General features: G+C 44.2%; 3 protein-coding genes and 1 long non-coding RNA gene across 5 annotated transcripts in view; 3 read left to right on the top strand and 1 right to left on the bottom strand.

The window, feature by feature from the left end:
- Nucleotides 1-33,313: 33,313 nt before the first annotated feature.
- On the top strand, nt 33,314-44,081 carry LOC541614 (squalene synthase 1). The gene is made up of 14 exons (NM_001111369.2): nt 33,314-33,622; nt 33,775-33,817; nt 35,222-35,311; nt 35,417-35,492; nt 36,050-36,119; nt 37,218-37,361; nt 37,475-37,579; nt 37,855-38,001; nt 40,615-40,690; nt 42,265-42,353; nt 43,114-43,205; nt 43,288-43,327; nt 43,409-43,510; nt 43,597-44,081. The coding sequence occupies exons 1-13, from the start codon at nt 33,440-33,442 to the stop codon at nt 43,457-43,459; spliced, it is 1,206 nt and encodes a 401-aa protein (NP_001104839.1). The 5' UTR covers nt 33,314-33,439; the 3' UTR covers nt 43,460-43,510; nt 43,597-44,081.
- Nucleotides 44,082-45,299: 1,218 nt separating this feature from the next.
- LOC100282302 (uncharacterized) lies at nt 45,300-50,794 on the top strand. 2 transcript variants are annotated; one of them, XM_035968017.1, is made up of 12 exons: nt 45,300-46,496; nt 47,019-47,075; nt 47,575-47,658; nt 47,756-47,827; nt 48,030-48,101; nt 48,207-48,247; nt 48,504-48,570; nt 48,651-48,842; nt 48,932-49,021; nt 49,102-49,209; nt 49,524-49,621; nt 50,351-50,794. In XM_035968017.1, exons 1-11 carry the CDS (start codon nt 46,422-46,424, stop codon nt 49,587-49,589), a joined length of 924 nt encoding a protein of 307 aa, XP_035823910.1. In that variant the 5' UTR covers nt 45,300-46,421; the 3' UTR covers nt 49,590-49,621; nt 50,351-50,794. The 2 variants fall into 2 exon arrangements, with proteins under 2 accessions (XP_035823910.1, NP_001148686.1); NM_001155214.1 differs by lacking the exon at nt 50,351-50,794 and having other exon boundaries at nt 46,312-46,496; nt 49,524-50,242.
- Nucleotides 50,795-53,137: 2,343 nt separating this feature from the next.
- Nucleotides 53,138-54,636, top strand: LOC109939416 (uncharacterized). Its single transcript, XR_002261866.1, has 3 exons — nt 53,138-53,742; nt 53,841-53,969; nt 54,492-54,636. It is a non-coding gene; the product is annotated as an uncharacterized lncRNA (long non-coding RNA).
- Nucleotides 54,637-68,180: 13,544 nt separating this feature from the next.
- The window catches only part of LOC100279711 (Lipid phosphate phosphatase delta), a 3,183-nt gene continuing 139 nt past the window's right edge, over nt 68,181-71,224 (bottom strand). The window contains exons 1-8 of the mRNA NM_001152670.1: nt 70,803-71,224; nt 70,367-70,462; nt 70,169-70,243; nt 69,959-70,089; nt 69,778-69,878; nt 69,561-69,689; nt 69,343-69,458; nt 68,181-68,832 (exon numbers count right to left, since the gene is read on the bottom strand). The exon at nt 70,803-71,224 is cut by the window's right edge and continues 139 nt beyond it. Of these exons, the coding sequence (NP_001146142.1) occupies nt 68,425-68,832; nt 69,343-69,458; nt 69,561-69,689; nt 69,778-69,878; nt 69,959-70,089; nt 70,169-70,243; nt 70,367-70,462; nt 70,803-71,006 (1,260 nt within the window). The 5' untranslated portion in view covers nt 71,007-71,224 and the 3' untranslated portion in view covers nt 68,181-68,424. The remainder of the gene's footprint in view (nt 68,833-69,342; nt 69,459-69,560; nt 69,690-69,777; nt 69,879-69,958; nt 70,090-70,168; nt 70,244-70,366; nt 70,463-70,802) is intronic.

The raw sequence follows: 71,224 nt of genomic DNA, 5'->3' as shown, positions 1-71,224 counted from the left end.
TGAAGTGCTTCCTCTACCTTGTGTGGCTCAATAGAGGAAACAAAAGAGTAATGTTCACAAAAATGAGCAACACGAGATCTAGTGGTTACCCCCTTTTGAATGTCGCCGAGGATGGTGTCGACGGGGTGATCTCGTTGTATTGCTTGGTGGACTCTTGGGTGTGGCGGCCTTGGTTCTTCCTCATCCTCCTTTTCTTGATTATTTTCATCTCCCTCTTGATCATTGCCATTATCTTGAGGTGGCTCATCTTCTTGATTTTGCCCTTCATCAACTTGAGCCTCATCCTCATTTTGAGTTGGTGGAGATGCTTGTATGAAGGAGGATGGTTGATCTTGTGCATTTGGAGGCTCTTCGGATTCCTTAGGACACACATCCCCGATGGACATGTTCCTTAGCGCGATGCATGGAGCCTGTTCTTCACCTATCTCATCAAGATCAACTTGCTCTACTTGAGAGCCGTTAGTTTCATCAAACACAACGTCACATGAGACTTCAACTAGTCCAGTGGACTGGTTAAAGACCCTATATGCCCTTGTGTTTGAGTCATAACCAAGTAAAAAGCCTTCTACAGTTTTAGGAGCAAATTTAGATTTTCTACCTCTTTTAACAAGAATAAAGCATTTGCTACCAAAAACTCTAAAATATGAAATGTTGGGCTTTTTACCGGTTAGGAGTTCATATGATGTCTTCTTGAGGATTCGGTGAAGATATAACCGGTTGATGGCGTAGCAGGCGGTGTTGACCGCTTCGGCCCAAAACCGGTCCGGTGTCTTGTACTCATCAAGCATGGTTCTTGCCATGTCCAATAGAGTTCGATTCTTCCTCTCCACTACACCATTTTGTTGAGGTGTGTAGGGAGAAGAGAACTCATGCTTGATGCCCTCTTCCTCAAGGAAGCCTTCAATTTGAGAGTTCTTGAACTTCGTTCCATTGTCGCTTCTTATTTTCTTGATCCTTAAGCCGAACTCATTTTGAGCCCGTCTCAAGAATCCCTTTAAAGTCTCTTGGGTTTGAGATTTTTCCTGTAAAAAGAATACCCAAGTGAAGCGAGAATAATCATCCACTATTACAAGACAATACTTACTCCCGCCGATGCTTATGTAGGCAATCGGGCCGAATAGATCCATGTGGAGTAGCTCAAGCGGCCTGTCGGTCGTCATGATGTTCTTGTGTGGATGATGGACTCCAACTTGCTTCCCCGCCTGGCATGCGCTACAAATCCTGTCTTTCTCAAAATGAACATTTGTTAATCCTAAAATGTGCTCTCCCTTTAGAAGCTTATGAAGATTTTTCATCCCAACATGGGCTAGTCGGCGGTGCCAGAGCCAACCCATGTTAGTCTTAGCAATTAAGCATGTGTCGAGCTCAGCTCTATCAAAATCTACTAAGTATAGCTGACCCTCTAACACACCCTTAAATGCTATTGAATCATCACTTCTTCTAAAGACAGTGACACCTACATCAGTAAAAAGACAGTTGTAGCCCATTTGACATAATTGGGAAACAGAAAGCAAGTTGTAATCTAAAGAATCAACAAGAAAAACATTGGAAATAGAATGGTCAGGAGATATAGCAATTTTACCAAGTCCTTTGACCAAACCTTGATTTCCATCCCCGAATGTGATAGCTCGTTGGGGATCTTTGTTTTTCTCATATGAGGAGAACATCCTTTTCTCCCCGGTCATGTGGTTTGTGCACCCGCTGTCGAGTATCCAACTTGAGCCCCCGGATGCATAAACCTACAAAACAATTTTAGTTCTTGACTTTAGGTACCCAAATGGTTTTGGGTCCTTTGGCATTAGACACAAGAACTTTGGGTACCCAAACACAAGTCCTTGATCCCTTGTGCTTGCCCCCAACATATTTGGCAACTACTTTGCCGGATTTGCTAGTAAGCACATAAGATGCATCAAAAGTTTTAAATGAAATGGCATGATCATTTGATGCATTAGGAGTTTTCTTTCTAGGCAACTTGGCACGGGTTGGTTGCCTAGAGCTAGATGTCTCACCCTTATACATAAAAGCATGGTTAGGGCCAGAGTGAGACTTCCTAGAGTGAATTCTCCTAATTTTACTCTCAGGATAACCGGCAGGGTACAAAATGTAACCTTCGTTATCCTGAGGCATGGGAGCCTTGCCCTTAACAAAGTTAGACAAATTTTTAGGAGGGGCATTAAGTTTGACATTGTCTCCCCTTTGGAAGCCAATGCCATCCTTAATGCCAGGGCGTCTCCCATTATAAAGCATGCTACGAGCAAATTTAAATTTCTCATTCTCTAGGTTGTGCTCGGCAATTTTAGCATCTAATTTTTCTATATGATCATTTTGTTGTTTAATTAAAGCCATATGATCAAGAATAGCATTAACATCAACATCTCTACATCTAGTGCAAATAGAAACATGCTCAACATTAGATGTAGAGGGTTTGCAAGATTTAAGTTCTACAACCTTAGCATGCAACATTTCATTCTTAGTTCTAAGGTCGGAAATGGTAGTATTGCAAACATCAAAATCTCTAGCCTTAGCAATCAAATTTTCATTCTCTAATCTAAGACTAGTAAGAGAAATGTTTAATTCTTCAATCCTAGCAAGCAAATCATCATTATTATTTCTAGGATTGGGAATTGAAACATTACAAACATGAGTATCAACCTTAGCACTTAAAATAGCATTTTCATTTCTAAGGTTGTCAATCATCTCACGACAAGTGCTTAGCTCACTAGATAATTTTTCACATTTCTCAATTTCAAGAGCATAAGCCTTTTTAACCTTAACATGTTTTTTGTTTTCTTTAATTAGACAATCCTCTTGGGAATCCAAAAGGTCATCCTTTTCATGAATAGCACTAACCAATTCATTCAATTTTTCCTTTTGAGCTATGTTAAGGTTGGCAAAAAGGGAACGCAAATTATCCTCCTCATCACTAGCATTATCATCACTAGAAGATTCATATTTAGTGGAGGAGTTAGATTTAACCTTTTTCCGTTTGCCGTCCTTTGCCATGAGGCACTTGTGGCCGACGTTGGGGAAGAGGAGTCCCTTGGTGACGGCGATGTTGGCGGCGTCCTCGTCGTCGGAGGAGTCGCTTGAGCTTTCGTCGGAGTCCCATTCCCGACAAACATGGGCATCGCCGCCCTTCTTCTTGTAGTACCTTTTCTTCTCCTTTCTTCTCCCCTTCTTGTCGTCGCCTCGGTCACTGTCACTAGATATAGGACATTTAGCAATAAAATGACCGAGCTTACCACACTTGTAGCAAACCTTCTTGGAGCGGGACTTGTAATCCTTCCCCCTCCTTTGCTTGAGGATTTGGCGGAAGCTCTTGATGACGAGCGCCATTTCCTCATTGTCGAGTTTGGAGGCGTCTATTGGTTGTCGACTTGGTGTAGACTCCTCCTTCTTCTCTTCCGTTGCCTTGAATGCAACGGGTTGAGCTTCGGATGGGTCGCCAAGCTCGTTGATTTTCCTCGAGCCTTCTATCATGCACTCAAAACTTACAAAATGCCCGATAACTTCCTCGGGGGTCATTTTAGTATATCTAGGATTGCCACGAATCAATTGAACTTGAGTGGGATTAAGAAAAATGAGAGATCTTAAAATAACATTTACCACTTCGTGGTCGTCCCACTTCTTGCTTCCGAGGTTGCGCACTTGGTTCACCAAAGTCTTGAGCCGGTTGTACATGTGTTGTGGCTCCTCCCCTTTGTGAAGCCGGAACCGACCGAGCTCCCCCTCGATCGTTTCCCGCTTGGTGATCTTGGTGAGCTCATCTCCCTCGTGCGCAGTTTTGAGCACATCCCAAATCTCCTTGGCGCTCTTCAACCCTTGCACTTTGTTATACTCTTCTCTACTTAAAGAGGCGAGGAGTATCGTTGTCGCTTGAGAGTTGAAGTGCTCGATTTGGGCCACCTCATCCTCATCATAGTTCTCATCCCCTATAGATGGTACCTGCGCACCAAACTCAACAACATCCCATATGCTTTTGTGGAGCGAGGTTAGATGAAATCGCATTAAATCGCTCCACCTAGCGTAATCTTCACCATCAAAAGTTGGTGGTTTGCCTAATGGGACGGAAAGTAAAGGTGTATGTTTGGAAATGCGAGGGTAGCGTAGGGGGATCTTACTATACTTCTTGCGCTCTTGGCGCTTAGAAGTGACGGAGGGCGCATCGGAGTCAGAGGTCGATGTTGATGAAGTGTCGGTCTCGTAGTAGACCACCTTCCTCATCCTCTTGTGCTTGTCGCCTTTCCGATGCGGCTTGTGGGAAGAAGATTTTTCCTTCTTCTCTTTGTGGTGAGAAGAAGATTTCTTCTCCTTCCCTTTGTTGGAGGAGCTCTTCTTCTTCTCCCTCCTTTTGGTGCGGGACTCTTCCGATGAAGTGCTCCCGTGGCTTGTAGTGGGCTTTTCGCCGGTCTCCATCTCCTTCTTGGCGTGATCTCCCGACATCACTTCGAGCGGTTAGGCTCTAATGAAGCACCGGGCTCTGATACCAATTGATAGTCGCCTAGAGGGGGGGTGAATAGGGCGAAACTGAAATTTACAAATATAAACACAACTACAAGCCGGGTTAGCGTTAGAAATATAAACGAGTCCGCGAGAGAGGGCGTAAAACAAATCCCAAGCGAATAAGCAAGTGAGACACGGAGATTTGTTTTACCGAGGTTCGGTTCTTGCAAACCTACTCCCCGTTGAGGAGGCCACAAAGGTCGGGTCTCTTTCAACCCTTCCCTCTCTCAAACGGTCCCTCGGACCGAGTGAGCTTCTCTTCTCAAATCAAAGCCGGGAACAAAACTTCCCCGCAAGGGCCACCACACAATTGGTGCCTCTTGCCTTGATTACAATGGAGTTGTGATCTCAAGAACAAGTGAGAAAGAAAAGAAGCAATCCAAGCGCAAGAGCTCAAATGAACACGGCAAATCACTCTCACTAGTCACTAGGGCTTTGTGTGGAATTGGAGAGGATTTGATCTCTTTAGTGTGTCTAGAATTGAATGCTAGAGCTCTTGTAGTAGTTGAGAAGTGGAAAACTTGGATACTATGAATGGTGGGGTGGTTGGGGTATTTATAGCCCCAACCACCAAACTTGACCGTTGGCTGGAGGCGTCTGCTCGATGGCGCACCGGACAGTCCGGTGCACACCGGACAGTCCGGTGCCCCTGCCACGTCATCACTGCCGTTGGATTCTGACCGTTGGAGCTTCTGACTTGTGGGCCCGTCTGGGTGTCCGGTGCACACCGGACAGGTACTGTTTGATGTCCGGTGCACCGGTATGGGCATGTCTGACGTCTGCGCGCGCTGCGCGCGCATTAAATGCACCGCAGGGAGCCGTTGGCGCCGAAGGGAGCCGTTGCTCCGCTGGTACACCGGACAGTCCGGTGCACACCGGACAGTCCCGTGAATTTTAGCGGAGCGGCTGCCACGCGAACCCGAGGCTGGCGAGTTCCGGAGACCGTGCTTCCTTGGAGCACCGGACATGTCCGGTGCACACCGGACAGTCCGGTGAATTATAGCGCGCCGGCTTCCGAGAAATCCCGAGGGTGAAGAGTTTGAGTCTGAGTCCCCTGGTGCACCGGACAGGTACTGTTCACTGTCCGGTGGCACACCGGACAGTCCGGTGCGCCAGACCAGGGGTGCCTTCGGTTGCCCCTTTGCTCCTTTATTGAATCCAAAACTTGGTCTTTTTATTGGCTGAGTGTGAACCTTTTACACCTGTATAATCTATACACTTGGGCAAACTAGTTAGTCCAATTATTTGTGTTGGGCAATTCAACCACCAAAATTATTTAGGAACTAGGTGTAAGCCTAATTCCCTTTCAAAGGTGACTACGCATTTTGTGGCTCCAAAATCCGTAGTCCTCCCCATCAAAGTGTGGAGGCTTGCCGAGAGGAATGGATAATAAATGAGCATTTGTACTTTGAGGAATACGAGAGTAATCAAAAGAAAAGTTCGAGTTGACTGGTTTCCTTCTCTCGTAGTCGTTGTGGTCGTCGTCCTTTTGGGAAGAAGTAGACTCATCGTTGTCGTCGTAGTAGACAATTTCCTTGATGCGCCTTGTCTTCTTCTTCTTCCCATCTTTCCGTCTATGGCCCGAGCCGGAGTCTGTGGTCTTGTCATCCTTCGGCTCGTTGACGAAGGATTCCTTCTCTTTGTCGTTAATCACGATTCCCTTCCCCTTAGGATCCATCTCTTCGGGCGATTAGTCCCTTTGTGAAGAGAACGGCTCCGATACCAATTGAGAGCACCTAGAGGGGGGTGAATAGGTGATCCTATGAAACTTGAAAACTTAAGCCACAAAACTTGGTTAATTTTTAGCACAATAATTGCCAAGTGGCTAAAGAGGAATCCTCAACAAAACACAATAACCAACAAGGATCAATCACAGAGATGGCACGGTGGTTATCCCGTGGTTCGGCCAAGACCAACGCTTGCCTACTCCACGTTGTGGCGTCCCAACGGATGAGGGTTGCAATCAACCCCTCTCAAGCGGTCCAAAGACCCACTTGAATACCACGGTGTTTTGCTTGCTTTTTCTCAATCGCGTTTGCGAGGAATCTCCACAACTTGGAGCCTCTCGCCCTTACACTTGAAATTCACAAAGAAGCACAGAGCAAGGGAGGGATTAGCAACGCACTCAAGACAAGAAATCATAGCAACACCACGCACACAAGTCGCAACGAGAGCTCACAACACAACTCAATGAGTTCACCACTCAATTAGAGCTCTAATTGCTATCGCAAAGAATCAAAGGCGCGGAATCGATGTCTTGGTGCTTAGGAATGTTGTAGGAATGCTTGGTGTGCTCCTCCATGCGCCTAGGGGTCCCTTTTATAGCCCCAAGGCAGCTAGGAGCCGTTGAGAGCAATCTAGGAAGGCTGATCTTGCCTTCTGTCGACTGGCGCACCGGACAGTCCGGTGCACACCGGACGCTGTCCGGTGCCCGATTTCCTTCCATAAATGGCGCAGTCGACCGTTGGCAGCCTGAGAGCCGTTGGCGCACCGGACAGACCGGTGCCCCCTTCTAGTCGTTGGCTCGGCCACGTGTCCCGCGCAGATCGCGCGGCCGACCGTTGGCCCTACCGACCGTTGGCTCACCGGACAGTCCGGTGCACACCGGACAGTCCGGTGAATTATAGCCGTTCGTCGCCTGTGAATTCCTGAGAGCGGCCACTTCGCTCGAGCCAGCCTGGCGCACCGGACACTGTCCGGTGCACCACCGGACAGTCCGTTGCCCCCAGACTCAGCAGATTCTTGGCTGCTCGAGCCAAGACATTTCCAATTGGATTTTTCCTGTTTCCAGCACTTAGACACAACACATTAGTCCATAAAACAATTTACTAAGTCTGAGAAACATACCTTTATCATTGATTTGTACTTTGTCCACCTTTTTACACTAGGGCACTTGTGTTGGACACTAAATCACCAAAATACTTAGAAATGGCCCAAGGGCACATTTCCCTTTCAGTGCACTCCGCCACCCGGCCGGAGATTTGCTCTCCGACAGTCACCCTCCACCTCCGGCTCGGAATCGGCATTCGTCACTTCTAAGCGCCATGAGCGCAAGAAGTATAGCAAGATGCCCCTTCGCTATCCTCGTATTTCAAAACACACTCCATTTCTTTCCATCCCATTAGGCAAACCACTGATGTTTGAAGGAGAAGATTATTTTATGTGGAGTGATAAAATGAGGTATCACCTAACCTCACTCCACAAAAGCATATGGGATATTGTTGAGTATGAAGCGCAGGTACCAAAGAAAGGGGACAAGGATTATGATTCGGAGGAGGTCGAACAAATCCAACACTTCAACTCTCAAGCCACTACTCCTCGCCTCTCTAATTCGAGAGGAGTATAACAAGGTGCAAGGGTTGAAGAGTGCCAAAGAGATTTGGGACGTGCTCAAGACCGCGCACGAGGGAGATGAGGTGACCAAGATCACCAAGCGGGAAACGATCGAGGGGAGCTCGGTCGCTTCATGCTTCACCAAGGGGAGAAGCCACAAGCCATGTACAACCGGCTCAAAACCTTGGTGAACCAAGTTCGCAACCTCGGGAGCACCAAATGGGATGACCATGAAATGGTCAAGGTTATTCTTAGATCACTCGTTTTTCTTAATCCTACTCAAGTACAATTAATTCGTGGTGATCCTAGATATACACTAATGTCTCTCGAGGAAGTGATAGGAAAGTTTGTGAGCTTTGAGTTGATGATCAAAGGCTCCAAACAAATCATCGAGCGAGGCGCCACCTCCACACCTGAGGTGCAACCCGTCACCTTCAAAGCGATGGAGGAGAAGAAGGAAGAATCTACATCAAGTAGGCTTCCCGTCGACGCCTCCAAGCTCGACAATGAGGAGATGGCTTTAATCATTAAAAGCTTTCGCCAAATCCTCAAGCAAAGGAGGGGGAAGGACTACAAGCCCCGCGCCAAGAAAGTTTGCTACAAATGTGGTAAGCCCGGTCATTTTATCGCTAAATGTCCTATGTCTAGTGATAGTGACAGGGATAACGACAAGAGGGGAAAGAAGAAGGAAAAGAAGAAGTACTACAAGAAGAAGGGCGGCGATGCCCATGTTTACTGGGAGTGGGACTCCGACGAGAGCTCCACTGACTCCTCCTCCGACGAGGACGCCACAAACATCGCCGTCAACGAGGGTCTTCTCTTCCCCAATGTCGACCACAAGTGCCTCATGGCAAAGGACGGGAAAAAGAAGGTAAGATCTAGAGCCTCCACTAAATATGCAACATCTAGCAATGAGGAGAACTCTAGTGATGACGAAGATAACTTGCTTGCCCTTTTTGCCAACCTCAACATGCAACAAAAGGAAAAACTTAATGAATCGATAGAAGCTATTCATGAGAAGGATGAACTCTTGAATAGCCAAGAGGACTTCCTTATTAAGGAAAACAAGAAGCATGTTAAGGTTAAAAATGCTTATGCTCAGGAAGTAGAAAAATGTGAAAAATTAACTAGTGAGCTAAGCAGTTGTCATGATTCTATTTCCAACCTTAGAAATGAGAATGCTAAATTAATTGCTAAGGTTGAGAAATTAAATGTTTGTGATAATTCTCTTGTCAAACTTAAAAATGATAATGCTAATTTGATTGCTAAGATTGACAAGTTGAATGAATCAATTGCTAGCCTTAAGATAGAAAATGATAAATTGATTGCTAAGACTAAAAACTTAAATGTTTGCAATGATATTGTTTCCAATCTTAGAAATAAAAATGTCATGTTACATGCTAAGATTAATGAATTAAATGTTTGCGAATCCTCTACATCTACCATTGAGCATGTTACTATTTGTACTAGATGTAGATACATTAATGTTGATGCTATTCATGATCACCTAGCTTTAATTAAACAACAAAATGATCACATAGCTCAACTTAGTGCTAAAATTAATGAGCGTGACTTAGAAAATGAAAAATTTAAATTTGCTAGAAGCATGCTCTATAATGGGAGACGCCCTAGGATTAAGGATGGCATTGGCTTCCAACAGGGAGATAATGTCAAGCTTAGTGCCCCTAAAAGATTGTCTAATTTTGTTAAGGGTAAGTCTCCCATGGCTCAGGATAACGAGGGTTACATTTTATACCCTGCCAGTTATCCCGAGCACAAAATTAGGAGAATTCATTCTAGGAAGTCTCATTCTGGCTCTCATCATGCTTTCATGTATAAGAGTGAGGCATCTAGCTCTAGGCAATCAACCCATGTTAAATTTCCTAAAAAGAAATCTCCTATTGCATCAAATGAGCCTATTGTTTCATTTAAGACTTTTGATGCTTCATATGTTTTAACTAACAAATCAGGCAAAGTAGTTGCTAAATATGTTGGGGTCAAACACAAGAGGTCAAAGACTTGTGTTTGGGTACCCAAGGTGCTTATTTCTAATGTCAAAGGACCCAAGACCATTTGGGTACCTAAGAACAAGGCCTAGACTTGTTTTGTAGGTTTATGCATCCGGGGGCTCAAGTTGGATCATTGATAGCGGGTGCACAAACCACATGACAGGGGAGAAAAGGATGTTCTCCTCCTATGAGAAAAACCATGATCCCCAAAGAGCTATCACATTCGGGGATGGAAATCAAGGTTTGGTCAAAGGACTTGGTAAAATAGCTATATCACCTGACCATTCTATTTCCAATGTTTTTCTTGTAGATTCTTTAGACTACAACTTGCTTTCTGTTTCTCAATTATGCAAAATGGGCTACAATTGTCTTTTTACGGATTTAGGTGTTACTGTCTTTAGAAGAAGTGATAATTCAGTAGCATTTAAGGGAGTGTTAGAGGGTCAGCTATACTTAGTTGATTTTAATAGAGCTGAACTCAACACTTGCTTAATTGCTAAGACTAACATGGGTTGGCTCTGGCATCGCCGACTAGCCCACGTTGGGATGAAGAATCTCCACAAACTTCTAAAAGGAGAACACATTTTGGGACTAACAAATGTTCATTTTGAGAAAGACAGGGTTTGTAGCGCATGTCAAGCAGGAAAGCAAGTTGGTGTTCATCATCCACACAAGAACATCATGACGACCGACATGCCACTTGAGCTACTCCACATGGATCTATTCGGCTCGATTGCTTACATAAGCATCGGCGGGAGTAAGTAATGTCTAGTTATTGTGGATGATTATTCTCGCTTCACTTGGGTATTCTTTTTGTGGGATAAATCTCAAACCCAAGAGACCTTAAAGGGGTTCTTGAGACGGGCTCAAAATGAGTTCAGCTTAAGGATCAAAAAGATTAGAAGCGATAACAGAACGGAGTTCAAGAACTCACAAATAGAAGGCTTCCTTAAGGATGAGGGCATCAAGCATGAGTTCTCTTCTCCCTACACGCCACAACAAAATGGTGTAGTGGAGAGGAAGAATAGAACTCTACTTGATATGGCGAGGACCATGCTTGATGAGTACAAGACTTCAGACCGGTTTTGGGAGGAAGCAATCAACATCGCTTGCTATGCCATCATCCGTCTCTATCTTCACCGAATCCTCAAGAAGACATCATATGAACTCCTCACCGGTAAAAAATCTAATGTTTCGTATTTTAGAGTTTTTGGTAGCAAATGCTTTATTCTTGTTAAAAGAGGTAGAAAATCTAAATTTGCTCCTAAGGCTGTAGAAGGCTTTTTACTTGGTTATGATTCAAACACAAGGGCATATAGTGTCTTTAACAAGTCCACCGGACTAGTTGAAGTTTCTTGTGACATTGTGTTTGATGAGACTAACGACTCTCAAGTAGAGCAAGTTGATCTTGATGAGCTAGATGATGAAGAGGCTTCGTGCGTCGCGCTAAGGAACATGTCCATTGGGGATGTGTGTCCTAAGGAATCCGAAGAGACTCCACATGCACAAGATCAACCATCTTCCTCCATGCAAGCATCTCCACCAACCCAAGATGAGGATCAAGCTCAAGATGATGAAAATGAAGATCAAGAGGAGCCATCTCAAGAGGAGGACAATGATCAAGGGGGAGATGCTAATGATCAAGACAAGGAATATGATGAGGGTCCAAGACCGCGTCACCCAAGAGTCCATCAAGCAATACAACGAGATCACCCCGTGAACACTATCCTCGGCGATATTCAAAAGGGGGTAACCACTCGATCCCGCGTTGCTCATTTTTGTGAACATTATTCCTTTGTGTCTTCTATTGAGCCATACAGGGTGGAAGACGCATTAAGGGATTCAGATTGGGTGTTGGTAATGCAAGAGGAACTCAACAACTTCACGAGAAATGAGGTATGACATCTTGTTCCACGTCCTAACCAAAACGTTGTAGAAACCAAGTGGGTCTTTCGCAACAAACAAGATGAGCATGGTGTGGTGACAAGGAACAAAGCCCGACTTGTGGCCAAGGGATATTCACAAGTCAAAGGTTTGGATTTTGGTGAAACCTATGCACCCGTAGCTAGGATTGAGTCAATTCGCATATTACTTGCCTATGCTACTTACCATGGCTTTAAGCTTTACCAAATGGACGTGAAAAGTGCCTTCCTCAATGGACCAATCAAGGAGGAGGTCTATGTTGAGCAACCTCCCGGCTTTGAAGATAGTGAGTACCCTAACCATGTCTATAAACTCTCTAAGGCGCTTTATGGGCTCAAGCAAGCCCCAAGAGCATGGTATGAATGCCTAAGAGATTTTCTTATAGCTAATGGCTTCAAAGTCAGAAAATCCGATCCCACTCTCTTTACTAAAACTATTGCAAATGAATTGTTTTTATGCCAAATTAATGTTGATGATATCATATTTGGGTCTACTAACAAATCTACTTGTGAAGAGTTTAGTAGGATCATGATTCAAAATTTCGAGATGTCTATGATGGGGGAGTTGAAGTACTTTTTAGGATTTCAAGTCAAGCAACTCCAAGAGGGCATCTTCATCAGCCAAACGAAGTACATTCAAGATATTCTCACCAAGTTTGGGATGAAGAATGCCAAGCCCATCAAGACACCCATGGGAACCAATGGGCATCTCGACCTCGACACGGGAGGTAAATCCGTAGATCAAAAGGTATACCGGTCGATGATAGGATCTCTACTTTATTTATGTGCATCTCGACCAGATATTATGCTTTCTGTATGCATGTGTGCGAGATTCCAAGCCGATCCTAAGGAAGTTCACCTTAGGGCCGTAAAACGAATCTTGAGATATTTAGTTCATACTCCTAAGTTTGGTCTTTGGTACCCCAAGGGATCCACATTTGATTTAATTGGTTATTCAGATGCTGATTGAGCAGGGTGTAAAATTGATAGAAAGAGCACATCAGGGACTTGTCAGTTCTTGGGAAGATTTCTGGTGTCTTGGGCTTCAAAGAAACAAAATTTTGTAGCTCTTTCTACCGTCGAAGCCGAGTATATTGCTGCAGTCCATTGTTGCGCGCAATTGCTTTGGATGAGGCAAACCCTTAGGGACTATGGTTACAAATTAACCAAAGTTTCTCTCCTATGTGATAATGAGAGTGCAATTCGCATGGCGGATAATCCCGTTGAGCACAGCCGCACAAAGCACATAGCCATTCGGTATCACTTTTTGAGAGATCACCAACAAAGGGAGGATATCGAGATTGCATATGTTAGCACCAAAGAATAATTAGCCGATATCATTACCAAGCCATTAGATGATAAAACTTTTACCAAACTTAGGCATGAGCTAAATATTCTTGATTCTCGAAATTTTGATTGATGTTTTGCACACATAGCTCATTTATATACTTTTGGTCATCTCTCTTTCATTTGCTATGACTAATGTGGTTTTCAAGTGTATCTCATGCTAAGTCATAGATTGAAAGGGAAATGGAGTCCTCGGTGAAGACAAGGCTTCCACTCCACTCCATTGCATTATTCATCCTTCGCCGTCACTCCGCACCGCTCTCCAATTTGGTAAAATCTTCACTTCTATATTATTTACCAAAGGGGAAGAAAGTTTGAAGGAGGGCTTATATTTTACTCACAAGTATCTGTTTTTGACGATTCATGCCAAAGGGGGAGAAAGTATTAGCCCAAAGCAAAAGGACCGCACCACCACCAATTTCAAAATGTAGTCTTTCAAATTTGTATTAAAAGAAGGTTTTTCAATTGATATCTTATTTTTGATATAGTTTTCAAATTGGTATAACCCCTTTAAAAATTAATATCTAAAACCCTCTTGAACACTAAGAGAAGAATTTCATTGAGGGGGAGTTTTATTTAGTCAAAGGAAAAGCATTTGAAACGGGGGGGGGGGGGGAGAAAATTTCAAATCTTGAAAATGCTTCTCAAAATCTTATTCATATACCTTTGACTATTTGCAAAAGACTTTGAAAAAGAATTTCCAAAACATTTGCAAAAACAAAACAAGTGGTGCAAGCGTGGTCCAAAATGTTAAATTTTAAGAAAGCATCCATGCATATCATATGAAATAAATATTGGTTTAATCCAAGTAACCTTTGCACTTATATTATGCAAACTAGTTCAATTCTGCACTTATATATTTGCTTTGGTTTGTGTTGGCATTGAAAGGATCACGATGCCCAAGAGGGGGGGTGAATTGGGCTTCTCTAAAAATCAACACTAATTAAAACCTAAGCAAAAGCTAAGCAAGAGCCCAACTTCACCCCAACAACTGGCACTAAGAATATAATACTAGAAATGCAACAAAGATAATACTTCAAATACTTGCTAAACAAATACACAATGTAAAGTGCTTGAATTAAGTGCGGAAAGTAAAGCAAAGTTTAGAAGACTCCTCCAATTTTTCCCGAGGTATCGAAGAGTCGGCACTCTCCACTAGTCCTCGTTGGAGCACCCGCGCAAGGGTATCGCTCCCCCTTGGTCCTCGCAAGAACCAAGTGCTCACTACGAGATGATCCTTTGCCACTCCGGCGCGGTGGATCCCTCGAGACCGCTTACAAACTTGAGTCGGGTCACCAACAAGATCTTCACGGTGATCACCGAGCTCCCAACGCCACCAAGCCGTCTAGGTGATGCCGATCACCAAGAGTAACAAGCCGTAGACTTTCGCTTGACCAAGAGAAGCCTAATGCAAGTGGTGTGTGCTCTAGGTGGCTCTCACTAGCGCTAATGAGGAACAAACGCGGATTATGATTCTCTAATCTCCTCACTAGGCTTTTGGTGCTTGCAATGCTCTTAGCAATGTGCTGGAATAAATGTGGAGTGTAATACATTGAATATGGTGGGTGGAGGGGGTATAAATAGCCCTCACCCACCAACTAGCCGTTACAGGGATTTCACTGCGCAATGGCGCACCGGACAGTCCGGTGCGCCACCGGTGTGCCAACGGTGCGCCACTGGTGCGCCAACGGTCGTTTCCAACGGCTAGTTCCGGCAGCTAGCCGTTGGACTCATGGCGCACCGGACAGTGAACAGTTCACTGTCTGGTGCACACCGGACAGTCCGGTGCGGTGTCCGGTGCGCTACTAAAATTCAACTCTGAAAGCTGCGCTCTCGGGTTTCTGCGGAGGGAAAGCCTCTGCCGCGGACCAGCCTGGCCCCACCCGGCAGAGGGTGCACTGGACAGTCTGGTGCACACCGGACAGTACGGTGCCCCAAGGCCAGAAACACTAACTCTTGTTTTTCAGCTGATTTTCAAATCGGTTTTCGTTCTAACTTGTGTGTGAGTTCTAGAGTGACACCTAGCACTGTATATGAGTGTGATTGTGCACCAACACTACACCATAACTCTCTTGGTCAAACTACTCATCGACAACCCCTCTTTATAGTACGGCTAAAAGAGAATAAAAGACCTAACTAAATCGCGAGTGTCCACATCTCCTTGACACTCGGACTCCGTAGACCTTCACCTTTTGTTTCGTCGTTTTAGCCGTCGCTTTGAGTTCTTATCTCCGGGATTGTTTTCACCATTGTAGTACTTCTACCTGTCATGCGACCTAACTTACCATTTGTCTCTGCAAAACACACGTTAGTCACATATAATATTACGTTGTCATTAATCACTAAAACCAACCAGGGGCCTAGATGCTTTCAATCTCCCCCTTTTTGGTGATTGATGACAACCCTACAAGTTTTGTGAGAGTAGTTTGTTTTGAAGTTTCTGTCAATAGAAAGAATGGTTAGTTATACTCAGTAATCTTTGACAGAAAGAACGTGTACCATAATAATAAGAGTGAGCGCATACACATCATAAGATTCTTGTTCATATAAAAGTGAAGTTAAATCAATGAAACAAGAGCTAGAAGACTGGTGATAAAATATAAGGTGAAAACATAATACACACAGTCAATCATAAGCAACGAGAGTATATGACGAGTTTGTGAGCCAAAAACATCAAGCTAGTACAAAGAGTAGCAAGCACAATATATTACATCAAAATGAGTCTCTACTAACTCTCTAACTCCCCCTAGCTCTCACAACTCATATCTCTCCCCCTTTGGCGTCAAACACCAAAAGGGACCTGAACCTAAACATCTGGAGCAGGAGGAGGCGGCGGGGGCGCATCCGGTCGTGGTCGAGGCAGCAGAGCGAACGCCGGCGGAGGGTCAGAGTCAGTCTCGGATCCAGGATCTGCGGTAGAAGCTGGAGCTGGTACTGACTCGGACTGAGGCCGCGCTGCAGGAGCTACCGGAACAGAAGCGATCACAGAGACTGCCACAGCAGTAGTGGTAACAGCAGATGCTGGTGGCACTGGCGGCTGCGGGCAGACAGAGCTGAGAACCGGAGAGGTGAACGCCAAAGTGACCGGCCGGAGCGGAGAGGTACCAACAGGGGGTCCTGACAAAATCGAAGGCACCACAGGAGCGTGAAGCGGAGGAGGTGGAGCAGACAGAACCGGAGGAACTGAGACACCAGACTGCTGTAGCATGAGAGCCATGAATGCCCTACTCTCAGCCCGATCCTGAAGTAGCTGCTGCTGAAGCGCATCCTGCCTGTCCTGCATGTTCTGAAACATTGAGAGCATCCTCTCGGATAACCGGGCCTGCTCGGCTGCCAGGTGAGCCTGCTGCTGGGTGAGAGTCTGGAGAATCGAAGCAAGAGCAGGGTCCATAGCCTGAGGAGTAGCAGGGGCAGCACGAGAACTCCCAGCCTCATGATCATGTGAGCGTGGAGGCATAGGAGGCGGAGGAGGAACCCCAAAATCATCATCATCAGCTGCTGTACCCTGAGTGTCAAGCTGTCGAAGAGCTGCATCCTCGGCCTGAGAGTCAAACACAGAAGCAGAAGCTGGCACAGGAGTCTTAGGCGCAGGACGGTAGGATCCAAAAACGAGGCGTGAGGCCTCAAGGGTGCTCTGAAATCGAGGGGGCTGAATCAGCTGCGCAAAGATGTGGCACAAGTAGTGAGCATAAGGCAACTGCCGACGAGCACGAATCCCATCCAGAACGGTGTCCTCGATCTCACAAATCAGGAAGTCCACAACGTCAAACTCAGAGTGGGAGACCAGGGCACCAAGGAGCCAAAGCTGAATATGAGTGGTAGCCTCCCTGTATCCCATCCTGGGCAGAAGAGTCCGTCTGATGATCTCATATAAGTATTTTGCTGCTGTAGTAAAATCTGCCGGTGAACGTCGCGACCCATCTGTGAAGGGCGGGCGGAACAGAGCCGCGACGTGAGCTGTACCCGGAGCCACACCGCCGTGAGGTCGACGAGGAGGGTCAGAAGTGCCGTAGCAGAGACTGTGAAGGCGAGTCGTCGACTCGGGGAATCCAAATAGCTGGCGAATCTGACTGGCAGTAATTGTGACATCCTCTCGCTCAAAGCGGAACCTCATCCAGTGATGATCCGGGTCAATCCAAACAGAGGCGTAGAAGACTCGTACCCACTCCTCAACGTATCTGCCGCTGGTAGTCAGAAGGGTCTGAAGGCCAGGCAAATAGGTGAGGTGCGCCTTAGAGTCAGCACCGGCTGCAAGCAGAAAGGCTGGAAGATCCAAAAGCCGGTGCACTCGCAGAGCTATCTGAGCAGACATCTGAGCTCTGAAAAACGACTCCTGAATACGTGTGCTGAAAAGATCACCTGCAGCAGGGTCTCTCTGAGCTGGTAGCCAAGACTCCACGGGTACGTATCTGAACCTACGTACCCGTGCCGCTGTAGCATGCTGAAGGTCAAACAGTCGAGGATCCGAAACCAGAGGACGAACCTCAGTCTCATCGCGCCCCCGGAATCGAGGTGGAGGGACAGGAGGAGCTGAAGCGGGAGCGGGAGGAGGAGGAGCAGTGGAAGCTGGCGAAGTGGAGGTAGCGGGTATGGCTGTGGAGGTGGATGGAGCAATAGGAGTGACGGGAGCAGGCAGAGTGGGTGGCGGAGTGGAAGCGGAGGTGTGAGTGGAGGAGCGAGGCCGGGAGGTGAGACGACGAACACGGTAGGCGATCTGATCGGATGGAGTCTGCGGCTGATCTCCAAGCTCGGCCTGCGTAGCGGCTGCTGCAGCTGCTGCCGCTGCACGGGCAGCTCTGTCCGTACGCCGCTTCTTGCGGCCTTCCTGCTGCTCCAAGTAAACAGTCTTGCCCTTGACCTGCCTGAAGGGGCGACGAGGATCCTCATCATCGCCTCCCCCTGGCGCCGACACATTCTTCGTGCGCGGCATCCTGAACTGATGTCTGCAAATGAGAGAGAGTGACTAAGCACAGAGCAAAAGTGACCGATAGATTAGCAAAAGATGAGATGACTACCTGGAAAGCTCACACGAGAGGTGACGATCCAGGCAGGACGGGAGACGGCACACGAGCAATCAAGGTCACTGAAATGACAGAAGAGGTGAGCACGTATTAGTCACATATTCATAAGCATATGAAAATGTGAATAAATACATACACAGAGAGATATGGCATAGAAAACACGAGACGAGACGATCGAGAAGTCAAACGACGTGAAAACGACGTTTGAAGGATAAATAGTGTCAAAGGAGGTTTGGAATTCGAATTGAGGCACGAAACGATATGGAATTGAGCCGATACTTCACGAATAGGTTTATATAGGTGAATATGAGTGAAGTGTGTGCTTGGTTTGAATTTAGGCGAAGAAAAAGGGATTAGGGCACTCGGCTCGGAAATGATCGCTCGAAACGGGGAATTTAGTGAAATTGAAGCCTGGAATCTCGGATTGGCGTGAAATTTGGCAAGGATGTTGCTGGAAGTGTTGTAAAGGTGCCTGAAAAGTTTGTGTTCAATTTGAGCATTTTTGGCTGGTTTGGGTATTTTACCGAACACGTGGTGGGCGAGATATTAGGGTTTCGGAGAAATGGCCATATGAGGAGTGAAAACCCTCTCGAAGGAGCCAAGAACCTGCAGGGATACATAATGGGGACAATTGAACACATTCCACCAACTGGATTCATTTGATTTGACAAGAATTTGAAGAATTTGGAATTGATGCAAACGGGGAGGATAAGGGAGCCTCTGCTCACAGAACCGAGAGGGAGGAGAACAGGGCAGCTCACCGAGGAGGGAAGGAGAGGGGCCCGAGGTAGCCGGAGCACAGACGGAGATGGTGGCCGCCGGTGGTCGGAGATCGCCGGCGGGGGAGTAGGAATCGCCAGTGGCAGAGAAGGCGCTAGCAGAGAAGGAGAACAGGGAGCCTCTGGCTCGGTCGGGCTGGAGGCCTTTTTTTAAAACGCGATATGGGCGCACCGGACAGTCTACAGTGCCTGTCCGGTGCACACCGGACAGCGTACAGTACTGTCCGGTGAACCATCGGACAGCGCACAGGAAAATGGATTTATAGCGCGCGGCTGCCGGTGCACCGGACATTGCACAGTGCAGTGTCCGGTGCACACCGGACTGTCCGGTGAGCCCAGACAGAGGGGAGATTGGAAAATTTTGAATTTTTCTATCTAACTCCCAACCAAACCAAATCCCAACTTATAATCACACAAAATAACACTTGTTGGGACAGGTATTGGCACCCTCATATACTTTTCAAAATATTTTGCCATAGGCTAGATAATTTTTAGAGAAAATAGGCAAATGGTGAAATTTGCATTTTGGCTTGCAATAGGGGTTTTCATGAGTGATTTGAGTTTTGAATACTCCCCCTAAGTGCAGTACCTCATGCATATTTCAAGAACCAATAATTGCATAAAAAGTAAGAATTTAAGTGCTAAAAGCTTAAAAACTAAGACTTGTCAAGTTTGACCCGAGTTAAGCTTTTTCACTCGCTTTGTTGGCGGTTATCTTAACTAGGTTAGACAAGCCCTAGATGCAATACAGGGAATTTAAACATGCAATGCAGGCTTGACAACTCCATTTGACATTTTACATAAAATTTCTGAGATCAAGAATATTTAGTTCATTTCTCAATATGCAAAAGCGGGTCTTATCAAGAGGCTTAGTGAAAATATCCGCTAATTGATCTTCCGACCTCACTCCTTCTAAAATGATATCTCCTTTAGCAACATGATCTCTAAGGAAGTGATGACGGATATCAATGTGCTTGGTGCGAGAGTGTTGTACAGGATTATTAGCAATTTTAACAGCACTCTCATTATCACACAACAAAGGTACCTTTTCTAGAACTACGCCATAGTCTAGAAGAGTTTGTTTCATATATAAAATCTGTGTGCAACAAGCACCTGCGGCTATGTATTCCGCTTCGGCAGTTGACAAGGCAACACTATTTTGCTTTTTGGATGTCCATGAAACTAGTGATCTACCAAGCAGATGGCATCCCCCAGAAGTACTTTTTCTATCAATTTTGCAACCGGCATAATCCGAATCGGAATAGCCAATTAAATCAAAAGTAGCTCCTTTGGGATACCACAGACCAATGCTTGTGGTGTGCCTGAGATACCTAAGAATTCTCTTAACAGCGCGAAGGTGAGCTTTCTTAGGATTAGATTGAAATCTAGCACACATGCAAACACTGAACATAATATCGGGCCTAGATGCGGTAAGGTACAATAAACTACCAATCATAGAATGGTAGAGAGTTTGATTAACCGGGTTACCTCCCTCATCTAAGTCGAGATGTCCATTTGTAGGCATGGGGGTCTTGATTGGTTTGCACTTCTCCATGTTGAACCTTTTCAACAAGTCTTTGGTATACTTCTCTTGTGAGAGAAAGTTACCATCTTTCATTTGCTTGACTTGAAAGCTGAGGAAGTATGTTAGCTCACCAATCATTGACATCTCGAACTCCTTCGACATCAACTCACCAAATTCCTTGCAATGATAGTCATTTGTCGAGCCAAAGATTATATCATCAACATATACTTGACAAATGAAAATATCACCGTTATGTTTCTTTGTGATGAGAGTTGTGTCGACGGTCCCGATCTTGAAGCCCTTTTCGATGAGGAAGTCGCGGAGACGCTCATACCAAGCCCTTGGAGCTTGCTTTAGCCCATAAAGCGCCTTGGACAACCTGTAAGCATGGTTAGGATATCTAGGGTCTTCAAATCCAGGCGGTTGCTCAACATACACAAGTTCATTTATGAAGCCATTTAAAAATGCACTTTTTACATCCATTTGATAAAGTTTTATATCATAGCATGATGCATATGCAAGTAGGATACAGATGGCTTCCAGTCGAGCAACCGGTGCAAAGGTCTCTCCAAAATCTAAGCCTTCAACTTGAGAGAATCCCTTTGCGACAAGTCTTGCCTTGTTTCTTACAATCACACCTTGATCATCTTGTTTGTTTCTGAACACCCACTTTGTTCTAATGATTCTTGCATCTTGTGGGGGCTTCTCCAGGGTCCAAACTTCGTTACGGGTGAAGTTGTTAAGTTCTTCATGCATGGCATTCACCCAGTCCGGATCCTGTAGCGCCTCATCTATACAAGTAGGCTCAACACAAGAAACAAAGGAGTGATGTTCAATAAAAGAAGCATGTCTATGGGATCGAGTAATAACCCCTTGTGAAGGACTCCCGATGATTTGGTTTTGAGGATGATCTTGAAGTAGTGATGAATTTCTCCTATTGACCACTTGGGAAGAAGATCCTGGAACATCAACATTTTCGGCTTGTACCCTTGCTTGTTCATGAGAGACAAATGTATCTTCATTTGCATGCCTCTCATCTTTATCATCATTTTGTGGTACATTTGATGAAGAAGGTCTGTCAATGATTTGCACCTCTTCTTCATCTTCTTTTGGTTTGATAGCTCCAATAGGCATGTTCTTCATTGCTTCCCTAAGTGGCTCATCACCTACATCATCAAGATTTTCAAGTGCTCCTTGGGAGCCATTAGTCTCATCAAATTCCACATCATATGTTTCTTCTACCATACCAGTGGCATGGTTGAATACTCGATATGCTTTGGACTTTAATGAATAACCCAAAAGAAAACCAATATCACAACGTCTTTGAAACTTCCCTAGATGATGGCGTTTCTTGTAGATGTAGCATTTGCACCCAAACACCCGGAAGAAAGAGACGTCTGGCTTTTTCCCATTTAGCAGTTCATAGGGAGTCTTCGCAAGTAGCCGGTGAGGAAATAGCCTGTTTGATGCGTAACAAGCAGTGCTGACAGCTTCGGCCCAAAACCTCTCCGGTGTGTTATACTCATCAATCATTGTTCTTGCAAGAGTGATCAAGGTCCTATTTTCCTTTCAACAACTCCATTTTGTTGAGGTGTGTAAGTTGCAGATACTTCATGCTTGATCCCAATTTCATCACAGTACTCATGAATGTTGGTGTTGTCAAATTCTTTGCAATTGTCACTTCTAATCTTCTTAATCTTGCAATCAAATTCATTTTGTGCTTTCTTGGCAAACTTCTTGAATATAGATGCAACTTCAGATTTGTCATGGAGAAAGAACACCCAAGTGTATCTTGAGAAGTCATCAACAATCACTAGACAATAGAGGTTGCCACCGGCACTGACATAATTTGTAGGTCCAAATAAATCCATATGAAGTAGTTCCAGTGGCCTTGATGTTGACATGAAAGCTTTAGTGGGATGTGTATTAGCAACTTGCTTTCCAGCTTGACATGCACTGCATGGCTTGTCTTTTTCAAACACCACATCCTTTAATCCTCTAACCATATCTTTCTTTAATACCTTCTTGAGTGTGCTCATCCCAACATGTGCAAGCCTTCTATGCCAAAGCTATCCAAGAGAAGCTTTGGTGAAGAGGCAAGTTCTTAAGTCTGCATCTTCTGAAGTGAAATCCACTAAGTAGAGGTTGTTGTATCTAAATCCCTTGAATACCATTGATTCATCATCCATCTTTGTTACAATAACCTCTGTTGGAGTGAATAAGCATTGAAGTCCAAGATCACAAAGTTGACCCACTGATAATAAATTGAAGCTCAAAGGTGCAACTAAGAGAACATTTGATATTGATAAATCATTTGAGATTGCCACCTTGCCAAGTCCTTGCACTTTTCCTTTTGAATTGTCTCCAAATGTGATTTTATCTTGACCATCAACATTTTCATCTAGTGAGGTGAATAGATGTGAACATTCGTGGGTTGCCTGTCATATGTTGTGTGCATCCACTGTCAATAACCCAATGGCTCCCACCGGTCTTGTAGTTCACCTACATTCACAGACAATTCAAGCTTGAGTTTTGAGGGCCCTATATTGCATAGGACCAGTGACTCTCTCAATTAAGGACTTTGCCACCCAGATTTGTCTAGGTCTACTCTTGTTTGGTGGACCTAGGAATGTAACTTTAACCTTTCCATTTGCAACCTTTCTTAGAACATAGTGAGCATTGAAAGCAAATGGTCTTGAGTGCTTAGGCAAGGGAGTTGGTGGTTTAGCTTTGCAGTTGTGGGCAAAATGACCTTCATTTCCACATTCAAAGCATTTGATAGGCTTGTGAGTCTGCTTTGGCTTGTATTGAGTGGTAGCTTTCTTTTGCACAAAGGCATTGTATCCAATACCACTCTTGTTATTTTTCATAACAGTGTTCATAAGCAGCTCATTTTGGAGGTATTGACCCTTGTTGAACTTTTGCACACTTGTTGCAAGATGTTCATTTTCACTTTTTAGTTTCTTGACCTCATTCTTAAGCCTTTGATTATCCACTGCCAACTCATTGTTGAAATCATTGTTCTCAATAGCAACCTTCCCTCTAGTAGTTGCATCAGTCAAGTAATTCTTCAATTTTTGGTTGTCTAAAGTCAGGACTTCAACTTTTTCAGTCAATTCAGCATGTAGACTAGTTTGCTCTTCTTGAATCAAATCATCACATGAGGTTGCTACATCAAACTTAACAACAAGGTTAATAGCCTCATGTGTTTTGCAAGATAAAAGTTCATTTTCAACAAGAAGATTGTCATGATCAAATTTAATTTGAGTATAATCTTCCTTGATCTTTACTAGTCTATTTTGCATCTCCCTATTAGCTTCATTTAATTTGTCATATTTTTCCTTAGCATCTTTTAGGGAGTTTGTGAGCTCATTTATAGTTGATGACATAGTTTTATTCTCTTCTTTTATTTCATCACTAGCCTTTATAACTATGTCATATTTGGCATTTAAAGATTCATTTTCATTTTTCAACCTATCACATTTAGCTTTTGACTTTCTAATGATTTGAGTATATTCTTTAAGTAAGTCAGCTAACTCATCATATGAAGGTGAAGCAAATTCCTCATCACTATCACTATCACTATCATCAGCAATATCATTTTGTACCTTCCGTTCACCCCTAGCCATGAGGCATAGGTGAGAAGTGGATGATGGCGATGGTGGTGGTGAAGAGAAGTCCCCGGCGATGGCGGCAATTTTTTCATCATTCTCTTCTTCACTTGAAGAAGACCCACTTGATGATTCGATGTCGGTGAGCCAGTCGCCAACAATATATGCCTTTCCATTCTTCTTCTTGTGGAACCTCTTTTGCTTCCCATCCTTTCTCTTGAAGAATTTCTTTTCCTTCTTTTCATCATCGCTGTCATCTTCTTTCTTACCCTTGAACTTGTTCTTCTTGGGCTTGTTGCATTGATGAGCAAGATGACCAAGCTCACCACAGTTGTAGCAGTCCATCTCATAAATGGGCTTTCTTTTGTTGGAAAAGAACTTCTTCTTCCTTGAATCAAATTTGATGCCTTCTCTATTTAGCTTCTTCAACATCTTGGTGGTCTTCCTTACCATCAAGGCAATGTTTGCATCAAGGTCATCATCACTTGAGGATTCTTCCTCAACTTGTATTTTTGCTTTTGCTTTTCTTTCATGATTTGCTTTGAGAGCCAAATCCTTTCTTTTGGAAGATGATTCTTCTTTGTCGTTGATGTGTATGTACATTTCATGGGCATTGATCTTTCCCAAAATTTGTGTAGGTGTGGTAACTGAAAGATCCATTTGATGTAGCACAGTGACAATGTGTCCATATTTGTCTATTGGGAGGACACTGAGAATTTTCCTCACAACATCCGGTTGTGAGATTTGAGTAAGCCCCAATCCATTAACTTCCTCTACAAGAATATTAAGTCGTGAGTACATAGCATTTGCATTTTCATTAGTAAGCATTTCAAAAGAATTTAACTTTCGCATGGCTATGTGATATCTTTCCCCACGTTCACTTCTAGTCCCTTCGTGTAGAGCACAAATGTCCATCCACAAATCATGAGCATTTTTATGATTTCTTACTCTATTGAACACATCTTTGCAAAGGCCTCTAAAAAGGGTGTTTTTGGCCTTAGCATTCCATTTCTCATAATTGAACTCATCACCTACAAGATTTGTGGGATCTCTAGGTTCGGGGAACCCTTGTGTGGCGGCTTTAAAGACACCAATGTCTATAGCCTCTAAGTATGCTTCCATACGAATTTTCCAATAAGGAAAATCGTCACCATCAAAAACGGGAGGAGGTCCATCCCCACCGGACATCGTAACTCTAGCGGTTAGGCTAATCTATGAGCAACAAGGCTCTGATACCAATTGAAAGGATCACGATGCCCAAGAGGGGGGGTGAATTGGGCTTCTCTAAAAATCAACACTAATTAAAACCTAAGCAAAAGCTAAGCAAGAGCCCAACTTCACCCCAACAACTGGCACTAAGAATATAATACTAGAAATGCAACAAAGATAATACTTCAAATACTTGCTAAACAAATACACAATGTAAAGTGCTTGAATTAAGTGCGGAAAGTAAAGCAAAGTTTAGAAGACTCCTCCAATTTTTCCCGAGGTATCGAAGAGTCGGCACTCTCCACTAGTCCTCGTTGGAGCACCCGCGCAAGGGTATCGCTCCCCCTTGGTCCTCGCAAGAACCAAGTGCTCACTACGAGATGATCCTTTGCCACTCCGGCGCGGTGGATCCCTCGAGACCGCTTACAAACTTGAGTCGGATCACCAACAAGATCTTCACGGTGATCACCGAGCTCCCAACGCCACCAAGCCGTCTAGGTGATGCCGATCACCAAGAGTAACAAGCCGTAGACTTTCGCTTGACCAAGAGAAGCCTAATGCAAGTGGTGTGTGCTCTAGGTGGCTCTCACTAGCGCTAATGAGGAACAAACGCGGATTATGATTCTCTAATCTCCTCACTAGGCTTTTGGTGCTTGCAATGCTCTTAGCAATGTGCTGGAATAAATGTGGAGTGCAAGACATTGAATATGGTGGGTGGAGGGGGTATAAATAGCCCTCACCCACCAACTAGCCGTTACAGGGATTTCACTGCGCAATGGCGCACCGGACAGTCCGGTGCGCCACCGGTGCGCCAACGGTCGTTTCCAACGGCTAGTTCTGGCAGCTAGCCGTTGGACTCATGGCGCACCGGACAGTCCGGTGCGGTGTCCGGTGCGCTACTAAAATTCAACTCTGAAAGCTGCGCTCTCGGGTTTCTGCGGAGGGAAAGCCTCTGCCGCGGACCAGCCTGGCCCCACCCGGCAGAGGGTGCACCGGACAGTCCGGTGCACACCGGACAGTCCGGTGCCCTAAGGCCAGAAACACTAACTCTTGTTTTTCAGCTGATTTTCAAATCGGTTTTCGTTCTAACTTGTGTGTGAGTTCTAGAGTGACACCTAGCACTGTATATGAGTGTGATTGTGCACCAACACTACACCAGAACTACTCATCGACAACCCCTCTTTATAGTACGGCTAAAAGAGAATAAAAGACCTAACTAAATCGCGAGTGTCCACATCTCCTTGACACTCGGACTCCGTAGACCTTCACCTTTTGTTTCGTCGTTTTAGCCGTCGCTTTGAGTTCTTATCTCCGGGATTGTTTTCACCGTTGTAGTACTTCTACCTGTCATGCGACCTAACTTACCATTTGTCTCTGCAAAACACACGTTAGTCACATATAATATTACGTTGTCATTAATCACTAAAACCAACCAGGGGCCTAGATGCTTTCAGGCATCAATCACCAAAAAAGGGGAGATTGAAAGGGAAATAGGCTTACACCTTTTCCTAAATGTTTTTGGTGGTTGAATTGCCCAACACAAATAATTGGACTAACTAGTTTGCTCCAGATTATAAGTTCTACAAGTGCCAAAGGTTCAACACAAACCAATAAAAAGTCCAAGAAAGGGTTCAAATATAAAAAGCAAAAGACAACCGAAGGCTGCCCTGGTCTGGCGCACCGGACTGTCCGGTGTGCCACCGGACAGTGTCCGGTGCACCAGGGAGATCAACTCCAAACTTGCCACCTTTGGGGATTCTGGGAACCACTCCGCTATAATTCACCGGACTGTCCGGTGTAGCACCGGACTGTCCGGTGTGCCAAGCGGAGCAACGGCTACCTACGCCAACGATTATCTGCAACGGCTACAGTGAACAGTGAACAATGCCGACTGCGCGCGCAGAGTCAGAGCAGTCGTCAGATGGCGCGCCGGATAGTGAACCGTGCCTAACCGGTGCACCACCGGACTGTCCGGTGGCCCATATGTCAGAAGCTCCAATGGTAGAACCCTAACGGTTGGGTGATGTGGCTGGCGCACCGGAAAGTGTCCGGTGGCGCACCGGACTGTCCGGTGCGCCCTTCGACAGCAGCCTGCCCCAACGGTTGAATTGGTGGTTGGGGGCTATAAATACCCCCAACAACCTCCACTCCAACCATCCAAGCATTCACTACTCCTCATTCAATACAAGAGCAATACACAACACTCCAAGACACAAATCAAAGCCACCGATCGAATCAAAGTCCATAATTCAACTCTAGTTCTTAGGACTTGTGAGAAGATCGACTTGTGTTCTTTTGTTGTTCTTGTTGCTTGGTTGGACTTTCTTTTTTCTCTCATTCTTACTCTCAAAACCTTGTAAGCGAAGCAAGAGACACCAATTGTGTGGTGGTCCTTGCGGGGTCTAAGTGACCCGGGAAATCAAGGAAGGAAGCTCACTCGGTCTAAGTGATCGTTTGAGAGAGGGAAAGGGTTGAAAGAGACCCGGTCTTTGTGACCACCTCAACGGGGAGTAGGTTTGCAAGAAACGAACATCGGTAAAACAAATCACCGTGTCATCCGCTCTTATTTGCTTGTGATTTGTTTTCGTCCTCTCTTTCGAACTCGATTATATTTCTAACGCTAACCCCGACTTGTAGTTGTGCTTAAACTTTATAAATTTCAGATTTGCCTATTCACCCTCCTCTAGGCGACTTTCAATATGAGCCTCTTTTATAGCCCCAAGGGGCCAAGTAGCCATTGCTCCTCCATTTGGAAGGCTCCGATTGCCTTATGTCTTCGGGCGCACCAGACTGTCCGGTGGCACACCGGACATGCCAGGTGCCCCTTACCGCCCGTTGCCTGCTAACATGGCACCGACGTGTCCGGTAATGATCACGACACCGACTGTTGCGCCACCTGAGAGCCGTTGGCAGTATGGCGCACCGGACATGTCCGGTGCACACCAGACTGTCCAGTGAATTATAGCCAGCGAACCTCCAGCATTTTCCCGAGAGTGGCTAGTTGGCCATCCGACCTGGCTTAGCACCGGACATGTCTAGTGAGGCCCACTCTTGCCCAACTTTGTCCACTTTCGAGCTAAACTTCTTAACTCCTTTTTGACTCAACTTGAGAAGTTCTCTAGCACTTAGATGAACATTGCTAGTAACAAAAACAATTTACTAAGTGGCAGAGTCATGCCTTTGCAACTTCATTTCAATAGGATTTGCAATATGTGCAAACTCAAGCCCAAAATAAAGGACCTATGCAACATATTTAGAAGTGCAAACCTCACACTTATACCATTTCTCACAAAGTTTCATATTTGGGTCCATGTTTCAAAGTGGTGTGTTGGGCAGTTAGTCACTAAAATACTTAGAAATGGTCCAAAGGCACATTTCCCTTTCAATGTTACTAAACATCAAAACTTGAGTCATGTGCATGACTAATCCCATGGTTTGGTGGTAGCTATCCTCAATGGTGTTAGAGGAAGAAAACAAGGAACTCCATTTTTACCGCTGCCACAGTGGAATCGAGTGTTATGTGCATGACCAGGCGTACACTAGGTGTGGGGCCGCATGTCAGTGAGCCATAGGACGCACCGCTATGCACCAACTGCAATCAGATTGCTTGGGGACACCGTCGATACCCTGTAACTAGGGTACCTTTTCCTACTATGCCAACGACAGATACCCACGTGGTCATTTGTATCCGCATACTAAGGAATTGAGCAGTCGAGCCCATGGGTCCAGACCCGTGTGATGGGACCATTGGCCTCGGGACCCACTCCCCACTTGGGGGACAGGTCCGGTGGCGCCACATGTCCCAAGGGAGGAACTGCTCAGTGACTACTGTTATGAATCCGAACCCTCGTAGATGGATCTTGGGCCGCCACGTACGCTGTCCGGAACCCCGTAGGTGGGTTGCGGACCACCGCGTGTGCAATCAAGACTCCTGGCAGGGGTCCCGGGTCTTCATGCCAACATGCGCTCTTGCCCCCACTCTCCACTTAGATAGTGGTTCGAAGCTACCATGTGGCCTATCGGCGCGTGACACAAGCCTTCAGTTGGAAGCAAGCTCGCACGCCCGCATCTAATGCATGAGGTTGAGGCATGCCCTGCTGTGCACAGGACATGGGGAGACTTTTTTTAGGATGTGCAGGTACGAATAACTGCTCTGCGCGTTACCAATGCAAAATAGTGTTGTTGGCATGCTATGTGTTGACCAACCGCATAGTAAGTTGCGCGTTACCAAGGCTGGTCATTGTGTCTCAGCGTTGCGCGCATGGGGCGACGCCACCACGAGCAGTTGTTGCCTCGAACTGTGCACGCGTGTCCATCACGTTAACTCTACCACATGTCAGCAGGGTCGGTCCCTATATACGTTAGCATACTAGGCACACTCTGTGACTGGCACGAGCTGGCAAACATGGTGGAGGATACGCTTGGTCAGAAGATCCGCGCGATGGTCGAGGAGATCTTAGTCCACACGTAGCCTTTACTGCTCAATAGTATATATTTAATACTAGTTCGTTGAGGCCCACCTATCGAGGTTGTTCAACATCCTTGTACATGCCACCCTTGGACTATAAAGGGGAAAACACATGCGCTACAAGCTACAAGGGGACATCTTTCACTTCACGTAGGTTCAACTCGAGTAATACAACTTAGTCAGGGACGGAGGACCCTTATGTCAAGGTATGTCATTTGATTGTCTAGAGAAAATACTCCTCTAATACTGATACTACAAGGCTAAAATCTACCAGCTGCCATGTTTGTTTGATGTAATATAAGGAAGAATACATGACGCTTATATTATTTAGTCCACTGTATTGCTATATGATATCAGTTTGTCGCTGTCTAAATCCTAATAGTGCATAAACAACTCGTCTAATGTGACACCCCAACCACTCCCGGACCGGCAGTACTTACTCCTGTCAACCCTCTAGAATCATATATCATCCCCATAGACCAACACAAGTCTTTTGTGCGCACTTGAGAAAACTCCTCGATCAGTCACCCATTCCAAGATTGCTCTGGGACAAGCACGCTTAACCCAGAGGTTCTTTTGAGGTAAGCTTCCAAAAAAGAAGATGTGTCTTATTGGTATGAATGTTCTATTAATTCTATTAAGACTTGAGTCAGGATATCACCATCCACTGGGGCAGGATATCACAATCCACCCCCTTAGAATACCGATGTCCTCGTCGATCAACCCAAGCCAGAAACCTCCCCTCTTGGCCACATTTGTGTGTCCAGTGTCGTCATATGCCATGCCATGTGACACTCCAATCCCACATATGGCATGCACAATATGTCCAAACCCCTAGCCCACACACGCTCGTGAAATTGCGAGGGTCGGCTCTGATACCATTTGTAACACCCCGACTGAAAGGATCACGATGCCCAAGAGGGGGGGGGGTGAATTGGGCTTTTCTAAAAATCAACAATAATTAAAACCTAAACAAGAGCCCAACTCCACCCCAACAACTAGCAATAAGCGAGTAATAATAGAAATACAACAATGCTAAGACAATACTTCAAATACTTGCTAAACAAATACACAATGTAAAATACTTGAATTAAGTGCGGAATGCAAAGCAAGGTTTAGAAGACTCCTCCAAATTTTCCCGAGGTATCGAAGAGTCGACACTCTTCCCTAGTCCTTGTTGGAGCACCCGCGTAAGGGTATCACTCCCCCTTGGTCCTCGCAAGAACCAAGTGCTCACTATGAGATGATCCTTTGCCACTTCGACGCGGTGGATCCCTCACTACCGCTTACAAACTTGAGTCGGGTCACCAACAAGATCTCCAAGGTGATCACCGAGCTCCCAACGCCACCAAGTCGTCTAGGTGATGCCGATCACCAAGAGTAACAAGCCGTAGACTTTCACTTGACCAAGAGAAGCCTAATACATGCGGTGTGTGCTCTAGGTGGCTCTTGCTAGCGCTAATGAGGTCCAAATGCGGGATTAAGATTCTCAAATCACCTCACTAGGCTTTGTGGTGCTTGCAATGCTCTACCAAAGTGTAGGAGTAAATGTGGGCAGCAAGACAATCAATATGGTGGGTGGAGGGGGTATACATAGCTCTCACCCACCAACTAGCCGTTACAGGAATCTGCTGCGCATGGGCGCACCGGACAGTCTGGTGCGCCACTGGTGCGCCAACGGTCGACTCCAACGGCTAGTTCTGACAGCTAGCCGTTGGGCAGATGGCACACCGGACAGTGAACAGTCACTGTCCGGTGCGCACCAGACAGTCTGGTGCGCTGTCCGATGTGCCACTAAAATTCATCTTCCAAACTCTGTGCTCTCGGGTTTCTGCGCAGGGGAAGAGCCTTCCCCGGGCCACCCTGGCCCCACTTGACAGAGGGCGCACCGGACAGTCCGGTGCCCCAAAGCTAGAAACCCTAGTTTCAGTTTTTCTTCTGCTTTTCAAATCGATTTGTGTTCTAACTCGTGAGTATGTTCTAGAGTGAAACCTAGCACTATATGTGCGTGTTAATATGCACCAACACTACACTAGAACTCTCTTGGTCAAACTACTCATCGACAACCCCTCTTTATAGTACGTCTAAAACAAAATAAAAGACCTAACTATATAACGAGTGTCTGCAACTCCTTGACACTCGGAATACGAAGACCTTCACCTTTTGCTTCGTTGCTTTAGCCGTCGCTTCAAGTTCTTATCTCCGGGATTGTTTTCACCGTTGTAGTGCATCTACCTGTAATGCGACCTAACTTACCATTTGTCTCTGCAAAAACACACGTTAGTCACATATAATATTACATTGTCATTAATCACTAAAACCAACTAGGGGTCTAGATGCTTTAACCGACCACTCCCGGACCAGCGGTACTTACTCCTTGGAGCCCTCTAGGATCATAAATCATCTCCGCGGACCAACACAAGTCTTTTGTGCGCATTTTGTCCTCACTCATGCACACTCGAGGAAACTTCCCGACCAGTCACCCATCCCAAGATTGCTCTGGACCAAGCACGCTCAACCTAAAGGTTTTTTAAGGTAGGCTTAAAAAAGATGCATCTTATTGGTACGAGTATTCTATTAATTTTATTAAGACTTAGGTCAGGATATCATCATCAATTGGGCCAAAATATCACATCCAAACTACAAGGATAAGTATATTACGCTCCGGCCGCCCGAATCACTCTAAATCCTTTATATGTTCTTATGTTCGTCCACCTCATCAAGTAAATCCTAGGCTGCCCCCTATTCTTACTTCTTAGAATTAGCCGAGTGCATTCTGCCACCCGTCTAGAATTTATCCTTCCACAGTTTCTTTAGACTTCTCCATCACCATTTGGACTCATGCTCTCTAGGATAAGGATAACTTTAATATATGTGGTGTCTCTCTCTAGATTAATTATGAACCACTTAATTAATGATCAACCTCTCTTTGAAAAAGTTTTTTTCAAAAAATTATTCTTTCACACATATATAATATTATTCTCAATGAAAGTTTCATATACGTTAAATACGGTACACATCATCATGCTCAATGACATGACATGCAATTTTGAGGATAGATATAAATATAATTTTATTAGAGATGGTAGAGTTTCATGAAAATGAAACTTTGTATCAACGGTTACCTATTTAAGAGACGGTAGAGTTTCATGAATTTTATAGGCTTGTTTGAATGGTGGCGTCAACAAAAAAAACCTAGCCCAAGCAGCAAGGCGTTGGATTTCTTATGTCTAGAACGCAGCTGCCTCGCAAGCTGCCATTCAAACAAGTCTATTTTTATTACTTAAGGGCGGTTTGGTTTTTATAGATTAATTTTTATTATAATTTCCTTTATTTTATTATATTTTGGTTTCTAAATTGTACGATCTATTATAATTTCTATATTTAATAAATTAGGAACTAAAATAAAATAAAATTAAGAAAAAAATAATCTTCAGAAATGAAACACCACTGTTCTAACTGGTATATCTAAATCTCTTGTTACGTCAGAGATTCTGTTGTGTCCCGCCTCTCGCGGTCCCGCCCCGTTTTCTCCAAGGCAGCCGCTAGAAATACCACCACGCGGACGCGTTCGCACGAGCCGCATCGCATCCATACTCCACTGCATCTGCCATCTTGGGGAACTCTTTGGCCTCTGGAACCGGCCTGCCCAGCCGCTCGATCGACGTTCGGCGAGGAGGCTGATCCGGTCTGTTGGATCGGAGGCGCGGCGATGGGGGCGCTGTCGCGGCCGGAGGAGGTGCTGGCGCTGGTAAAGCTGCGGGTGGCGGCGGGGCAGATCAAGCGCCAGATCCCGCCCGAGGAGCACTGGGCCTTCGCCTACTCCATGCTCCAGAAGGTGTCCCGTAGCTTCGCTCTCGTCATCCAGCAGCTCGGACCCGAACTCCGCAATGCCGTCAGTACTAACTCGCCTCGTCTTCCTCCCTTTTCCCCCAATCCACACGAATTCGCTGGCGCCGCCTGGCGCCTTTGATTTTGTTCGCTTTTGTCCCAACAATTTTGGCGAGCGTTCCGGGTGTTTTAATGTCTGTTGTTGCGACTGCGCAGGTGTGCATCTTCTACCTCGTGCTCCGTGCCCTCGACACCGTTGGTCAGTAGTCCCATGCCTTCACGCTAGTGTGTTTTTTAGAATAGCAGGACTGGTGTTGTGGTGGCATCGAGGCACGAATTGGCTGCAGCTCCTCCATGGGAGCCTCTTTACCAAACCATACTCATCCATTCACGTGGGGAGCCTCTGGTAGTGGGTCTGTCATTTATGATGTTTTTTTTTGGGTTGGGGGAGGGGATTGTGATCAAGTGCTAAGGGCCTGTTTTTATGGGATTATAATATGTCCAAATTATATAATTTAATTTATTTTCGAACTAAGTGTTAATTTAAAATAAGTTAGATTATATAATCTAGACAAATTATAATACCAAATAAACAGGTCCTAATTTGTTTGACGGCTATAGTGGTTCCCGTTCTAGCAGTAATCCATGTGCTAAAGTTTAGTCCTCTCAAATGGAGAGTTAAAGTTTAGCTCTTGGGTAGTGTTTGGATGCAAGCGATAACATTTAGCACATGGATATAGAAAGACATCCATACCTCTAACATAATCCATGTGCTAAAGTTTAGTCCTCTCAAATGGAGAGCTAAAGTTTAGCTCATGGATAGTCGATAGTGTTTAGATGCAAGTGCTAACATTTGGCACATGGATATAGAAAGACATCCATACCTCTAACCAATACGGGCGGGGGAGAGAGGGGGTGGGGTGAGGGGGGTAGTGATGACTTTTTCTCGCTCTGGACCATTTTTAGGTCACCTTAGCACACTTTTGTTTGGTCATGAATGCTGAATTTTAGCACTTCACTTTTAGCACTCTTGTTTGGATCTCCAAGTGCTAAAGTTTAGCTAAAAATGTAGTGCTAAAGTTTAGCACAATGGATCCAAATAGGCCTAAGGGCCTGTTTGTTTACCCTCATGGATTATATAATCTGGATTATTTTTGGAGGATTATATAATCTGGATTATATAATCTGAGTAGTCCTGTTTGTTTACCCAGATTATTTGAGTTGTTAATAGGATTCTTTTGTATGAGGAAGACAAGAATGCCCTCTATATTTGTACTAGGTTGAAACTCATATATATATAAAAAATAATTCAATTGACATTGGCAAATATTGCATTAGCAATATTATCACGGAAGGCATTCATGTCACCTTCTTCATCCCCAAATTGACTATTACTAGGCGCAAAAACGATTCGGTGGATTATAATGGCAATGGTGGGTAATTTCTAGGAAACTTGAAAGGGTAGTTGGGAAGTGGGAAAAAATAATCTGAAATAAGCACCTCCTCACTTGCTTATGGATTATCATAATCCAAGGGGTTAGATTATATAATCTGGACAAATAAGCTAGACTGTTTGTTTGCCTCTTAGGATTATTTAATCCAGATTATATAATCTGGGGGGTAAACAAACAGGCCCTAAGTAACCAATGTTGAATGACTGCAGAGGACGACACTAGCATCCCGACCGAGGTGAAGGTGCCCATCCTCCAGGAATTCTACCGGCACATCTACAACCGCGACTGGCATTATTCGTGTATGGGATCTCTCCTCGGAATATGTGGTTCTAGTTCACTAAAAATGGGCCTTGTCATATTTTTCTAGAACTGGTGCTGACTGGTGTGTGTGGTTGGCCTTGCAGGTGGAACAAATCACTACAAAATGCTAATGGATAAGTTTCGCCACGTATCCACTGCCTTCCTGGAGCTTGGTGAAGGGTAACTTTATTTCTTCCCTTACTCAGTTACCTTCAGACTTAGTCTAATCATTGCCGTCCTTACTTTGGTAATTTGACAACTTGAGGTTTTGTGTAGATTGTTTTCAAAGTCTTAGCTACGCTTTAATTGTTCAGTAGTTCAGTAAGGACTTGTACAAGAAGTATTTGACTCTTCTAAATATCGAGCTTGGGTAGTACGGTGATATATTGATTGGCTTTGAAATTATTCTCTCATTATCAGGCTGCACGAGGGAAGCAAGTAGCTAGGTTCTGATAATTACACAAGCAGACAATCTGTATGAGGATAATGTTTGTCTTTATAGTTTAACGAGGAAGTGTGCAGTTCCCTAAACTAAACCCAAGCTTAACAATGATGTATTGTCCAATACTCATGCTGTATCTAAAATTTAAATTAACCATTTCAGGACTAGGTTCTTTAATGTTGTCAAAGTTATACTAATGCAGAATATGTACTTGAAGTTTTATTTTTTTATATATTTTTGTCAGATATTACTTTAGTAAATAGCCTTGTGGTAAATAACTATATTTTGTTTTCAGTTACCAAAAGGCAATAGAAGAAGTCACTAGGCGAATGGGTGCAGGAATGGCAAAATTTATATGCAAAGAGGTATGTTAACATGTATCCATTAAAGTATCCTAGCAATCGCTGTTCTAATATAAATAAACTATAAGGTTTTTTATACTGTTGAACCATTGTTATGGTATGTGTTACTGTTGGTGCATCATTTTAGCATTTTTTAGGATCTGGATGTTTGTCAGGAATACCAATGGAAGTTTGCCACGCGTATAATCAGTACAGTGTGTGTCTTTGAATGAACACGAATTACACTTAGGCCCGTTTATTTCTCTTCATTTTGAGGAATTGAAATCTAACTAATGTAGTAGGTTATTTTTTAGAATGTGACATTCCACAACTTTCCAAAGTTTATATATAAACCTATCTCAAATTCATAGGGTGAGAGTTGGAAATTGATTCTATAGATTTATATGCTATTTTTCTTATGTATAACTTATAACACACTCTTCTACTTGCTTCTCTATAGCATAAGTGTAGTGTACAACTATCTCTCATATGATTTATGATAATATACAAGAATACTACATATACAAATATATTAACTTAATTAGTTTGTGTATAAATTATAATTATTAGAGTGGAATTCAATTCCAACGAAACAAACGGGGCCTTACATTCAATTGATGACCAAAGATCACATGTTATGCCAGCACAGAGCACACTGATGCGCCACATTTCCCTGGTTACTGCTTGACATGCAACTCCAGTATCTGGATGAGTGGATGCCATGCCATATCAATGGGTTGTCATTGTTGCTGCTTCTCTATATGAAAATATGTTTCCAGACTTTGCGGCTTTCAAGCATGTTCCTATTACATTGTGTCACGATGGAACATTGTGTCTATCGTAAAAAATGCAGCATGGTTTTGATGGATCTGGATAAGTAAAAATTATCTGCTTTCACATTTTTATGGTATATAATTATACATGTGTAAAAGTGATTTTATATCCTGCATTGAGTAGATGGTATCAATGAAACCTTTATTCTTTCAGCCAGCATTATTTAGTAGTCCTTGATTCATGGGGAAAACAAGGAGAAAATTCATGTGCTGGTTACACCTACAGTTTCTATATGTGTGTTGGTTCAGTATTTCTCTGAACTGATGAGAAATGTCCTTTTTTATTTAGGTTGAAACTGTTGATGACTATGACGAGTATTGTCACTATGTAGCTGGGCTAGTTGGTTATGGACTTTCCAGGCTCTTCTATGCTGCTGGGACGGAAGATCTGGCTCTAGATTCACTGTCAAATTCAATGGGCCTATTTTTACAGGTATGTTTATTGGTGTGAATGAATCAACTGAACCATTTTTTGCTTCCTGTGTGAAATGGAATTTCTGTTTTGAGATTTTGCATTACTAACAAGTACTTGTCATCAAATTGCAGAAAACTAACATAATTAGGGACTATTTGGAGGACATAAATGAGATACCAAAGTCCCGCATGTTCTGGCCTCGAGAGATATGGAGTAAATATGCAGATAAACTTGAGGTACACAAAATATTCAACTTTTTACTGCTATTGAGTAGATTCACTTATGGAATATGTTCTAAGACTAAATTATCATGCATCCTGTAGTATTTCATGATATGTGTTATGTGTTCTTGTTGGGGCCTGGGGGAGTCCATAGCTGCTGGTTTTAGATAGTAGCTCAAATATTATAGTGAACAATAAATAGTCAGATGTTATCTACCTAGTCAACATTATTATGCAGGTTTAACTTTTTGCTGTAGTAACTAGTAATATATGTTTTTCGGTGAAACCAGGACTTCAAATATGAGGAGAACTCCAAAAAAGCAGTACAATGCTTGAACAATATGGTGACTGATGCACTGATTCATGCTGAAGAGTGCCTTCAGTACATGTCAGCCTTGAAGGATCCTGCCATTTTCCGTTTTTGTGCAATACCCCAGGTACATAATTTGTTTGACTTCATTTGTCTATTGAGGACCTGTTTTTTCAACGCTATTCTGCTGCTGTGTTCGTAAATATAGTTCCAGATTGAACACTGCTATTTAGAATTTTAACTCAAATCTGCACATAAACTGTTATGGTCGCTAGGTCGGTGAGGAATTGGAGAGGGGAATCGATGGGCAGGAACGTCGGTCGGGGGCCTCTGCCCACGGCCGAGCAAGAGGAGTGTTTCTCCCTTCTAATTCTTGCTTACTTTATTTCTCATCCATTGATTACATAAATAGGCCAGCTGGCTGCCCCTATCTAGCTAGAGATCCTTATCTCCTTAAAATTCTCCTAAAAATTCTCAACAAACTACTAACTGATAACCTTCCTAGATAATCTCAACTAATCTCCTAAATAATCTCAACTAATCTTCTAATCTTATCTCTAACTATCCTTATCTAATCTCCCTTGGAGGGCCCATGGCTGCTGCTACCGTAGCCCCTCCATGGGCCTCCATAGGCCCTGACACTAACCCCTCCTGGACAAGCAGCTCGTCCTCGAGCTGCAGCATGACGGGTGCTCAAAGACCGAGTCTACTTGACCCAAAACCAGACACCTAGAAGACAAGCCTTTTACATCTCGGCGTATCTTATTATTCTGAATTTGATTTTTTTGACCCCATAAGATAAGGTGGACACCCTCCGCGCATTGGACTTGCACGTGTGCAACCACCTGGATCCCATGGACGCCATCTGGACGAAAGGGGAGCACATGGACGGGCACCTGGAGTAGATCGCAACAATAACCAGCGGAGGCGCCCTCGTGGCGGCCGGTAGCGGAATGTGGTGGCGCTAAATAGTGTGCCCTTGACGATGACGAGGGGAGTGTCTGCCCTACCGCCGCTGCCGTATAGTTGAAGTTCGTCGCCCGCGGGACACGTACCATGCACGCACTTGGAGATAGCGGCCCGGTGGCGTTGCTGATGGTTGTCCGACAGGGCGAGGTCGTGCCCCCGTGTGGCGAGGTCAACCATCACCAAGGCTGCCTCGAGGATCTGCCGGCGCATCTCCCGCACTCTTCGTCGTGCAAGGAAGCCACGAGCAGCAGCTTGTATGCCCACATCCGCCGACGTCTGGAGCCGTGCGTGCAACGCCCGCTGGTGCTGCTCATGTTGCACTGCTGCCTTGATTTGCAACAGCCCTTGCTCAACCTTCTGGAGTGTGGCTTGCATCTTTGCGAGATCAGTCCTTATGTTGGTCCACAAGTCCCCCATCGATGGAGCTGGTGATTGCTGAGCCGTGGCTGCCCCTAGTGGCGTCTCCCATGGGGACGGAGACGCCGTCAACGGAGATGATGTGACGAAATTTGGCGTTGTCCCTGGAGATGGGCACGTCGGCGTCCAGGATGTGGTGACAAAATTGGCAGGCGATGCTGCCCATGGCGATGGGGACGCCGGTTGCCAGGATGGCGTGACGAAGGTGGCATACGGTGCAACCCATGGAGATGGAGACGTCGGTTGCCAGGACGACGTGACGAAGGTGACATGCGGCGCAGTCCATGGAGATGGGGACGTCGGTTGCCAGGATGACGCCGCGAATTTGGCAGCAGAAGCCATGGGATCAGATCGAAACCCAAGCTAGCCGATACCAGATGTTATGGTCGCTAGGTCGGTGAGGAATTGGAGAGGGGAATCGATGGGCAGAAACGTCGGCCGGGGGCCTCTGCCCACGGCCGAGCAAGAGGAGTGTTTCTTCCTTCTAATTCTTGCTTACTTTATTTCTCATCCATTGATTACATAAATAGGCCAGCTGGCTGCCCCTATCTAGCTAGAGATCCTTATCTCCTTAAAATTCTCCTAAAAACTCTCAACAAACTACTAACTGATAACCTTCCTAGATTATCTCAACTAATCTCCTAAATAATCTCAACTAATCTTCTAATCTTATCTTTAACTATCCTTATCTAATCTCCCTTGGAGGGCCCATGGCTGCTGCTACCGTAGCCCCTCCATGGGCCTTCATAGGCCCTGACATAAACCCTCTTCCAAAAAAGTACAATTAGATTGGGAAACAATGTTTAAGTCTGCTAGTATTCATGGAAACTACCTTATAGCTCAGAGTATCTGATTTTAAAAAGTTTTAGCTTAAGACTTGTTAATATATCTGCTTTTGTCAGACGAAGTATACCAAAATTAGTCTTGTCCTTCAAGCATGTACTTGTGGTTATTGGACTAGGTTCTCAAAACCGTAATACTATCTTTCTGGAAATACCCAAAACCTTTGTATTTTAACTACTAAAAGTAGTTGCTGCTTGGAATAATCGTTTGGTGGTTATGTAAAGCCCTTTTTTAACCATGTTTCATAGTTGAGGAAAGTGTTAGGTTTTTCGACTCAATCGAAATATGGTATTTTGCAAGCTGTTATACGAGTTTTGTTATAAAACATCTCATTTGTGGGGGAATCTAGATTGCATTCCTTGTTTTTTTATGATCAAGACTAATTCTCCATCTGTTTTGACCAATTGTTTTATTTTGTTTTGCATGTTATATAATTTCTTCATCAATATATTCTTGAAATTATTTCCTCCATAACTCCATAGGATACTAAGTTGCCATTTCCTCTTTCTAGATAATGGCAATTGGAACATGTGCTCTTTGCTACAATAACGTGCATGTCTTCAGAGGAGTTGTGAAGATGAGACGTGGTAAGCTACTTTTGTAAGATATATTGTACTTCCGCGAGACTTATGTCTTTACCTCACAGAAATTGCACATTTGTTCTTGATTATATTTTCTTGTCACATTTAAGCTTGATGAAATCTATTTTGGAGTCCTGCAATGCTTTGCTGTGTATTAACTACATTCCGAGAGAACATATTATTTTTTTTGAACGAAAACGGCAGGAGCTCTGCCCATCATTTAAGGGGAAAGAGTTTAGAGAGTACAAACAACGGTCTGAGACCGGACAAGCCACACCCGAGCACACTCAACGGGAGGCTAAGCACCACACCCTAAGTCCTCCAGGCTAGCAGAAAGCAGCAATATGAAAATTACATGGGAAGCAAAGCCCGCCTAAATTGTGAAACATCTTCTTTAATTCTTAAGGCGACTTGGACCGGGGGAAGGGCGACGCTTTCGAAAATCCTGCGGTTCCTCTCCTTCCAGAGGTTCCACATTGTGTAAATCACGATTCCATTGAAAGCGCGTTTCTGATTTTTTGGTAGTGGGGGAGTCGCAGCTTCCCACCACTCCCGAATGTTGGTGGCGGAAGCAAGGTCAGACTGGGCAGGGAGGGTTACACCTTCCCAAGCCAGGATTTGTCTCCACACCGCACGGGCGAAAGGACAATGTAGACACAGGTGAATACCAGTCTCAAGGGTTCCGTCGCAGAAGGCACAAGACGGCTGATGAGGCCACCCACGGGTGGCGAGATTGTTGGCCGTGAGTAGTTTTTCCTGTAGGAGAATCCAAGCAAAAATTTTGCATTTTGGTTCTGCGCGTGCCTTCCAGACAAGGTTAGCATTAAGGTGACTGTACGAGCCAATGAATTGTGCTCTGTAGGCCGATTTAACTGAGAAGATACCATCAGGAGACCGGTTCCAGGCAATGGTATCCGGTGAGTCAGGTTGCAGCTGGAAATCCCAGAGTCTAGTCCAAAGAGAGACAAACTCCTCAATCTGAACACTGGAAGTGATCCTACTTCTTAGTGTTTTGATCCAATGTTGTCCGCTAAGTTCGTGGGCAACCGAATTGTTCTTTCTCGGGATTAGGTCGAAGAGGTGCGGGGCTATATTCCTTGGAGCCATGCCATCGAGCCAACTATCGTGCCAGAACTTGGCCGTCTTACCGTCCCCAATTGTGACAGTAGTGGAGGCGCTAAAGAGCAATCTGTCAACCCGGTTACAAGGCGTTTCGAAACCTTTCTTGTGATTATCTGCTACGGCCTACGTATGTTTCCTTGATTTCTTGTGATTATCTGCTACGGCCTACGTGTTTGGTGTTTGATCACTGATGCAATGCAGTACAATTTGAAACATGCAGGGCACTTTTTATGCATCTGTTTTGGAACTGTGGAGAAACATATGCACCTAAATGGGTCTGCTTTATCCTTTCCTTGTTTTTATTAGGGGCAACCGGATCTGCATATTACAATTGCCTCAGATTCATAATCGCTAATCTTACTAGTAGTATAAACTGCAAGCTGCAGTTCTGTATCTAATTACCCCATTTCTCTACTTTGTTTTGTGTATATAATTACCTGACACATTTTTGCTCTTAGGTCTCACGGCACGAATAATTGACGAGACAAACTCAATGACAGATGTCTATACTGCTTTCTATGAGTTTTCTTCATTGATAGAGTCAAAGGTACACTATGGAGTACTGATTGTTGATGCAGCCAAAATGGGTCTAGTTGCCTTTATATAATTAGAACATTCATAGTTTTATACTGTTTATAGCATTCCTTCGTAATAATACTTAAAAATTTGTTAGGGTGTAGGTTGATCCGAACCAACTCCACTTAATTGGTTGTTCGCTTGTCACCACCTTTTGGTTTGTGGTCAGTAAATCATAAAAACTGTGTTCGAAAAAAAGTAAATCATGATAACTTGGGTGAATTAATCAGTCAACCCAACCTGAGCTACTTACACAACAATAAAATTTGTTATATTGTATTGGCATTCTATCATTTTCCCATTGAATCACACAAATAACTACATAACTATCAGTTTAGAAGTTGTTCATTAGGTGGGCAGCCTGTTATTATACGGTTTCCAGTCGAAATTAGTTGATGTTTCAGACAACCTAAATCAACCTGCAATTAGTCATATCTTGCTGTCATAGAAATGTCAACAAATCCTGACCAGTTGGCCATTTAGACATATGTTCAGATTTTGACCTTGAAATCCTTGACCAAGTTCTTCACTCCTGCTGTTTCATGCACTGTCAGCTATGGACTCGCCATTGATTTAAGCTGACAATGTTAATGTTGTCCTAATGTATAAGTTTATTTTGAGCAAGTTGTCAGGTCCTGATCACCTTAGTACATTTTGTCTTCGTGGGAGTCAGTCATTTTATCGTCGTGGTTGCTGCTTGAAACTTGATGCATGTGTGGTCTATGTTTCAGATTGATGACAGTGATCCAAATGCTGCTCTAACACAGAGACGTGTGGATTCAATAAAGCAAACTTGCAAGTCATCTGGTTTGGTAAAGCAAAGGTGCGCCAAATGATTTAAGAGTTGCTCTTCTCTGTTCCGCATCATCATCCTTGCTTCCTGACTGTCTGTCTTGATTCTGTAGGGGGTACCATTTGGAGAAGTCACCTTACAGGCCTATGCTGGTGAGTAGCAGCCCATAATCAGTAAATTCATTTTAGAATTCTGCTATATAATTTGTCAATGTTCTTCTGTGGTTTCCTCAGATCATGATTGTCCTCCTGCTGGTAGCTATTCTTTTCGGGGTAATGTTCTAGCTGGCCCTTTCTTTTCCGCGATGGAGACTTGAGAGAAACTATGCCAATCAGGTACGGCAAACAATTTGAACCACATTGCTTTGAACAATTTCCATTTCCCCCGAGGCTAACTATGTTGCGTTACTGGTTTTGTATAGATCCTTTTTGTACTGTGTATTCTCCAAAGGCTGCAGCAAATTCGGAAGTACTGACTGTAGATCGATACGGCTGCATGCTACTGTTTCCATGACTCCGTTGATGCTCTCAATTCGTTTGTTCATTTTATTTTCTCGCGCTTTGTATTGTTTGAAGCTGTTTTAAGGCAGAAAATACTATCGTGACATGTATGATGTATCCTACGAACATGTGTCTCAGTTTAGTTAGCAATGGCTGCACCTCTGTTCTTAAGGCGTCGCCTAGGCGTCCGGGCGATGGGCGATGGTCTAACGCCTAAGCGCTTTGCCCGCCTACCTCACCTAGGCGTTCAGAAGGTGCTCCAACGTCTTGGACCGCCTTACCGCTTTAAAAACTATGGGCTGCACTGTAGTTATTCTATGTGTTGTCTTGTTTTCATATCTGATATGTTTGTGTTTATCATAACTGTGTACTCTCCCATGGCGCTAATTATATTCAATATTATATGTATGTTTAGCTAAATTTTAAAACATCTAATGATAATAGTTATGTACTAAGTGCTTGTTTGGTTTCTTTAGTACAGAGACTAAAGTTTACTTCCTACTTCCTATCCTGTTTGGTTGCAGTGATTAAAAATATTTAGAATGCATTAAGGGCCTATTTGGTTCGCTGCCTAACTTATCACACTTTGCCTAACTTTTCTGCCTAAGGTTAGTTGTTCAATTCGAACGACTAACCTTAGGCAAAGTGTGGCACGGTTAGCCACGAACCAAACAGGCCTTAAATGACTTGTAAGAAGACTAAAATGTCCCTTAACATTCTTTGGTCATTAGTGCAACTGAAATAAATGAGGGGCAAAATATGGAATTAATATAATTTAGTCTTTTTTAGTCACCCCTGGGAACTAAAGACTAAAACAATTTAGTTTCTATTTTAGTCTCACAGTTTAACTATTTAGGGACTAAATGTGACTAAAATGGAGGGACTAATCTTTAGTCCCTCAAACTAAATGGGCCCTAAGCATCTCAAAGAGCTCTCCAGAAGACTCCCCTAAATCCAGTTTTTTTGGGAAAAATACAAAAACATGTCTCGAACAATTTCTCTAAAGTGTTCCCAATTTTTTCATAGTCCTTAACACTCTCACATTTGTAGCTACAAATGAGGGGTTTTTTGGGCTCTCAGAAACAATCTACCGCTTTAAGGGATCTGTTTAAAAAGGATTAAAATTTACCCATACTAATTATTTATATGCCCATTAAAACTGATTTTGAGAAGTCGTTTTCTGGATAGCTCTCGGAGATGCTCTAAGTTTAATATTAATATTATATACAGAGTTAAAGTTAAAACCAGTGACTCTCTAGAGAAGTGTCCTCGGGAAGTGAGAACGACCGACGTCTATTCCGAGGAAGTATTTGAGAAAACCGCCTGCTGCGTTGACCTTGAGCAGTTACTCAACCCAGGGATAAATTTTCCGACCAAAATTCACTGATTTTTTGGTGTTTTTTCAATTCCGGTAAAGACAGGAAAACGTTTTTTGCTCCGATTCTGCCAAATTCTGTTTCAAAATGAATCATTTTTTTTGTAAAAAACAACGAATTTTGCTGATTAGACATGGATTTTTGGCCAAGAAATTCGAATTTCGTTTTTCAAATTTGAAAATCCATTCCAGTTGAGAAAATCACTCGTGTTAGGCTATGTCTTACTTTAGATCAATCTATCATCGAACAATTATTGTTATTGGTTCTGAAACCTTAACTTTGAGTGTTTAATCATATACATACAATTGTCACTTTCATAAAGCTGCATATTTTGACTAGGTAGTGTTTGGTTCTATAGTCTACTAGGACGGAGTAGTTATGTTCTAGATTCCAAGGATAGAATGACTTCGTTCTGTGTTTGGCAGTTAGAACAGAATATAACAGAATATTTGTTTTTTGTTTGGTTCTGGAGTGAAGCAGACCAAAACAACTCTATCCTGTGTTTGGTTCCAGAATGAATGAAGCGTTGTACGTGAATGGAACCGGAGAGAAGCGTGTCGCTCATGAGCCATTAGGTTTGGCCGTTTTTGGGAGTCGTCAGATCCAACATCTGTGTGCGATATTTCTAAATTGCAGTGGCTTTGTTCTACTAAGAATCAAACCAAACACTCTCAATGATGAAATAGAACAACTCCACTCCATCGTAACTTAAAATCAGATATTATCTTATTTATGATGTGTTTGGTTTGTGTAGTCACTCTATGCTTCATGAAGTGATGCATCATAAGTTTATTCCATCAATTTTGGTGGAATCAACTCACTCCTTATATATATACTAATTATTAGCTTATGAAAATGAGGTGGTGATGGATCAACCCATTTTATTCCACAAACCAAATAAAAAAGTGAGGAGTGAGAAGAAGATGAATCACTTCATTCCTCAAACCAAACATCCTCTTAATTCTTCACATCTCATAGTTGATAGTTCGTAATAACCTTTTTAAATCTTGTGACTCAACTAAACAGACCCTAAAACAAATAAACATTATTTTATTTTTTTATACAAGCTGACGTGTGATTAGTTTATCCTTTTCAAGCTGGACGTGTATTGCCCATTCTTCTTCCGACTACGACCAGTCCGGCAGCAGCGGCAGCAGCACACGGCGAGCATTCCGTCCGCCCGTCCGTCCGCTTGCCCCCTCCTCAGAGCTAGCCTCCAAGCTCGCAATTATATAAGCATCGTCCCTTGCAACTTTCCAGAACTTTTGTCCCCCTCCCTCCTCCACACCTCTCGTTCTCTCCCCCTCCGCCTGCTCCCTCTCAGGAGCGCGCGCGCGCGCGCCCAGATCTAGGGTTTCGTCCGCGGCAAGATGAGCAGCCCGCATGGCGGTCTCGACGACCAGATCGAGCGGCTCATGCAGTGCAAGCCGCTCGCTGAGCCTGAGGTAACGCCTTCTCCGTCGCCCTCTTCTCGTTTCGAGACTTCGAGGTGCCTTTTCACTAGATCTGGCGGAGTTGCTGGGCCGGGGCACGGGTCCTGGGGGAGATCGGTTCTCTGGACGCGTTCCGATCCTGGTTGCCGCGGAAATGGCTGGCGGGAGCGTTTGGTTTGCTCGGGCGGGTGCTGGGCCTGGGCGGTTGTGAGCTGAGCGGGACGCTCCTTCTTTTTTATCGAGGCGTTTTTCTAGGTTGAGTTGATTTCTCTGCTTCATCTGAAAACAATTATCTTCTCATTTCACCATGATCTTTGGGAGCCATATAACCTTTTCTCCCCCGATTTATGCTGAAATGGGGGCCTAGAGTTGCTCCGAGATGTAAAAAAAATCGCACCATGTTATTAATGGATCTTTAGAATTAACATCTACGATTGATTTGCTCTGCTGGGAAGGGAGGTTATAGAATTAATATCTACGATTGATTGCTCTGCTGGGAAGGGAGGTTCTGATCCACTGCAATTTATGCTACAGGTTAGAGCTCTTTGTGAGAAGGCAAAGGAGATTCTGATGGAGGAAAGCAATGTTCAGGTTCGCTGTTTTGATTGCTTTGGCTTGAGTCATCAGCAATCCCATTTCATTACCAGTTGAGATATTATTTTGTTTGGGACCGGTTAACTTTTCTTCATGTCTAGCCTAAGCTTTGACCCGACCCAATTAGCAATAAAAAATTGTTTAATTCCCAGTCCACACTCTACCCCACCCCACCTTGCACAAACTAAATTTATGCCTGCTAACTAAATGTGTAGATTTGTGACATCTTATACCGTGCCTTCATCCCCACACATCATCATCAAGTTCTGATGAAAGAACCCTGAAGCCACCTTTTTAAGCTTCTTGTAAAAAAATGTCAGTGGTGGGAAAGGAACACCTGAAGTTTCTGAAACGTATAGCTTTAACAAGCATTTAATACAAGAAGATAAGATGGACTCTTTGGATAATCTGCGCTGTTTATATGGCGGATTCACAGATGCGGTTGGTCGTGTTATTTGTTGACTTTTGCCGATTTGTTTTGTTATCATTGTTGCAGCCTGTAAAGAGTCCTGTTACTATATGCGGTGATATTCATGGACAATTTCATGATCTTGCTGAACTCTTCCGAATCGGTGGAAAGGTACCTCACTAGTTTCTGTCATTTGCTTCTGTTTAATCTCCGATTTAGTAAGGAACATGTTGAAATTTCAGTATCTTGAAACTTTCACTTCTACCAGTGTCCAGATACGAACTACTTGTTTATGGGAGATTATGTTGACCGTGGTTACTACTCTGTCGAAACTGTCACAGTAAGTGTAGACTCACATGGCTTTATGTTAGCACCATCAGCATATTCATCTACTCATAGTGGTCATGAGCAGTATAGTTTGTGTAGTGTGCACTATATTGAAAAGCTGATCACATCTGCCTTTTGTTGTTCCTACTTCAAATTTCTAAATTGCAGAACTTTACTAATTCTTGGCACTGATTCTATCCACTGCAAACAAACAGCTTTTGGTGGCTTTAAAAGTTCGATATCCTCAGAGGATCACCATTCTCAGAGGAAACCATGAAAGCCGGCAGGTATACAATTTCTTGTTTGACAGATTGTTCATGTTTACTTGATGCATCACTCCATTCTCTGTAATCAGCTGTACAAACTAAAGTTTTTAGTGAAATTATTTGCAGATTACTCAAGTGTATGGGTTCTATGACGAATGCTTAAGGAAGTGAGTGTCTTCTCTTAGTTTACTGTACATATTGTGGATTTTTTAAAATTCTGATATCACGAAACAGGATTTTGGAAGTATTAGTGAAGGACTTAATAATTGCTTCACTGCCAAATCACCACATTTTGTCCTTGAAAACTATTGCATTCTGGAAAATTGTTTTATGCTTGTCCTATGTCCGAACAAAATTGACCATACCACCTTCTTTTCGTGAAATTTGTAAGTTTACAAGATACGTCCCGTGGTCATTTTGTAGGTATGGAAATGCAAATGTCTGGAAAACCTTTACAGATCTATTTGATTACTTCCCCTTGACTGCATTGGTGAGTATTGTTTCTTAATTAGGATGATTTACATGTGCATCTAGTGAATTTTCCATTCAGTTTGTTTGTTCTTTTTCTAGGTCGAGTCAGAAATATTTTGCTTGCATGGTGGATTATCGCCATCCATTGAGACCCTCGACAACATCCGCAACTTTGACCGCGTCCAAGAAGTTCCTCACGAAGGTCCAATGTGTGATCTTCTGTGGTCTGATCCAGATGATCGGTGTGGCTGGGGTATTTCTCCTCGTGGTGCTGGTTATACCTTCGGACAGGTACATTAACTATTTTGTCCACCACTAATTTTAGTGTTGTGTACCATGTATCATGATCGTATTGACACAACCAAATATTGTTGTTCCAGGATATATCAGAGCAGTTCAACCATACCAATAGTCTAAGGCTAATTGCTAGAGCTCACCAGTTGGTTATGGAGGGATTCAATTGGGCTCATGTAAGTGTTTCTTCTGGAAGCATACAACTCTTTTCGGGTCCTTGTGCCCTATTTGATCAAGACCTTTGTTCACTAAACAGGAGCAAAAAGTCGTGACTATATTTAGTGCACCTAATTATTGCTACCGCTGTGGGAACATGGCATCAATCTTAGAAGTGGATGATTGCAGAGAGCATACTTTCATCCAGGTAAATATTCTTTGCTACATCAGCTGGTCTGTCTGAGCAGGCAGGTTTTTTTTGATAATTTATAGACCCAGTGCTCTTTTTTTTTTACCCAAATTACAAGAAAAGAAAATGTCACCCTCACTTCAAGTGGGACAAAATAATAGAATTGATGATGTTGATAGGCGCAACACGGTTCTGATGACCTTGAGATTTGCCCTTCGGCAGTGTGTCTGTCAGGGCAGCTTTGATATTTTTGTTGCTTCCTCTGCTATCTCGCTTCATGGTTACTGACTTACTGTGGCATCTTAATGTTCTGGTGTTGTGTGATTCTGCAGTTTGAGCCAGCCCCAAGAAGGGGAGAGCCAGATGTAACTCGTAGGACACCTGACTATTTCCTGTGACGCAAAAGTGATGTGGATCATGCAGAGCGAAGGTTTGATAGATAGGCGCAGTTTCCTGGTTGCAGATATATATATTTATATATGTTTTTGCTGGGACCCCTCCGTGTGCTATTCTTATTATTTTTGCCCTGGCTCGCCGGCCGCTCTGCCGCGTCGTGATTCAAGTGTATACCTACAGCCTGCTACAGCTGGAAGGACTGGACTGTGTTCTCACCTTTTCTCAAACTGGTTGGTGCTTTTGGCTCGGTGTGGGGCCGCAGTGGTGTGGGGGGTTGAAGCATCAAGCAGCGATTTGTGTTATGGGAGGAAACTGTTCCCGCTGTATTGTTCATTTTATTCCCCTTCTCTTTCTCACCGCCTGATTTTCTTCCCCTTTGTTCCCTCCTTGCTGTGATTCTTGTAGAGTTCTGCACTTGTATGGTTCTATGTTGTTGGGCCATTAGTTTTTTTTCCCTTTCTGTTTTTGACTACCTCGATTTGCCATATAGATTTTTTTACCATTTAAGCGCAGCTAGTCAACCTGTAGCATTGTTTGCAATCGGCATCTGAGTTGAGCACTGGTTTTCTTTTTCCACATCTCATTCTGTTCTGAACACAGTGCATAGTACGGTGGTGCAAATGTTCTATACGTATGCGATCTGTACCACACCGCAGTTTTTGTTCAAATTGCCCTGTATTTGAGCTCTTTGCTGTCGCGCTCGCTCGCTCATTATCTGATGTTGCCTGCGATTCCTTTTGATGTTGTCCATGTGACCTGGAAGTTGTGCTGGAATGTTTTGACTTGGACGGCATGGAATTCATGGTTGCTTCTCTGGTGTTCATCCCGCCCGTCGTGATCGGTTGACCGCCCGAGCAGGATCCGGCCTCTCCAAGGCCGTGGCTTCCTGGCTGGTGCCGCCTCGCCCACAGATCGTGCAGTGCCATGCCATGTGGTCTGGGGGCAGGTCTGGGATTCGTTGGGCGCTCGCTATTCCCTCGTTTCGCTGTCGCAACCAGCTAATGCTGTGGGTTGAAGCTGAGATTTCAGTGGTCTAGGGCCAACATAAACAATTGGGCCTCCTTTATACATATAATATTTTTAGTATACATTTATATAATGTTATAATATATTGATAAAAAATAGTGTGATATCAAAATATTATATCAAATAAATTTTACAATACCTTAAAAGTTTCTTCTAACTTTTTCTGAGGCAAAATCATCAATGATTGTGTTGGTATCAATCTTATCTAGTATTTTTTTTCTCAATATGATTGTGTTGGTATCAATGTTATCTAGTATTTTTTTCTCAATATATAATATGGCCAAACCATTCAATCGTTCTTGAGATATTGTAGACTTGAAATAGTTCTTCAATTATTTTAATATCGAAAACTCCTTTTAAATGATGTCACCACACCACGACAAGTATATAGAAACATTTGCATAGAAATCCATCTCATTGACATACTCAAATATCTCCATAAAAGACATGGGTTGTTTGAACTTTAAAACCTTAATTTAAAGATTAGATTATTTAACTCAATATTATCTATCATGTTAACTATATAATTAATTATAGGAGATGGAGCCTAGAATTTGGGGGCTAGGGCAGCCGCCGGGTGTCCCTATACCCAGAGCCGGCCTGCACAGGCCCGCGCTGCCGGGCGGAGCCGGACTCCAGGGTTACTGGTTTAAGTCGCACGCAGAACTCCGGCTGCAGCGTCAAAAAAATGTTCACGGATGCGTCGTGCCTTGACACATCTTTTTCTCACGCCCAATTTCCTATATATGAAACGCGGTCCAAAACGGCCTCTCTCGCGATGTCCACGTCAGCCAAATACTCCTCCTCGCTCGATCTCCAACCAACGGCTCACGTTCGTGTCTCCTCGCCTCCTTCTCTCCTTTTCAGCTCTCTGACCGACGCTTTCTCCCTCCTCGTCTCTCTTCACCCGTGCTGTGACGTTTCTCATCCTCCTCGCTCTCTCCGCCTCTTCCCTAGCCAAAATCGATTTGTCTCCCATCGATTTCGTCATGGCTGCAGCGTGCGCTTTGATTGTTGCTGATGTCGCTCTCCCGTGGTTGCAAGTGCCGCCCTCCCATGACTCCACCTCTCTCTCTCCCTTCCTCCTCCCACCGCAACCCCTGTCCGTCCATCCGTATACCTTCTTCGCCTTCGGTTACTGTAGATCATGACCATGTGAATGTGCGGCGTCGTCCTGGCTCTTCTCGCGACCTTGCTGCTCCAGGTCGTCTTCCCTAAGTCGGCAGCGGAGGGCCTTGTGCGGGTCGCGGAGAAGGAGCCCGCCGACTAGATCGACCATGTCGCCACGCGTCTCCTCCGCGGCGCCAGCGCCCTGGACTCGGGCGGCAACGACGACTTCGACGCTTGCATCTCAGCTTTGAGCCATGCTAGCATAGGAGTTCCTCTACTGCTGAAAAGTAAATCTTCATTACCAAGATTTGAACCTTCATTTTCTATGAAAACCGTATTGCAGGTAATGAACATATCTCTAATCTTCTTGTCTTTTTTTTCTCAGCTTTGTTGATTTTTTATTCATAACTGACCGAGAGAGCTTAGTAACCTGGTGAAAAGGTGATGAGCTCATGCTACTTGAGAGCAGGCAAGTACTTGGATTTTTGAAGAACGACATGTTGTAGAGCTTCTGGTAGGCAAACATCAGATTCTTATATATGTAATGAAATGGCTAATAAATATGTCATGTGCTCGTCATATGAAAGATAGGAAAACGATCACATACTGACATCTAAAACTCTTCTATATTCATTATTCAACTCTTACTTATTTCCTTTCTCCCACTTTATTTCTGCTTGCTCAAGTGGACTAGATTTATTTAGCCCCACTATTCATTAACTTGAGCTATTTGCGCTAGTAGTTATACATGTTCTCATTACCTCGCTCCAAATCCACATCATGAGTCGCATTTGCGTCAGGCCCCCGATATCACCAGCTGCTGTTGGCCATGCGCTCACGCCGCTGTGGTAAAGAGGGCAAATTAGTAGACGTTCAATTGAAGTTCTGTGTTTCCAGCTTTCAGCATAGCAGCATCCGTCCTACTTTTTTTTGCAACTGAAGCAGGAAAACTGCTATTTCATTTAAGATTGGAAAGGATCAAAGTCTGAAATGGTACTGAAATTTCTTCGGTTGATGTTCTATCCTTCTTTTTGCAGGTATGTAGAATTATGTACCATAATGCTGATTTATGCGTGAGCAAGACTCTCTACTTGCAGCTTTCTTCTATTAAAGATGACAACCATTTTGTTTGTTCGTCGAAGTTTCCATATCAAATAGTCTGTTGTTGTGTTCAGGTAGCTACGACTTTATTTCTTAATGCTTGTGGAATTATGTATTCATTCCTTTGTTGCTTGCATTGTCAGGGATGGTTTCTTTGATTAACTTGAACAATAAAATTGGCGTGGTACTTTTATCTATTTGGCTTTGACCATGGGTTTTATTTTTCTCTAACATATCTATGTGTGATATCTTGCATGCTTCCTATATATGAAACGCGGTCCAAAACAGCCTCTCTCGCGATGTCCACGTCAGCCAAATACTCCCCCTCGCTCGATCTCCAACCAACGGCTCACGTTCGTGTCTCCTCGCCTCCTTCTCTCCTTTTCAGCTCTCTGACCGACGCTTTCTCCCTCCTCGTCTCTCTTCACCCGTGCTGTGACGTTTCTCATCCTCCTCGCTCTCTCCGCCTCTTCCCTAGCCAAAATCGATTTGTCTCCCATCGATTTCGTCATGGCTGCAGCGTGCGCTTTGATTGTTGCTTATGTCGCTCTCCCGTGGTTGCAAGTGTCGCCCTCCCATGGCTCCACCTCTCTCTCTCCCTTCCTCCTCCCACCGCAACCCCTGTCCGTCCATCCGTATACCTTCTTCGCCTTCGGTTACTGTAGATCATGACCATGTGAATGTGCGGCGTCGTCCTGGCTCTTCTCGCGACCTTGCTGCTCCAGGTCGTCTTCCCTAAGTCGGCAGCGGAGGGCCTTGTGCGGGTCGCGGAGAAGGAGCCCGCCGACTAGATCGACCATGTCGCCACGCGTCTCCTCCGCGGCGCCAGCGCCCTGGACTCGGGCGGCAACGACGACTTCGACGCTTGCATCTCAGCTTTGAGCCATGCTAGCATAGGAGTTCCTCTACTGCTGAAAAGTAAATCTTCATTACCAAGATCTGAACCTTCATTTTCTATGAAAACCGTATTGCAGGTAATGAACATATCTCTAATCTTCTTGTCTTTTTTTTCTCAGCTTTGTTGATTTTTTATTCATAACTGACCGAGAGAGATTAGTAACCTGGTGAAAAGGTGATGAGCTCATGCTACTTGAGAGCAGGCAAGTACTTGGATTTTTGAAGAACGACATGTTGTAGAGCTTCTGGTAGGCAAACATCAGATTCTTATATATGTAATGAAATGGCTAATAAATATGTCATGTGCTCGTCATATGAAAGATAGGAAAACGATCACATACTGACATCTAAAACTCTTCTATATTCATTATTCAACTCTTACTTATTTCCTTTCTCCCACTTTATTTCTGCTTGCTCAAGTGGACTAGATTTATTTAGCCCCACTATTCATTAACTTGAGCTATTTGCGCTAGTAGTTATACATGTTCTCATTACCTCGCTCCAAATCCACATCATGAGTCGCATTTGCGTCGGGCCCCCGATATCACCAGCTGCTGTTGGCCACACGCTCACGCCGCTGTGGTAAAGAGGGCAAATTAGTAGACGTTCAATTGAAGTTCTGTGTTTCCAGCTTTCAGCATAGCAGCATCCGTCCTACTTTTTTTGCAACTGAAGCAGGAAAACTGCTATTTCATTTAAGATTGGAAAGGATCAAAGTCTGAAATGGTACTGAAATTTCTTCGGTTGATGTTCTATCCTTCTTTTTGCAGGTATGTAGAATTATGTACCATAATGCTGATTTATGCGTGAGCAAGACTCTCTACTTGCAGCTTTCTTCTATTAAAGATGACAACCATTTTGTTTGTTCGTCGAAGTTTCCATATCAAATAGTCTGCTGTTGTGTTCAGGTAGCTACGACTTTATTTCTTAATGCTTGTGGAATTATGTATTCATTCCTTTGTTGCTTGCATTGTCAGGGATGGTGATAGTCGCCTAGAGGTGGGGGTGAATAGGGCGAAACTGAAATTTACAAATATAAACACAACTACAAGCCGGGTTAGCGTTAGAAATATAAACGAGTCCGCGAGAGAGGGCGCAAAACAAATCGCGAGCAAATAATGAAGTGTGACACACGGATTTGTTTTACCGAGGTTCGGTTCTCTCAAACCTACTCCCCGTTGAGGAGGCCACAAAGGCCGGGTCTCTTTCAACCCTTCCCTCTCTCAAACGGTCCCTCGGACCGAGTGAGCTTCTCTTCTCAAATCAAAGCCGGGAACAAAACTTCCCCGCAAGGGCCACCACACAATTGGTGCCTCTTGCCTTGATTACAATGGAGTTTTGATCACAAGAACAAGTGAGAAAGAAAAGAAGCAATCCAAGCGCAAGAGCTCAAATGAACACGGCAAATCACTCTCACTAGTCACTAGGGTTTTGTGTGGAATTGGAGAGGATTTGATCTCTTTGAATGTGTCTAGAATTGAATGCCTAGCTCTTGTAAGTGGTTGAGAAGTGGGAAAACTTGGATGCAATGAATGGTGGGGTGGTTGGGGTATTTATAGCCCCAACCACCAAAAGTGGCCGTTGGGAGGCTGTCTGCTCGATGGCGCACCGGACAGTCCGGTGCACACCGGACAGTCCGGTGCCCCCTGCCACGTCATTACTGCCGTTGGATTCTGACCGTTGGAGCTTCTGACTTGTGGGCCCGCCTGGGTGTCCGGTGCACACCGGACATGTACTGTTTGCTGTCCGGTGTGCCAGCATGGGCGATTCTGACTCCTGCGCGCGCAGAGCGCGCATTAAATGCGCGGCAGAGAGCCGTTGGCGCGGAGATGACCGTTGCTCCGGAGTCGCACCGGACAGTCCGGTGCACACCGGACAGTCCGGTGAATTTTAGCGGACTAGCCGTTGGAGTTTCCCGAAGCAGGCGAGTTCCTGAGGCCGACCTCCTTTGGCGCACCGGACACTGTCCGGTGTACACCGGACAGTCCGGTGAATTATAGCCGAGTCGCCTTATGGAATTCCCGAAGGTGGCGAGTTTGAGACTGAGTCCCCCTGGTGCACCGGACATGTCCGGTGGCGCACCGGACAGTCCGGTGCGCCAGACCAGGGGTGCCTTCGGTTGCCCCTTTTGCTCCTTTGTTGAATCCAAAACTTGGTCTTTTTATTGGCTGAGTGTGAACCTTTTACACCTGTATAATCTATACACTTGGGCAAACTAGTTAGTCCGATTATTTGTGTTGGGCAATTCAACCACCAAAATTATTTGGGAACTAGGTGTAAGCCTAATTCCCTTTCAATCTCCCCCTTTTTGGTGATTGATGCCAACACAAACCAAAGCAAATATAGAAGTGCATAATTGAACTAGTTTGCGTAATGTAAGTGTAAAGGTTGCTTGGAATTGAGCCAATAAAACTACTTACAAGATATGCATGGAATGTTTCTTTCTTATTTAGCATTTTGGACCACGTTTGCACCACATGTTTTGTTTTTGCAAATCCTTTTGTAAATCCATTTCAAAGATCTTTTGCAAATAGTCAAAGGTAAATGAATAAGAGTTTGCAAAGCATTTTCAAGATTTGAAATTTTCTCCCCTCGTTTCAAATGCTTTTCCTTTGACTTAACAAAACTCCCCCTAAATGAGATACTCCTCTTAGTTGTTCAAGAGGGTTTTGATATACCATTTTTGAAATACTACTTTCTCCCCCTTTTGAACACAATAGGATACCAATTGAAAAATACTTTTGGAAAGTACTAAGTTTTTGAAATTGGTGGTGGTGCGGTCCTTTTGCTTTGGGCTCTCATTTCTCCCCCTTTTTGGCATGAATCGCCAAAAACGGAATCATTAGAGCCCTCAAAGTAATTTCTTCCCCTTTGGTCATAAGTAAATGAGTTAAGATTATACCAAAGACGAAGTCCTTTTCTTTAATGCTCATTTCTCCCCAAAGAATAGAGAGTTGCTTGGAGTGATGGCGAAGTATGAGTTACGTAGTGGAAGCCTTTGTCTTCGCCGAAGACTCCAATTTCCTTTCAATACACCTATGACTTGGTTTGAAATAGACTTGAGAACACATTAGTCATAGCATATGAAAGAGATATGATCAAAGGTATATCAAAGAGCTATGTGCAATCTAGCAAAAGAAATTGCGCGAATCAAGAATATTGAGCTCATGCCTAAGTTTGGTAAAAGTTTGTTCATCAAGAGGCTTGGTAAAGATATCGGCTAATTGATCTTTAGTGTTAATATAAGAAATCTCGATATCTCCCTTTTGTTGGTGATCCCTAAGAAAATGATACCGTATGGCTATGTGCTTAGTGCGGCTATGCTCGACGGGGTTGTCGGCCATTTTGATTGCACTCTCATTATCACATAGCAAAGGGACTTTGGTTAATTTGTAACCGTAGTCCCGCAGGGTTTGCCTCATCCAAAGCAATTGCGCGCAACAATGGCCTGCGGCAATGTACTCGGCTTCGGCGGTGGAAAGAGCGACCGAATTTTGCTTCTTTGAAGCCCAAGACACCAAGGATCTTCCCAAGAACTGGCAAGTCCCCGATGTGCTCTTCCTATTAATTTTGCACCCCGCCCAATCGGCATCCGAATAACCAATTAAATCAAAAGTGGATCCCCGAGGGTACCAAAGCCCAAACTTAGGAGTATAAGCCAAATATCTCAAGATTCGTTTTATGGCCGTAAGGTGGGATTCCTTAGGGTCGGATTGGAATCTTGCACACATGCATACGGAAAGCATAATGTCCGGTCGAGATGCACATAAATAAAGCAATGAACCAATCATCGACCGGTATACCTTTTGATCCACGGACTTACCTCCCGTGTCGAGGTCGAGATGTCCATTTGTTCCCATGGGTGTCTTGATGGGCTTGGCATCCTTCATTCCAAACTTGCTTAGAATGTCTTGAGTATACTTTGTTTGGCTAATGAAAGTGCCCTCTTGGAGTTGCTTTACTTGGAATCCTAGAAAGTACTTCAACTCCCCCATCATAGACATCTCGAATTTCTTTGTCATGATCCTACTAAATTCTTCACATGTAGATTCATTAGTAGACCCAAATATGATATCATCAACATAAATTTGGCATACGAACAAATCATTGTCAAGAGTTTTAGTGAACAAAGTAGGATCGGCCTTACCGACTTTGAAGCCATTTGCAATAAGGAAATCTCTAAGGCATTCATACCATGCTCTTGGGGCTTGCTTGAGCCCATAAAGCGCCTTAGAGAGCCTATAAACATGGTTAGGATACTCACTGTCTTCAAAGCCGGGAGGTTGCTCAACATAGACCTCTTCCTTGATTGGTCCATTGAGGAAGGCACTTTTCACGTCCATTTGATAAAGCTTAAAGCCATGGTAAGTAGCATAGGCTAATAATATGCGAATTGACTCAAGCCTAGCTACGGGTGCATAGGTTTCACCGAAATCCAAACCTTCGACTTGGGAGTATCCCTTGGCCACAAGTCGAGCTTTGTTCCTTGTCACCACACCATGCTCATCTTGCTTGTTGCGGAAGACCCATTTGGTTCCTACAACATTTTGGTTAGGACGTGGAACTAAATGCCATACCTCATTTCTAGTGAAGTTGTTGAGCTCCTCTTGCATCGCCACCACCCAATCCGAATCTTGGAGAGCTTCCTCTACCCTGTGTGGCTCAATAGAGGAAACAAAAGAGTAATGTTCACAAAAATGAGCAACCCGAGATCTAGTAGTTACCCCCTTATGAATGTCGCCGAGGATAGTGTCGACGGGGTGATCTCGTTGGATTGCTTGGTGGACTCTTGGGTGTGGCGGCCTTTGCTCTTCATCCTCCTTGTCTTGATAATTTGCATCTCCCCCTTGATCATTGCCGTCATCTTGAGGTGGCTCATTTGCTTGATCTTCTACTTCATCAACTTGAGCTTCATCCTCATTTTGAGTCGGTGGAGATGCTAGCGTGGAGGAGGATGGTTGATCTTGTGCATGTGGAGGCTCCTCGGATTCCTTAGGACACACATCCCCAATGGACATGTTCCTTAGCGCTATGCATGGAGCCTGTTCTTCACCTATCTCATCAAGATCAACTTGCTCTACTTGAGAGCCGTTAGTTTCATCAAACACAACGTCACATGAGACTTCAACTAGTCCGGTGGACTTGTTAAAGACCCTATATGCCCTTGTGTTTGAGTCATAACCAAGTAAAAAGCCTTCTACAGTCTTAAGAGCGAATTTAGATTTTCTACCTCTTTTAACAAGAATAAAGCATTTGCTACCAAAGACTCTAAAATATGAAATGTTGGGCTTTTTACCGGTTAGGAGTTCATATGATGTCTTCTTGAGGATTCGGTGAAGATATAACCGGTTGATGGCGTAGCAGGCGGTGTTGACCGCTTCGGCCCAAAACCGGTCCGAAGTCTTGTACTCATCAAGCATGGTCCTTGCCATGTCCAATAGAGTTCGATTTTTCCTCTCCACTACACCATTTTGTTGAGGGGTGTAGGGAGAAGAGAACTCATGCTTGATGCCCTCCTCCTCAAGAAAGCCTTCAATTTGAGAGTTCTTGAACTCCGTCCCGTTGTCGCTTCTTATTTTCTTGATCCTTAAGCCGAACTCATTTTGAGCCCGTCTCAAGAATCCCTTTAAGGTTTCTTGGGTTTGAGATTTTTCCTGTAAGAAGAATACCCAAGTGAAGCGAGAATAATCATCCACTATTACAAGACAATACTTACTCCCGCCGATGCTTATGTAAGCAATCGGGCCGAATAGATCCATGTGGAGTAGCTCAAGCGGCCTGTCGGTCGTCATGATGTTCTTGTGTGGATGATGGGTGCCAACTTGCTTCCCGGCTTGGCATGCGCTACAAATCATGTCTTTCTCAAAATGAACATTTGTTAGTCCTAAAATGTGCTCTCCCTTTAGAAGCTTATGAAGATTTTTCATCCCAACATGGGCTAGTCGGCGGTGCCAGAGCCAACCCAAGTTAGTCTTAGCAACCAAGCAAGTGTCGAGTTCAGCTCTATCAAAATCTACCAAGTATAGCTGACCCTCTAACACTCCCTTAAATGCTATTGAATCATCACTTCTTCTAAAGACAGTAACACCTACATCAGTAAATAGACAGTTGTAGCCCATTTGACATAATTGCGAAACGGAAAGCAAATTGTAATCTAAAGAATCTACAAGAAAAACATTGGAAATAGAATGGTCAGGAGATATAGCAATTTTACCCAATCCTTTGACCAAACCTTGATTTCCATCCCCGAATGTGATAGCTCATTGGGGATCTTGGTTTTTCTCATATGAGGAGAACATCTTCTTCTCCCCTGTCATGTGGTTTGTGCACCCGCTGTCGAGTATCCAACTTGAGCCCCCGGATGCATAAACCTACAACACAAATTTAGTTCTTGACTTTAGGTGCCCAAACAGTTTTGGGTCCTTTGGCATTAGAAACAAGAACTTTGGGTACCCAAACACAAGTCTTTGACCCCTTGTGTTTGCCCCCAACAAACTTGGCAACGACCTTACCGGATTTGTTAGTCAAAACATAGGATGCATCAAAAGTTTTAAATGAAATGCTATGTTCATTTGATGCATTAGGAATTTTCTTCTTAGGCAACTTAGCATTGGTTGGTTGCCTAGAACTAGATGTCTCACCCTTATACATATAAGCATGATTAGGGCCACAGTGAGACTTCCTAGAAGGAATTTTCCTAATTTTGCTCTCGGGATAACCTGCAGGGTACAAAATGTAGCCCTCGTTATCCTGAGGCATGGGAGCCTTGCCCTTAACAAAGTTAGACAAGTTCTTAGGAGGGGCATTAAGTTTGACATTGTCTCCCCTTTGGAAGCCAATGCCATCCTTGATGCCAGGGCGTCTCCCATTATAGAGCATACCTCTAGCAAATTTAAATTTTTCATTTTCTAAGTTATGCTCGGCAATTTTAGCATCTAATTTTGCTATATGATCATTTTGTTGTTTAATTAAAGCCATATGATCATGAATAGCATTAACATCAACATCTCTACATCTAGTACAAATAGATACATGCTCAACAATAGATGTAGAGGGTTTGCAAGAATTAAGTTCGACAATCTTAGCATGAAGAATATTATTTTTATCTCTAAGATTGGAAATGGTAGCATTGCAAACATCTAGTTCTTTAGCCTTAGCAATTAAATTTTCATTTTCTACTCTAAGGCTAGCAAGAGAAATGTTTAATTCTTCAATCCTAGCAACCAAATCATTATTATATCTAGGATTGGGAGTTGAAACATTACAAATATGTGAATCAACCTTAGCATTTAAACTAGCATTTTCACGTCTAAGGTTGTCAATCATCTCACGGCAAGTGCTTAGCTCACTAGATAATTTTTCACATTTCTCAATTTCTAGAGCATAAGCCTTTTTAACCTTAACATGTTTCTTGTTTTCTTTAATTAGACAATCCTCTTGGGAATCCAAAAGATCATCCTTTTCATGAATAGCACTGACTAATTCATTTAATTTTTCCTTTTGAGCTATGTTAAGGTTGGCAAAAAGGGAACGCAAACTCTCCTCCTCATCACTAGCATTATCATCACTAGAAGATTCATATTTAGTGGAGGAGTTAGATTTAACCTTTTTTCTTTTGCCGTCTTTTGCCATGAGGCACTTGTGGCCGACGTTGGGGAAGAGAAGCCCCTTGGTGACGGCGATGTTGGCGGCGTCCTCGTCGGAGGAGGACTCGGTGGAGCTCTCCTCGGAGTCCCACTCGCGGCATATGTGGGCATCGCCGCCCCTCTTCTTGTGGTACCTCTTCTTTTCTCTTCTCTTGCCCTTCTTGTCGTTGTCTCTGTCACTGTCACTTGATAATGGACATTTAGCGATAAAGTGACCGGGCTTACCACACTTGTAGCAAACCTTCTTGGAACGGGATTTGTAATCCTTCCCCTTCCGTTGCTTGAGGATTTGGCGAAAGCTTTTGATGATTAAAGCCATCTCCTCATTATCGAGCTTGGAGGCGTCAATTGGTTGTCTACTCGATGTAGATTCCTCCTTCTTCTCCTCCGTCGCCTTGAATGCCACCGGTTGTGCTTCGGGCGTGGAGGATTCATCAAGCTCGTTGATCTTTTTTGAACCTTTAATCATGCATTCAAAGCTCACAAAATTCCCGATAACTTCCTCGGGGGTCATTTTAGTATATCTAGGATTACCACGAATTAATTGAACTTGAGTGGGGTTAAGAAAAATGAGAGATCTTAGAATAACCTTAACCACCTCGTGGTCGTCCCACTTTACGCTCCCGAGGTTGCGCACTTGGTTCACCAAGGTTTTGAGCCGGTTGTACATGTCTTGTGGCTCTTCCCCTTGGCGAAGACGAAAACGACCGAGCTCCCCCTCGATCGTTTCCCGCTTGGTGATCTTGGTGAGTTCATCACCCTCGTGCGCCGTCTTGAGTAGGTCCCAAATCTCCTTCGCATTCTTCAACCCTTGCACTTTGTTGTATTCCTCCTTGCTTAGAGAGGCGAGGAGAATGGTTGTAGCTTGAGAGTTGAAATGCTCGATTTGGGACACCTCATCCTCATCATAGTTCTCATCCCCTACGGACGGTACCTGCGCACCAAACTCAACAACATCCCATATGCTTTTGTGGAGCGAGGTTAGATGAAATCGCATCAAATCGCTCCACCTAGCGTAATCTTCACCATCAAAAGTTGGTGGTTTGCCTAATGGGACGGAAAGTAAAGGTGTATGTTTGGAAATGCGAGGATAATGTAGGGGGATCTTACTATACTTCTTGCGCTCTTGGCGCTTAGAAGTGACGGAGGGCGCATCGGAGTCGGAGGTTGATGTTGATGAAGTGTCGGTCTCGTAGTAGACCACTTTCCTCATCCTCTTGTGCTTGTCGCCTTTCCGATGCGGCTTGTGGGAAGAAGATTTTTCCTTCTTCTCTTTGTGGTGAGAAGAGGAAGACTTTTTCTCCTTCCGTTTGGAGGAGTCCTTCTTCTTCTCCTTCCTCTTGGTGCGGGACTCTTCCGATGAAGTGCTCCCGTGGCTTGTAGTGGGCTTTTCGCCGGTCTCCATCTCCTTCTTGGCGTGATCTCCCGACATCACTTCGAGCGGTTAGGCTCTAATGAAGCACCGGGCTCTGATACCAATTGATAGTCGCCTAGAGGGGGGGTGAATAGGGCGAAACTGAAATTTACAAATATAAACACAACTACAAGCCGGGTTAGCGTTAGAAATATAAACGAGTCCGCGAGAGAGGGCGCAAAACAAATCGCGAGCAAATAATGAAGTGTGACACACGGATTTGTTTTACCGAGGTTCGGTTCTCTCAAACCTACTCCCCGTTGAGGAGGCCACAAAGGCCGGGTCTCTTTCAACCCTTCCCTCTCTCAAACGGTCCCTTGGACCGAGTGAGCTTCTCTTCTCAAATCAAAGCCGGGAACAAAACTTCCCCGCAAGGGCCACCACACAATTGGTGCCTCTTGCCTTGATTACAATGGAGTTTTGATCACAAGAACAAGTAAGAAAGAAAAGAAGCAATCCAAGCGCAAGAGCTCAAATGAACACGGCAAATCACTCTCACTAGTCACTAGGGTTTTGTGTGGAATTGGAGAGGATTTGATCTCTTTGAATGTGTCTAGAATTGAATGCCTAGCTCTTGTAAGTGGTTGAGAAGTGGGAAAACTTGGATGCAATGAATGGTGGGGTGGTTGGGGTATTTATAGCCCCAACCACCAAAAGTGGCCGTTGGGAGGCTGTCTGCTCGATGGCGCACCGGACAGTCCGGTGCACACCGGACAGTCCGGTGCCCCCTGCCACGTCATTACTGCCGTTGGATTCTAACCGTTGGAGCTTCTGACTTGTGGGCCCGCCTGGGTGTCCGGTGCACACCGGACATGTACTGTTTGCTGTCCGGTGTGCCAGCATGGGCGATTCTGACTCCTGCGCGCGCAGAGCGCGCATTAAATGCGCGGCAGAGAGCCGTTGGCGCGGAGATGACCGTTGCTCCGGAGTCGCACCGGACAGTCCGGTGCACACCGGACAGTCCGGTGAATTTTAGCGGACTAGCCGTTGGAGTTTCCCGAAGCAGGCGAGTTCCTGAGGCCGACCTCCTTTGGCGCACCGGACACTGTCCGGTGTACACCGGACAGTCCGGTGAATTATAGCCGAGTCGCCTTATGGAATTCCCGAAGGTGGCGAGTTTGAGACTGAGTCCCCCTGGTGCACCGGACATGTCCGGTGGCGCACCGGACAGTCCGGTGCGCCAGACCAGGGGTGCCTTCGGTTGCCCCTTTTGCTCCTTTGTTGAATCCAAAACTTGGTCTTTTTATTGGCTGAGTGTGAACCTTTTACACCTGTATAATCTATACACTTGGGCAAACTAGTTAGTCCGATTATTTGTGTTGGGCAATTCAACCACCAAAATTATTTGGGAACTAGGTGTAAGCCTAATTCCCTTTCAGATGGTTTCTTTGATTAACTTGAACAATAAAATTGGCGTGGTACTTTTATCTATTTGGCTTTGACCATGGGTTTTGTTTTTCTCTAACATATCTATGTGTGATATCTTGCATGCAAATTTTCCTAAAACATCAGTGCATCAAGGGAGCTTGAACTGTTTCTTAGAATTACTCGGGTGATGTAAAGTTCCTCTATTTCCTTATTATGAAAGCGGCAAGGAAACACAGCTTCCTAACGCATCCACGTTAGCGCTTTTTCCTACAGCCACAGGATCCCAATTGAAGGGTCACGATCTCAGTGAGACATACGACAGATCTCTCAAGATAGAGTAACTCCTCCAGATAAGACAACAGAGAATTCTAGACACCGCCCGAAGGCGCGAGGGAGGGGCGACTAGGGTATGGTCTCCTCCATCGCCTCCCTCACTGCACGGAGCATTCCAGATGCCGCTCGAAGCCATGAAGAGGCCAAAACGAGGAGGGTATGGTCTCCTCCACCGCCTCCCTCCCTGCGTGGTACGAACTGTCCTCTTCCATCGCTCAGATAAAAAGTTCTTCTGCGTTAAGGTTATTTCCTTGCCTTCTTCGTGCACACACACGGCCGCATGGCACGCCAGTGGGATGTAGTCGGCGAATGGCGCGCGGGTGTGAGGCAACCGTGCGCCGTGCGCGAGAATGGGAGGGGTTGCAGGAAGTCAGGACGGGAGCTATACGCCGGGGCGCTCGAGCCGGATCGCTCCAGCTTGGACGCCTCCTCCGGGTAGATGATGGACTCGCTTCCCTAACTCAAGAGCTGCCATGGTAAGCAATGCTTACGCATCTGATCTTGGTTGTGCTTGCTTCGTTGCCCTCTCCAAGATGGCACCTTAGGACGCGTAGAGTTTTAGAGATTAAATCCCCTCTGATTTTCACCCTTTACTATCCCATAATTACATCATCAATGTATTCAAGGAACCCTGATGAGAGAATCTAGAAGGAGGTGCGTCCTCACTCCCCTCTGTGTTTCTAATTATTGATGTCACTGTTACTCCTGGCATATTTTTATTGAGCTTGTTGTTGGGTTGATATGATTGGATCCTTAAACATTTGTAGATCTAGGCCAAGAATGACAACGTCGGGATGGTCATGGTGCCAACCTTCTAGAGCCTTGAGACCATAGGCAGAGAGGTTCCTGGTTCATGATGTCACTGTTACTCCTGACAGATTTTATCGAGCTTGTTGTTGAGTTGATTTAATTGGCTCCTTGAACATTTGTAGGTCCAGATCAAGAACAACAACATCAAGACGGTCATGGTGCCATCCTTTTAGAGTGTTGACACCATAGTTGGAGAGGTTTAGTGCTAGGTGAGATGGTGTAACATGAGCAGGGCTACAGTCTGCGTTGTGCTTCATTCTTTATTTCTTTAATCTTCTATAGTTTCGTGACTTAATTTATTTATTCCCATTAAAGATAGAGGATAAAAAACCTAGAACATTAAGATATCTTTTCTCCACCAAAAACTCATTTTAAGTTATAGAACAGTATACATCGTATCGAGATTTCAATGGTCCACAGGGATGTTTTACAGTTGTGGTTTGCATAGTGCACAAATGTTTATTAATCAGGTTATATTACCTATGCATTATGCAGAATGGATCATATCTGTGTTGTGGCTGGGCTGATTACGCTAGGGCAGAATATTGCATAGACTGCAGGAAATTCTTTATCTAGATGCTTCTGTTAATTGAAAGGTTCCAAAACTAGGAGAAAACAACACAAAATTACAATATACTATTGGATGTTGCCTTGAAAAATGTTGAAAAAGCATACATGTGTTACGGTAAAGAACTGTGGAACTCCTAATTTCTCTTGTCGGGATTTGGATGCATCTTCTGTTTTGGACAAAGTCTTAAATCGCTTGGAAGACAAACTTCTGAACTTTATTGTCCTTGGTGCTTGTTGGAAGGGATCTCTAGTTCTGGTAAGTTTATCTATGCATTGGTTCTCAAAGCATGTTTGAATTTGCATCAAACATCTACCACAAATATCATTGGAGCTAATGAATTATTTTTATACTACAAGGTCAATATTAGATGAAAAAACTTTACATTATTCTAACCGTCTCTTAATTGTTCTGTGACAAAATATTTACACTAGAGTTTAGAGACATGCGATGCTTTATGATTCAAGGTGAAATATGACATTTGGGAACTATACTTATGTGAGGTGGTAAATTCAGTTTTCTTCTCTCATTGACTGATGTTGACTATTTATATTATGTTTTAATCATAATAAGATTTACAAATTAATATTGCAATATAGTTATTAGTTACTTAGATTGTCCTTACAAGCATTTTCATGCGCCAATAGATATAATTAGGAAAAAAATATGATTCAGCGATACATCTCATAATTCATGCTGCTGAATTTAGGTGCTCATATGCTCCATCTAGATTTTCTGTCACTATTTATCATCATTCTTTTATCTTTGATCTACTCTACAGATTAAGGTTTACATATTTTACAGCATCGTGCCTTGAAAACCTTGATCATGCGCCGTCGGCCACGCTGGAACCCCGACAGTCGCCGCCACGACCCATCAATCACTAAGCCATGGACACAGAGGTCGCTGCGCCTGACTGAGCTACTGATGCCAGCACTCATGATTCCTCATAGTTCCTAATTGATCTTTTCTGTTACTGATTCCTCATAGTTCCTAATTGATCTTTTCTGTTATGCAGTAGTTGGTAGACATATATGCTTATTTCTCGTCTTGTTCGTTCATAATGTTTGTATTACCATATTGTATTTTTTTAAATTTTGCTGGACTGACCGTACATGTTCTGGAATTCTCCCATACGTAACTGAGCTAAACACACAATAAAAAGCAAAGATTAGAGAGGTCATTGATGCATTCCTATCACAAGATATGTTCTTTGGCTTCCTGGATTGTACAATAGAGTTCAGAGACCTGGTATGTTTTATGATTCAAGGTATTCTATATGCCATTTGGGAACTACACTTATCTGAGGTGGTCAATTCAATTTTGGTCATATCAATTTTCTTCTCTCATCGTCTGCTCTAAAATAATCAATAAGACTGGCAAAAATTGGACATTATATATATTTATATATTTTTGAAGACAACGATAACAGATCATTACAACTTATATATTTTTGACGATGTACAACTTTGAACTGGTACCAAAATTATATACTCCCTCCGTCCTAAAATATAATTCATTTTAGACTAATTATATATTCATTAAGTAATATATGCATGTATTTTTCATGCATGTCTATATTTATTATTATTTGGATGAATATAGGCAAAATATGGGCTAGAAAAAATATATTTTAGAACGGAGTAAGTATATATCATCATATCTTCGGTTTGTTTGTAAAAATGGAAATGTCATCGTGTGTTATCTCAATACCTTCGTATATATCATCCTTCTTTATTATATATACATTTTGATTTGATGACAACATAACAACGCGCGCAAGGCGCGCATCAAACACTAGTATACAATTACGACAACGCCGTTCTGTGCGTGAAGAGGCCACGAGCCTCCGTCCACATCCATGGTCTACCCAACATCAGTACTGGGACTAAGGCAAGAAAAGGCATTTCTTCGATGCCAAGAATAAGATAATCCAGTCCAGTGCAAGTTGTGTTTGTTTCAACTTTTTTTCTAGCTTCTAGCTGTTATAAGCTTCTACAGACCATCCAAAGTTCAAATTTTCAGACTGCATCTATTATTATCTACTAAATAAATACAGTCTAAAATCAACATAAACACAAATCAACCGAGTCATCGTGATAATATGAATCCGCTACTTTCTATATTTTAAACTCTAGGGACTTTCTCCATACTTAATCATCGAGATAGCCAGATTCTCTTCGTAGCCAGATTTTTATAAAAACTCGTTAGAAAAAAGATGAACCAAAACCAAATAGACCCTTAGTGGTGCTTATCATGGAACCGAACAATATCGATAGTCTCATAGCTACAAATCAATACCCTCTCTAACCTAGTATATAAGACAATAACCATATCTAATTTAAAGAATAAGAAATGTACCACTGATTTCTACTTACTGAACACCCTGATGAAAACAGCTAGGGAACCATTCGTCCATTCATACACACAATACAATACAAAAAAAGAAGAAAGGGCCAGATCATCGGATTTACAGCCTCATAAGATGACACATGTCTTACGAGTAGGAGGGCCTTATTGAGACCTCCAGAAAAAAAAACGAAACTGAAATTTTAAGTAGCTGGCTACAAATCCAAATGGGCGAAGATGGCCGGCACCAAGTCAACCACGGACCACGCGAGGCTGGCGTACTGGACGAACCTGATGCCGGTGTCCACGTCGTACGCCTTCTGGGGGAAGTGAGAGAGAAGGCGCTGGAGGTGCCCGCCGGCGGCCTGCCTGCTCTTGCTGCTGCCGCCGTCGATTTTCAGGGCGGGGACGTAGCAGGACGACACGATGGGGATGCCCAGGGTGCTGCACATCACGGGCAGCAGCCACCTGGAGAGCGCCTTGCTGCACGATTTCACGGCCAGGATGGTCGGGATCCCGACGAGGACGCGCCCCGCGAACGCGAGGAAGGGCAGCTCGGCGCTGAAGACGATCGGCGCGTCGGGGGCGTGGAAGTGGAAGTAGGTTTGCTGGATGCCGTACACCTGAACCATGGTTGTCGGAAAGAAATGTCAGAAGAAAAAAAAAACCTCAGGTAGACTGTATGGTTCAGAACAGCGAACATGATTTGCTGGTACGTGGAGAAACAGAACATAGGGGTAGGGGAGAGGCCTCAAGTTCTGCTTTCTGAATTGTATGAAAACATTTAGAGTAACAAGAGAGTGATTCGCTTGCAGATCATCATTATAGAAGTGTTTTGTATTAACACATAATTTATTTGGGACCAGTATGTTTAGTCAGTGACCAACTTCATGTGGTCCATCAAAGAATGGACTAGAAACAGGAGAACATTAATTATAGCCAGATGGTTAGGCAAAGAGAGAACCAACCAGAATCCATGCCATGATATATATTTTTTCTAATCTTAAACTAGTTTGGTTTTTCTAGTCTAAGGTTAGCACATGTATGCATCAATATCTTCAGCTTGACCAGAATCAAGTATGGCGTGAGCAAGTTTGGATTAAGCGACGTTTAGTCAGAAACAGGGCTCTTACGATTCCGAAAGCGACCCCGTTGAATGCTGTGTGGAATTCAAAGCTCGGGGTAGGGAATTCTGGCTTGGGATACGCAAAGCACATCAGTAGAGCAAGGCCTGCCCAGAAGGTTGCAACTGCAAAGCGGGAAAGACGTTAGGATACTTTTCAACTTTCAGTGCCGGACCTTTACGAATGCCTCCAAAATTTGCAGCACGCGAGCGGGTTTATGGATGTACCGTTTTGCCCGGAGACAACAAAGGCGTCGACATGGTCATGAACAGCCAGCCAGAATGCGAGGATGACGATGCCGAAACCAATTCCAGCGACAACGTCGGTCAAGCTGTGCATACCCAGATATATCCTCGCTGCCAGTTTAATGTAAGCCAAATCGTCAGTATGTATTGGTAACTCGAGAGAGGAAAAAAAACAGTTGCCTTAAGAACTCTAACTCACCAATGCCAACTAGCATAACAAGTAAGAGAGCTAGAGATAAACCCGCAGCAACTGTAAGACTGCCATGTTCTCCGTATGTGAGGACATAATGTAACAAATATCTGCATTGACCAAAAAGCAGCATCAGCCAACAATTCCTTTGAAGCTTCCCGTACGGAAATAAGAGCAGGAACATACATACCCCGTCAAACAAACAGTGTTGAGAGCATGCGATGACGGTAGCCCATATTCCATGGCATTTTCCTTCTCATCTTCTGTAGCCGTCACTCTTCTAATGGGTGGAGAGCATGGCCGAGGGGCTGACACCATATCCTGCATTCAGAAAGATCGAGAGTGTCAGTGATTAAACTAAAGCGTGTCCCTTCAATTGTATACAAGCAGATGGCAAAACCTTGACAGAGTTGCCGAGGTAGTCACAGAAAGCCATGAGGAGGGTCATCTGCCTAGCCAGCCTGCCGTGTCCACTCTGCGAGATATTGGGTTTTTTTTTTTTAAAAAAAAAATGAGGATTCAGGATCAGACGGAACTATTGCCGAGAATAGAGTCAGCAAGGCAATCAAATCAGTGGGCCACGAGACGGAAGACGTACCCAGAACAGGAGAGGGAGGAATCCCGTGTAGAAGGGCACGGAGACAACACATGACAGCACAGAGAAGAAATTGTCCAGCAACTTGTGCTCCAACTTCTGCAATGATTCAACACTTGAGAAACACCGAAGACAATTAAATCTACGAAACTAAAACATCGTAGTTTTTTTACAAGACAGCCATTCCATTCAAGTTTGATGTAAGAGAATGAACCGAAGTCAGGTTCATCTTAAATTCACTGAGCAAGTTAATCCTACCAGCACCGAAGTTATCGATTCCTATAGACAGACATAAAAGGACGCGACGGCCGAGCAAAACGGTAGCATCATTCGTTCGTGAGTTTACAGCACGTACAGATTGAACAATTCCTAAAGAGAAGCGTAGTAATGCAGTTAATTTGTTCGCCGGAGAATTTTAGGAGAGATTAGGGGGACGGACCTGGAACCTGAGGATGGCCGGCGTCTCGGCGTGCACCCGGCGCGTGACCCACGGCTGGACGAGCGCGCGCGCCCGGCGCGTGAGGTCGTAGAAGGAGGCCGCCCACACCCAGCCGGCCAGCGCCGCAAGCGCCGCCGCCTGCCACCTGGTCAGTCCAGCGCCCGAACCCCCGACCGCCGCCGCCGACGCCGCCGCCGCCTCCATGCCCAGTTCCAAAAACGCCGGCGCCTGGCAGTGGCTCCTCGCGGTACCGGGGGCACAGAGAAAGGACGGGATCTCCGCGCCGCAGAGAGTGGAGGAGGGAGGGGCTCGCTGGCACCGCAGCGCTGGCGGGCGGACGGACTCTTGTAGCGGGGAGGCGCAGGCCGAGGCGGACGTGGTCGTCTGGGTCGCGGGGGCAGCTGGGCCTGGACGGCTGGACG

The sequence above is a fragment of the Zea mays genome, chromosome 5 (assembly GCF_902167145.1).
Source record: "Zea mays cultivar B73 chromosome 5, Zm-B73-REFERENCE-NAM-5.0, whole genome shotgun sequence".
Taxonomy (NCBI): Eukaryota; Viridiplantae; Streptophyta; class Magnoliopsida; order Poales; family Poaceae; genus Zea; species Zea mays.
This window is presented reverse-complemented; position numbering and strand designations above follow the sequence as displayed.

Bases quoted from the DNA above. Each gene is read 5' to 3' on its own strand.
- LOC541614 (NM_001111369.2), top strand. From the start codon at position 33,440: ATGGGGGCGCTGTCGCGGCCGGAGGAGGTGCTGGCGCTGGTAAAGCTG. The intron at 33,818-35,221 runs GTCAGTAGTCCC...GAATGACTGCAG, and splicing joins CCGTGCCCTCGACACCGTTG to AGGACGACACTAGCATCCCG. The intron at 35,312-35,416 runs GTATGGGATCTC...TTGGCCTTGCAG, and splicing joins CCGCGACTGGCATTATTCGT to GTGGAACAAATCACTACAAA.
- LOC100282302 (XM_035968017.1), top strand. From the start codon at position 46,422: ATGAGCAGCCCGCATGGCGGTCTCGACGACCAGATCGAGCGGCTCATG. The intron at 48,102-48,206 runs GTATACAATTTC...AATTATTTGCAG, and splicing joins GAAACCATGAAAGCCGGCAG to ATTACTCAAGTGTATGGGTT. The intron at 48,248-48,503 runs GTGAGTGTCTTC...GTCATTTTGTAG, and splicing joins TATGACGAATGCTTAAGGAA to GTATGGAAATGCAAATGTCT.